Raw genomic sequence first — 72089 nt, 5'->3', positions numbered from 1 at the left:
ACCGGCATCAGTTTGAAATTGTAGTGAAACGGTGAATCTAAGAACCGTGATAACAAGACTGTAACCATGTTGGGTGCATTTCTACAGCCAAGCCCCCATAGTCACTTTCACCTCCCTTCCATCGCCCCTCTGCCAGTCTCTGCTAACCACACACTGCAAAAGTTTACGAGCTTGAAAATGTCTGATTTACACTTGCTCAGTCAGAGATCTCTCAAGGGTGGGTACAAGTTCAATAACTGATGACTTTTTCCTCTTAAAATCAATGGCAGCTCTTCCACATCCTGGAGGAATTGATTAGATATCACTGATGTCCCTGCTCACATTCTGATTAGATCATTATCTTAAGGCGTAAAAGGATCTGCCAACCAAGGCCACTGTAGGACATGATCGGGGTCATCGAGCCAGGTCATGACCTCACTCACTCCCCATGGATTTCGTTCCTGTCCTAACATAAGGACCATTTAACTCGAATCATCTTGACTATAGAAACGTGTTCCAACCTTTCACTTGGATGGAAGCAATGATTCAAAATGCTCTCTACCTCCTGGTAGAGGTGTATATACATATATATATAGAGAGAGAGAGAGAGAGAGAGAGAGAGAGAGAGGAGAGAGAGAGAGAGAGACCCATGCTGGGAACGTACTTCAGAAACCCCTCTAGGCCCCGCAGGCTCATGTCCCAAGTTCCAGCCAATAATTTTTGAGCCAGGGTGCCGGGGTGGCTCAGTCAGTTAAATGTCCTACTCTTGACTTCAGCTCAGGTCATGATCTCGTAGCTCGTGAGATCGAGCCCTATGTCAGGTGCTGCACTGATAGCACAGGGCCTGCTTGGGATTCGCTTTCTCCCTCCCTTTCTGCCCCTCTTTTGTGCGTGCTCTCTCTCAAAATAAATTAAAAAAAAAAAGAAACATCTTTTTCAAATAATAAGTTGTGAGCAGGTTTCTGGCTTGAGGGCTCCTTCCCTAGAGTATGACGACCAGTCACATTCCAAGACGATGCCTGATCCATCAATCAGAATATTAGATTAACCCGATGAACCGAATCCCTTCAGCTGACAAAAGAAAAGGACCCGAGGTATGAAGAAGATAGAAGCCTCAACTGTTTCGAGTCACTGATATTTGGGGTGGTTGGTTCCCACAGCATAATCTACCTTGTCCTGACTGATACATACAGATACGTGATGATGTCCACACAAAATTCAGAAAGTAAAAGTGAGAGCAAGAGTGAGGGAGAATAGTACATTTAGTGAGAATAACGGAATTGGACACACAGAAAATAGTCAAGAAACAGCAGAGGTATGAATCCCTGTTCACCTTTCCTTCTATACCCCAGAATTACAATACCCAATCCCTTTATGTATAATGACCCATTTGAAGAACAAAATATCCTGAGGGGGGTAGATGGCAGCGGGCGTGCTTCTCATATTCATTTTCTAAGAAAACAAATTGTGAAGAAATGCCTGCTATGAATTTAGGCATGCATCACAAAGTTTCAATTCAAAATGGCTTATATACGCACTTTATTTCTTTTCTTTTCTTTTCTTTTTTTTTTTCAACTTTTTTTAAATTTTTTTTATTTATTTTTGGAACAGAGAGAGACAGAGCATGAACGGGGGAGGGGCAGAGAGAGAGGGAGACACAGAATCGGCAACAGGCTCCAGGCTCCGAGCCATCAGCCCAGAGCCTGACGCGGGGCTCGAACTCACGGACCGCGAGATCGTGACCTGGCTGAAGTCGGACGCTTAACCGACTGCGCCACCCAGGCGCCCCTCTTTTCTTTTTTTAAAGTAAGCTTCGCATCCAGCGTGGAGCCCAACGCAAGGCTTGAATTCGCGACCCTGAGATCAAGATCTGAGCTTGAGTCGGACGCTTAACTGACTGAGCCACCCAGGCTCCCCCATACATGCACTTTAAAATGCACTGTGGCACATTAGCAAAATGCAAATCCGTTTATGTACCAAAGTCATTATTTAGTCTTGTAGGCAGTGCTTGGCGTGTGCACGTTTTAACAATCACTGGCAACATTGTATTGTCCACCAGGAATATCTTGCTTTCGATGCTCTGATGGCAGGACCACACAGCTTAATTAACACTGTCCAGCAGCATTCTCCCGTGTAGCACGGTGTAACTCCCTTTCTCAAACTTCTGTTCTCAATACGTCCCCCTGGTTTAACCAGTGCTCAATATCTAACTATTTCAGTCAGCATTTTAGCTATTCCCTAACTATTTCCACTAGGGCGTGCCCTCATCCAAAAACCGCCTCGCAAACCTGCTATCCTCTTTATTTTAGACATCAAGAGCAGAAGCACACGATTTCTTCTGTGATCCTTCACCCGTTTGTTTGTCTTACAGGGAACGTGGTAAAATAAAGATGTCGCTTACAGATGTTGACCTGCAACTGAAGCCGAATCCCCCATTCTGACATTCTCTCAGTCCAGAGATATTACATGTTCAACATATAATAAGGGAACCCTTTTAGTGCCCATACTGGAAAGAGTTGAGTTAGGAGTTGGCTTCAACTTCCACTGACCAACAACCTCAGTCTGCCCAAATGGGACAAACTAACAGTAACCAAATTCAAGAGCCCCCCCCCCCCACCACCGGGCTGTAGGAATGGTGTTTAAAGACTTGCCATTGGAAATGCAACTATAAGGGGTCCCAAGGTGTTCAAATCAATTACTCAGCATGAATTTCCCTTACCTGTAATCAGCATGGTGTTTGTGGAGCCAAGTATATATATATATATACATATGATATAAGTTGTACAATAATAAAGATTCATGTCACCAAATCCATTATTCAGGGCATCCACATCTCTGAACTGCAAGGGTGGCCAAGGTTAACTCCTTGACATGTTTTCCTTCACGTCTCTGTCCACCGTTCTCCCTTTCTGGGAACACAGTTCTTCTTCAAATGTAGTTGCAAGATAGGGGGAAAGGATTGACCTAAGCCCAAGTCTTTGCCTCATCGTCATTTTTCTTGTTCTGCATTTATCGTAGAGGATGTCTGTTTTTGTATTAGGAATAGCATCATCATCATCGCCGTTAACACTATTATCATTATCATGACCATCACGACATCACGGCCATCATCATCCTCAACATCATCCCTGTCACCACCATCACAAACACATGTGGAAAGTGTTGAAGGTATTGGTTTAAGTATCAGAATCTTAGACAACTTGCTCTACTCATGTATTTGGGGGGGCACATTTTGTCACCCCTTTTCTGTCTGTGGAATGGAAACGTGCCAAGAAAGGTCTTTCTTTGTTCAGCTTTGCATTTCAGTTCAAATTTTACAAAGATATAATATGTATAATTCATATAATATCGCATAGGGTCATATAAGATCACATAACCATATAATATAATAATTGCACAGTGCAGTACTAAGTAGAGATTTGTTATCTCAGCTTAAGCCCCATTAGGGGAGCGGTGTGATCAAAATGGTAAGTCGGGAGCTTTCTATCATTTTTCTCTCCAAGAACGCCAATGTTGACAAGAGTGCGTTGGTGGGAATTTAGGGGCTGGGTGAAATTCCAGCACACTGCCGGAGCAAACAAAATAAAATCCAAGATCGGATGCATTAAAATGAGTAAAGGGAACAATTGCACTTTATCCGCATCACCCTTCTTCCCAGGCACATAGCTCTGTGCCCCAAGGAGAGTTTGCAGGATTAGGATTGCTTCCACAGAGGGAGGCAAGAGGAGGGGACTCAGCATTCATCGTTCCCAGGTGTGTGGATGCTGTGAAAAAGACCCACTTAATTCTTGCCCCGTCCAGAAAGCCGAGGTGAGCTGCATAAACCGACAGATGAGGAGCAGCAGGGACTCTCAGAGGGCATCAAAGGGACAGAGATCCTACTAACCTCTTAGTGGGCCCCATCAGGAGGCCCGCTCGTGAGCCACTAGGGACCCCTCCCGTGTATGTCCCCCCGATCTGGTTGCCAGGCAGCCTCCATACTCCACATACTTCGATAACACACACGCTCTACCCAGAGCGGCCAGTTTCCTGTGCGTGCCAGAGGGGTTAGTGAGAATAAGCCTTTGCAAGTGGCTGCCGAGCATGTGCAAAAAGCTGGCCCGATACTGCAGGGCTGGGAGAAAGGGTAAAAAACCTGAGCAGTTGGCCTGATCGTAGGGAAAGCAAGCAGAAGGCTAGCAGCCCCGGGCCTGGCTTTGTAGGATTGAGTGAAGGCCTGCAAGCTTAGGAAATCACCCGTAAGAGATAACAAGAAGTGGGGAGCAGGTATACTCATAGAAAATGTCTGAGAAAACCCCACAGTCCCTAACTCTGGGGCTGAAGAATGCAACGGATTTAACTTAAAAAAAAATGTAGTAGAGAGCATTAACCATGGATGTGATCAATGAAAGAATCTGTGAAGGGGAAGGCATAATTTGAAATTATCTAGTCAAAGAAAAACAAAGAAACGAGAATGAAAAAAAAAAGGGAAGAAATCTTATTTGCACTGTGGGAAACCATTGACAGAAGCAGCTTGCAAATTACTAGAGTCCCAGGGGCGTCCGGGTGTCTCTGTTGCTTAAGCGTCCAACTTCAGCTCAGGTCATGATCTCACAGTTCATGAGTTTGAGCCCGGCGTCGGGTTCTGTGCTGACAGCTCAGAGCCTGGAGCCTGCTTCGGATTCTGTGTCTCCCTCTCTCTCTGCTCCTCCCCACTCATGCTCTGTCTCTCTCTCCTTCAAAAATAAATACAAACATTAAAAAAAATTGCTGGAGTCCCAGAAGGAGAAGAAGGGGCGAAGGGGAGGGGGTTTAGGAAGCTTATTTAAAGAAATCATGACTCAGAGCCTCCCAAATCTTAGGAGAGATTTGAACATCCAGGTTCCTGCAGCTTATGAGTTCCCCCAAATTTTCAACCCCAAAGAATCTTTTCCAAGACACATGATAATAAAGCAGTTAAAAAATCAAAGACAAAAAAATAATTTTGAGAACAGAGAGGGGCACTTGGGTGGCTCAGTTGGTTGAGTCTCAGACTTCTGATCTGGGCTCAGGTCATGATCTCAGGGTCATGGGATTAAGCCCCACATTGGGCTCCATGCTGAGTCTGTTTGAGATATTCTCTCTCTCTCTCTCTCTCTCTCTCTTTCTCTCTCTTCCTCTGCTCCTCTCCACCTCTTGCTCTCTCTCTGTCAAAGATAAGATAAAATAAAAAATAAAAGAATAAAATAAAATAAAATGAGAAAAGAAATAAAAGCAGTAAGAGACAAAGTATCCTCACATACAAAAGAACTCTCATCAGGTAATCAGTGACTTTCTCGGCAGAAGCCTTGTAGGCTATGAGATAATGAAATAGTATATTCAAAGTGCTAAATGGACCCACTGCCACCCAGAACGCTTTACCCTGCAAAGGTGTCCATTAGAAATGAACATATAAGGTAGACTTTCCCTGGCTTTTAAATGTTGAGGAACTTCATCAGTCCTAGGCTTGCCTTACAATAAATGCTGGAAGTTCTTCAAGCTGAAATAAAGGGTGCTAATTAGGAACATGAAAATATAAAATACGTCAGCAAAGGCAAGTATAGAGTCAAACTCAGAATACGTAATTCCGCACTATGGTGGTGTATTAACGACTTCATTCCAGTGTAAAGGTTAAGGGACAAAAGTATTCGGTATAACTGTATCTACAGTAATAAGTTAATGGATACCCAATACAAAAACGTGTATAAAATTGTTCCATCAAAGCATAAGATGTGAGGGGAAGAGTTAAAGGGCCGAGCGATTCTACGTGATCAAAGTTAAGTTGTAATCAGCTTAAAATAGACTGTTAAAGCTATGAAATATTTTGTGTAAAGCCTCACGGTAACCACAAAGCAAAAACTTACAGCAGATACACAAAAGATAAAGGGAATGGAATCAAAGCATATGCACCAAGAATACTCAATGGGGAGAAAATAGTCTTCTTAAATAGTGTTGGAAACACTGGATAGTCACATGAACAAGATTGAAATTGGACCTCTCTCTTACACCACTCAGAAGAAGAAAGTTGAAATGGATTAAAGCCTTAAATGGAAGACCTGAAACCGTAAAACTTCTTGAAAAAAAAAGGAAGGAAAAAGCACCTTGGCACTGGCCTTGGCAATGGTTTTTTTTGGCTACGAATCCAAAGGCATAAATAAGCAAGCGGGACTACATCAAACTAAAAAGCTTTGGCGTGGCCAAAGGAAACAGAAATCAACAAACTGTAAAGGCAACCTACACAATGAGAGCAAGTATTTGCCAACCGCGCATTGACGAGGGGTTAATGTGCAAAATATGTAACCAGCTCCTACAATTCGATAGCGAATAAACAAATCATCGGATTTTAGAAGCAGACTAGGGAACTCAGTAGGTATTTTTCCAAAGAGGACTTACATTGCCAACAGCCATGCGAGATGTTCAACATCACTCATCATCAGGGAAATGCAAACGTGCAAATGAAGGCCCACAGGGAGGTACCACATCACGCCTGTTAGAAACGCTATTACCAAAAAACCAAAAGATGCGGAGTATCGGCAAAGGAAGGGAGTGGAACCCTGGGGCTCTGCTGGTGGGAACGCGCACTGGTGCCGCCACGGTGGGGAGCAGTATGGCGCTTCCTCAAAAGGTTAAATATAAGGTTATGTGGATCCTGAGAAACTTAACAGAAGTCCATGGGGGAGGGGAAGAAAAAAAAAAGGAGGTTAGAGAGGGAGAGAGCCAAAGCATAAGAGGCTCTTAAAAACTGAGAACAAACTGAGGGTTGATGGGGGTGGGAGGGAAAGGAGGGTGGGTGATGGGTATTGAGGAGGGCACCTTTTGAGAGGAGCACTGGGTGTTGTATGGAAATCAACTTGACAATAAATTCCATATTAAATACATAAATAAATAAATAAATAAACAAACAAACATTAAAAAAAAAAAATAAGGTTGCCGGGGTGGCTCTGTAGGGTCAGCCTTAGACTTCAGGTCAGGTCGTAATCTTAATAGTTCCTGAGTTCAAGCCCCGTGTCAAGCTCAGGGTCGGGCTCTTCACTGACAGTGCAGAGCCTGCTTGGGATGCTCCGTCTCCCTCTCTCTCTGCCCCTCCACCCTTGCATGTACACACACTCTCTCTCTCTCAAAATAAATAAACTTAAAAAATGTTAAAAATAGAACTAGCCTTTGATCCAGCAATCCTACTTCTGGTATATGTATCTGAAGGACTGATACATATACATATACATATACATATATACATATACACAAATATATGTGTATATGTGTATATATATATGTGTGTGTGTATATACATGTATACATATATATGTATACATATATATATGTATATGTATTGATCCAGCAATCCTACTTCTGGTATATGTATCTGAAGGACTGATACATATACATATACATATACATATACATATACATATACATATACATATATATGTATACATATATATGTATACATATACATATACATATACATATATACATATACACAAATATATGTGTATATGTGTATATATATATATGTGTGTGTATATATATGTATACATATATATGTATACATATGTATATGTATATGTATATGTATATGTATATGTATCAGTCCTTCAGATACATATACCAGAAGTAGGATTGCTGGATCAAAGGCTAGTTCTATTTTTAACATTTTTTAAGTTTACTCATTTATATATGTATATGTATGTGTATATGTATATGTATATGTATATGTATACGTATACATACGTATGTGTATATACATATACATATACATATATACATATACTTCTGGTATATGTATCTGAAGGACTGAGAATCTGAATGATTCTCAAAGAGATATCTGCACCCCCTTGGCCACTGCAGCATTGTTTACAACAGCCAAGAGGCAGAAACAGCCTAAGCTTACTGATGAATGGATGAAAGAAAAGGTATATGTTATAATATATAAACATATACAAATAAGTTATATGTAATTTTTGGATGTATTTCATATACCCATTGGCGTCTGTGTGTTTATGTGTGTATATATAATTCAGCCAGAAATAGAAGGATATCCTGCCATCGGCAAAAACTGAGTGGACCTTGAGGGCATTATGCTAAGTCAGACAGAGAGAAATAAATACCACATGATCTCACTTATATGTGGAATCCAAAGTAGCTGAACTCAACAGAAGCAGAGAATAGAATGGTGCTTGTCAGGGGCTGCAGGAAGGAGGCTAAACGGGGAGATCTCGGTCAATGCTTACAAACTTCCAGTTAGAAGATGAATAAGTTCCAGGGATCGAATATACAGCGTGGTGTCTGTATATATAGAAATTTCCTAAGGAAAGAGGACCTTAAATGTTTTCACCACACACACACACACACACACACACACACAGGTAATATGTGAGGTGATGAATGTGTTCACTGGCCTTGCTGGAGTAATTATTTTGCAACATATATATAGATATATATTTATTTTATAATAAATATATATTTTTGTATTGATTCATATATATATATACACACACATATATATATATATATATATAATCACGTTGTACACCTTCAACCTATACAATGTTATATGTGAAGTATATCTCATTAAAGCTGAAAAAAGGGCTTTTAAAATAATAAAACAAACTGGCCCCAAACATCCAAAATGCTAAAAATGTAACCATGTGCTTAGATTTCAGCGGAATGGTGATTAAAAAGAAATATTATGGGGAAAAGCAAATCAATGCTACAAGTACAAATGACATCATACATTTCAGGATTTCAGCATGAAAATGAGTATTTCTTCAAAAGAGTTTCCAGGGAGGGGCGCCTGGGTGGCGCAGTCGGTTAAGTGTCCGACTTCAGCCAGGTCACGATCTCGCGGTCCGTGAGTTCGAGCCCCGCCTCAGGCTCTGGGCTGACGGCTCGGAACCTGGAGCCTGTTTCCGATTCTGTGTCTCCCTCTCTCTCTGCCCCTCCCCCGTTCATGCTCTGTCTCTCTCTGTCCCAAAAATAAATAAAAATAAATAAATAAATAAAAAACGTTGAAAAAAAGAGTTTCCAGGGAAGTAAGTGAAATTAAATGTCACCTGGGTTTTTCCATATTTATTTCCATATTTCCATGTCTGAAATTTCGATAGTTGATTTCACTACTGCTGTTTTCCTGCAACGTGTAAGTTTGTATTATTTTAAGAGAGTAAATATTCCTCTCCCCTGAATCAATGCGTTTCTCTTCTGGCTTTTATTGATTGCATGAATAATATGCTAACAATAACACAGGAAATAATACGAAAGAAATATTGCCACTAGATATATCAGCTGTTTTCCTTTTTTTCCGTGAGTGCATGCACTTTGAGCGTAATAAAAGTTATAATGTAGCTTTCCTTATACATTTTTATTTGATATTATACTTTTTTACTTGATATTATACCAGACGCATCTTCAGTTACCGTATAGTCCTTACAGGGCCTATAGCCTCAGGATATTTAAGTATCCCATAATATTATATCATATTTATGTACCATAATTTCCTTGATCCCTTATCTTTCGACATGTGTTTTCACTTTTAATTTCCACTGCCTAAATGATGCTGCAAAATCTACCTGTGTGCTATATATTTTCCAACTGCGGATGGTATTCTTGAGGTAACTTTTCCAAGGAAAACAACGTGGGGGGACAAATTGATAGGTTTCTTATGTTTTACATTACAAATATAATAATTTGCTCACTTTCCCATGGTTTATCATGGTTCTATTGTTTTTTCGCTACAGTTTTTGCAACAGTAAATGTGGCTGCTTTCATTCAAACGTGCTTCTCACCTGCACCTGGCTGTCCCCAGGAAACGGACTCCTCATTCGACTCTATTAACAGCGACATAGGAAGAGGTAATTTTCCCAGCAGCAAAGTGGAAGAAGGAGGGGTTAGCCTTCAGATCTTAGTTCCTACTCCTAGGCATTATGTTTTAAAGCCTTCTCCTTTGAAACGCCTGGGTGGTTTAGTTGGTTAACTGCCTGACTTTTGGTTCCAGCCCAGGTAATGATCCTACCTTTCATGGGATCAAGCCCCACATCAGGCTCTGCACTGACAGTGCAGGGCCTGCTTGGGATTCTCTCTCTCTCCCTCTCTCTCGAACTCTCCTGAGCTCTCGCCCTGTCTCTCTTATAGTAAATAAGCTTAAAAAAATCAAAAATAATATTTAAAACAATAAATATAACTTTCTTCTTGGAGATACTGCTCTGAGATAAAACATGTTTCCTTGACTCTGAGTTTCTGGAAGTGAGGAGACCTTTCCTGAAAACAGAAGGCCTTCCCTTTGCAGGGCTTTCTGGGAACACTCAGCTCTCATAAAAGTCAATGAAGAATGGGAAGACAGATCACAGAGTGGGATGCAGCCAGTGGAACCGCCTCAGCTGCAGGTGGGAGGGACAATGTCCAAGAGAGGAGGAGTCTGGAGGGAACCCTGAGCTGTGATGACCAAGTCACCAAGTGCTAATGGGCCAGTAGACCTTGGACTGAAATCTCCCCTGTACCCACACACGGAGAAGGCCTGTGGGCTTTCCGGTCTGTTGTAGACACAGAGATGCAATTGTAAAAATCCTGGGTTATTATTCTACTTTTCCATTATTTTCTTATCAGAGAGTTCGAGAGATGCTCTTCCGTGAAAAAGAACTCGGGTTTAGAGTCTTAACTAGCTACTTTCTCAATACGTGAATTTACATTCTCCAGAATAGGGACGGTAATATCGTTTCAGGTTGAATCACCGTGAGCATTGAAAGTTGGGGTGATAGGGCACCCCACACCTGTCAGGGTGGCTCACGTTAACAACTCGGGCAACAATAGATGTTGGCGAGGCTGTGGAGAAAGAGCAAGCCCTTTGCACTGCTGGTGGGAATGCAAACTGGTGCAGCCACTCTGGAAAACAGTAGGGAGGTTCCTCAAAACATTAAGAATAGAACTACCCTACGGCCCAACAATTGCCCTACTAGGTATTTATCCAAGGGATACAGGTATGCCGTTTTGAAGGGGCACGTGCACCCCAATGTCGATAGCAGCACTATCGGCAATAGCCAACGTATGGAAAGAGCCCAAATGCCCATCAACGTATGAGTAGATAAAGATGTGGTGTGTATGCACACACACACACACACACACACACACACACACACACACACACTGGAATACTACTTAGTGATCAAAAGGAATGAAATCTTGCCATTTGCAACAACTTGAAACTAGAGTGTATTATGCTAAGTGAAATCTTATCCAGAGAAAGACAAATATCATTTGATTTCACTCATATGTGGAATTAAGATACAAAACAGGTGAGTGTAAGGAAGGGAAGCTAAATAGTATAAAAACAGAGACAGAGAGAGAGAGAGAGAGAGAGAGAGAGAGAGAGAGAGAGAGAGAAACCATAAGAGACTCTCAAATACAGAGAACAAACTGAGGGTTGCTGGCGAAGTGTTGGGTGGGGGGAGGGGTTAAATGGTAAGGGGCATTAGGGAGGACACTTGTTGGGATGAGGAGTGGGTGTTATATGTAAGTGATGAATCACTGAATTCTATTCCCGAAATCATTATAACATTATATGTTAAGTAACTTGGATTTAAAATTTTTAAAATAAAAATAAAGTAAAATATAAAACAAAATGAAATAAAATAAAATAAAATAAAAAGTTGGGGTGGTATGGATGTTTCCATCATTCAGATCTGTCCATGCTTTGTCATTTAATCACACAATGTTATAACATGTACTCTCATCGTCCATAATTTATACAAGAAAACACTGAGATTAAGAACAATGAAGCATGGCATCGAATTATAGAGCCATACCAGACTACAGGTAGCTAAGAGCTGTTGAAATTCACCTACTGCTCTCTTTCAGGATCTGAATTGTTCCTACTCGTCATCCCTTGATGATATATTATATACAATACATCTCGTTAAATTGCATTTTTTTTGCATGTGTCTGTGTGCCAAAAACACTAATCAGAAGATCTACCCTCTAACAAAATTGTAAGTGTACATTTCTGTATTGTTAACTGTAGTCACAATGTTTTACAGGAGATCTCTAGAACTTACTCATCTTGGGTGATTGGAACTTTATACCTACTGAATAGCAACTCCCCATTTCCCCCGCCTCCCAGCCCCTGGCAACCACCATTCCCTCTCCGCTTCTAGGTGTTTGGCTATTTTCAATTTCTCACATAAATGGAATCATGCAGTTTTCCTTCTCTATATGGCTTATTTCACTTCCGCCAATGTTTTCAAACTTCATCCATGTTGTTACATATGGCAGGATTTCCTTCCTTTTAATGGTTAATAATATTCCATCGTAAATGGAATGTAAATTTTTCCACCGATGAACATTTATGTTATTTCCTCATCCTGCTTATTCTGAATGATGGTATAGTGAACACGGGAATGTAAATACCTTTTTGAGATAGTGATTTCTTTCCCTTTGGATAACTACCCACAAGTGAGAGTGAGGGGTCATACGGTAGTTCTGTTTTTTCTTTTCCCTTTTTGAACAACTTGCATACTGCTTTCCATAGTGGCTGCACTGTTTTACATCCTTCCCAGTCGTGCACGAGGGTTCTAATTTCTCTACATCCCCATCAACATCTGGTATCTTTGTTTTGGGGGATAATCGGCCTCTTAAAAGATATGAGGGGACATATTATTGTGGTTTTATTTGCGTTCCCTTGATTATTAGTGACGTTGAGGATCTTTTCACATCTCTGTTAGCCATTTGTATATCTTCTCTGGTGAAAGCTCCTGTAATTAATTAAAACATCATGGCACTGGCGTAAAGAGCTATAAAAACCAGACCGATGATACAAAATAGCCCCAAAATAAACCCAGGAATATACCGTCAACTGATCTTTACCAATGGTGCCAACAACAAAAGAAAAGACACGCTCTTCAACAAATATGTTGAGAAAGCTGGATATCCACATGCAAAAGAATGACATCGGACCCTCATTTTACACCAGGCACAAAAGCCAATTGAAAATTGATTAAAGACTTACACAGAAGACTGAAACTGTACTATTCTCAGACTTTTCTCAGTTAAGGAAATAATGAACAGAGTGAAAAGGCAATCCAGAGGATGGAAAAAATATTTGCCGACCACGTACCTGATAAGAAGTTAATCTCCAAGATACGCAAGGAACACCTAAAACTTAACAGCAAATACATAAACAGAGAAAGAGATAGACAAGTAAAGAAACCGATTTAAAGATGGGCAATGGATTTGCATGGCTGTATAATTCTTTACAGTAGGGGAAATAGCTTGCTCTTTTGTGTTTGATAGGAACGCTTTCACATTCAGTGACTTCATTTTTTATTTTCGTTCAATTATGTGGAAATATACAGATGACCTACCTTCAGTTTTCATGTCAGAGTTTGACATTTGTTTGTAATGCCTTGTTACTATTGGGTTAAATCTTAGAAATTCTCATCCATTCACATAAGAAAGAGCTTATTTTCGGGGCACCTGGGTGGCTCAGTCAATTGAGCATCCGACTCATGATTTTGTCTCAGGTCATGATCCTAGGGTCGTGGGATTGAGCCCTGAGTCAGGCTCTGTGCTGAGTATGGAACCTACTTAAGATTCTGTCTTTCTCTCTCTCTCTCTGTCTCACTCTTTCCCTCTCCCTCTCTCTCTCTATTTCTCTAAGAAAGGAAAGAAAGAAAGAAAGAAAGAAAGAAAGAAAGAAAGAAAAGGAAGGAAGGAAGGAAGGAAGGAAGGAAGGAAGGAAGGAAGGGAAGAAAGGAAGGAAGGAAGGAAGGAAGGAAGGAAGGAAGGAAGGGCTTATTTTCTTTAGCTAGATTGCAACCCATCTTCCCTAGTAGCATAGAGTAAACATTTCCCTTCACTTCTTTTATCACGTCTACTTTGTCATTTAGTAAATCCAGAGACAGAAAGAACATCATAATATTTCTGCTATTATTATGTTGTCCCATTGATCCATATGCCCCATTGGTCTTGTTTGCTTATGTTACATCGATTGAATTATTATTCTATACTGTGTTCTAAAATCCGGTAGGGCTGATAGGACTTCTCGATTCACATGCATATGTATATGCATATATGTGCACACATACAGTGGCGCTCAAACAATGTGAGGGTGAAGGGGGCTGACCCCGGGCACAGTAGAAAATCTGCACATACGTTCCAACTCCTCCAAAACGTAACTACGAATAGTTTACTGTTGACTGGAAGCCTTACCAACCACATTAACAGTCAGTTATCACATATTTTGTATGTTATTTGTATTATATGCTGTATTCTTATCGTAAAGTAAGCGGGAGAAAGGAAAATGTGATTAAGAAAATCCTAAGAAGGAGAAATACTGTACGTATACATTCATGTATATACACATATACACACACATTTTCTTCTTTTCATTTTCCAGTAGATGCATGGTCACTTGGTTGGTTACAAAGTGAACCTTCTGGTGTTGTGCACATACATGTATTTACACGTTTACATGTATATGTGTACAGGTATATAAGCATATACATGTGTATATGTACATAATTATTTTGCTACTATTATTATATGTATATGTAACATATGTATATGTTTACATGTATATGTGTACAGGTATATAAGCATATACATGTGTATATGTACATAATTATTTTGCTACTATTATTATATGTATATGTAACATATGTATATGTTTACATGTATATGTGTACAGGTATATAAGCATATACATGTGTATATGTACATAATTATTTTGCTACTATTATTATAGTAATATTTTATTACTATATTTTTATTTAATACCTTCATTAACTTTGTGTGCATCTTTATTAAACTTCTCTTATATATGAACAATCAATGTAACCAAATACAGCATGGTTTTTTTTTCCTACAAGTAGTATACACCTCTCATTACATATGTTTCTAAATAATACTGGTTTCTAATTATTTTAACACTTAATTTTCGTCGTCTAGCTCATTACCACCACCTACATTAACGCCCCCGTATTTTGGCCACCATATTCTTTATGCTCTCTGGCTACTATTTTACATCAATTCCCGGTGACTGTTTTACGAAGGAAATACAGCAGAGTCATATCTTACCAAGAGTTAAATTCTAAAATCATGGAATGAAGCAAAAAAAAAAAAGCAGAGTTGGGGCGCCTGGGTGGCGCAGTCGGTTAAGCGTCCGACTTCAGCCAGGTCACCGATCTCGCGGTCCGGGAGTTCGAGCCCCGCGTCGGGCTCTGGGCTGATGGCTCAGAGCCTGGAGCCTGTTTCCGATTCTGTGTCTCCCTCTCTCTCTGCCCCTCCCCCGTTCATGCTCTGTCTCTCTCTGTCCCAAAAATAAATAAACGTTGAAAAAAAAAATTAAAAAAAAAAAAGCAGAGTCAAAATCAGTCTCAAATGTCCTCTAACTAACACGTAGAGTAAAAGATGCCTCCTCTTGTGAACTATTTCTCAACCTTTCCAAGCACCACTGAGTTGCTCATCACCAAGCAAAGTTACTTCTGTCAGGAGAGAGTGAGGAAGGCCAAGGAAATAAACATTCTGAACATAGAATACATACGTGCAATGATTTGCTTTATAAAGTTATTCAGGAGTTCATTTCGGAAAGAGGCTTAACTGTCTCCATCTGCTTTTATTCCTAACAATAGCTGGCGCCCTAGGTGCTTGGGGATGTATTGCATCTATGACGTGACGCTTTCATTAATGAACCTTCTATTTTAAGCCCTAACCGCTGACAGGTCACGTCCTGGTGTGAGCGTCTAGTACACGGCAGAGTCAGAACTCGAACTCAGTCTTTCTGCCTGCAAAACCACATTCTGCTAATTGCATACGTAGCTGTGCAGAGAAAGACGTAGACAATACATGAAAAAGTGTGAATCCTCTTCTGAAAAATGTTAATCCCACGAGATGGATCCATGATTTTTATGATTTGCTGTCAGCATTAGACATTATTACCCCTTATAATAATATTTGGTTGCCTTCCAAATAATTAAGACACTTGAAACAATGGCATAAAGGTGTTCATAGCTTTATATTTCCCAAATAATGTCAACCGCGCCACCATTTGTTACCAGTGATGCAGTGACATTAGAATTTTAAAATCAGTGTTTTGAAGAGTCTAAGGTGATGTCAGAAAAGTTTGCCAAGAAATACAGTTATAGCTCCTTTCCCCCAAGCTACTTTTGTTCTCATTAGAGGAGAAATGTTTCTCAGATGGAAGTCACCCCGGAAAAAATCTGGCCAGCCTGATGCAACATTTTGCAATTACCTAAGTGAGATAGAGGCCCCCAATTAGGCAAAATTTAGTATGGCTCAAGTTTTATGGGACCCACAGATGCAACCTTCCACATTACTCTGAACAGTGTTCCATATAAAATACAACCATTTCCTGCAATTACCTTAAGCCGCCAGTAAATATCCTGACTTAACATGAAATTACAGATACAGCAGAGAGAGTGGTTTCTGGATCAGAAAGACCTCGATCTGATTCTACAAGGGTTTTTTGCTTTTGTGTGTTTGGTTTTTGTTCGTCAGGTTTCTGTTCGTGTGTTTTGTTTTCCACAGGTGTGCCTGTTCTGGAGCAAAGAGGTGAGTTTTATAAGCACAAGTTTCTGCATCTGTAAACTGAGTTTAATTCTGTGTATCCTACGAGGTTGCTGTGAAGTTTAGGTGCACTTATCTGAGAACTTGGCACTTAAAAAGGTCTACTGGGCAAATAATGCCCCTCTTTCATTTTGCCATTCCCTCTATGCCATTTTTTTTCTTTTTCTCCTTCCCCTTTTTCTTCTCTTCCTCTTCTTCTTCCTCTACTAGTGGTCATTCTCCTTTATTCCCATCCTTCATCATCACCATCACCATCACCACCAGTATCATCGTCCCTCTGTATTAAGGACTTATTCTGTTCTGGGCACCATGCCATATACACTAGAAACAAAATCACCTTCATTCTCCCAACACAACAGTGTCATGAAGTAGACAAACCCTACATGAAGATATTGAGGTCAGAGTAGCTAAATATTTCACTCAAGTCCCGGAGCTTGTGAATTTCTTCCCTTTGATCTCTTGATGTCGGGGTATCCCAGGGCTCTCAGATTGATATTTTCCTGTTAAATTTCTCTATCATCCATCACCCATCTTCAGTCTTATGGCTTTAGATACCGGCTGTACATCAATGTGTGTATATATCCTAGCTCAAATAGTTCCCCGAAATGCAGAGGCCCATGTAACCCTGAAACAAAGTACACTAGTTTATTTCACTCTTTGCTCATAACCTGCCTATGGGTTCTCATTTCGGAGCATAAGAACGTTTGTCTTTTTCAGGCAACGTTGTCTAAGAGCCTTAAAAGTCATCAGGGCGCCTGGGTGGCTCAGTCGGTTGAGCATCCAACTTCGGCTCAGGTCATGATCCCGCGGCTTGTGGGTTCAAGCCCCGTGTCGGGCTCTGTGCTGACAGCTCGGAGCCTGGAGCCTGCTTCGGATTCTGCCTCCCTCTCTCTCTGCTCCTCCCCTGTTCACGCTCTGTCTCTCCCTCTCTCTCAAAAATAAATAAGCATTAAAGAAAAAGCCTTAAAAGTCATGCACCCCCTCACTTAACTCTTTGACCTTGTCATATACTTACCTTGCCAGTCACTAGATCCGCTCAGACCATGAAGGTCTCTTTGCCATTACTTGAATACTACAGGCATTTTGCATGTGATGTTTTATCTCATCTTTTCCTGGGTATTTTCATGTTCCTCCCTATAACTCTTTTTTAGTCTTTGCCCAAATGTTCCTTTCTCAGTGATGATTTTCATGAACCACTATATTTAAAATCCACAATATATGCCCATGCCAGCGCTCCCTGCCCTACTTTCTAGCTTTATTTTTTGTTATTTTTCTAGCACATACTACCTTTTTAATATTTTCTACAAGTTGTTTATTTATGTATAGGTTCTCGTTCTCTCCCCTACTAGACTGTGGGACCACGATGGAAGAGTATTCTGGCAATTGTGTTCACTAGTGGATCCCAAGAATCAAGAACGGTACCTGACAATCAATGAACATTGTTTGAAATAAACGGATGGCTGTTTGTATTGAGTAACAGGGGAGGAGTTGCTGTTGACATGGACACATGGGGGAGTCATTGCAGAAGTTAGAGGGTGCAGTCAGGAGCTGCCTGCTCTGGAGAGTAAACTGATGACGGTATAAACCGTCAGATGTAACCATAGATCACTACGGTTAGAAATCAGAAGTAGACTATCCAGATTATCATGCCATTGCAATAGCACCGATGAGACCATATAGGGACATGATTTGAGTCCAGAAGTGTGAAAATAAGCGTAGATTCAAGAGACATTGTGAAGATACCATTAAACAACGTAGCCAGGGGATGGAGATAGAATACGAAGAATATGGGGAAGATAAAATCATGCTTATAATTTCAAATCATAAGGATGGTGAGGTCATTGTTGCTGTTAACAATACTAGGAAGCAGCAAACTCATGAATCAATGAATCAAAGGAAATGTAGATGGGTAGAGCCAAGATGAACTCGAAGACCTATCAGGCAATTGCTCTGCACAAGAGGAGATTTTGCCCTTAAGGGGACACATAGAAATGACTGGAGACGTTTTTAGTTGTCACCACTGGGGGCCACAGGAGAATGCTACCTAGGATGATGCACCCACAACGAATCTACATCCCATAATACACCACACATTATATGGTCCAAAATGGTAGCAGTACCAAGCTGAGAAACTAGCATTTGATATGTCAAATTCCTAATGCTTGCTGTGTATTTATAGAAAACCACTCAAAAGTCACATTTGGAATCCGGAAGAGAAGGTCTTTCTAGTAATATAGTTCAATATTTTTGTGTTTGATATTAATCTGATTAATATTAATTTCATATTCTGTAGTTTAATAATAAGTGTTTCTGGTGCTAATCGTGAGAATAATTAAAATCATCAAGAAAATGCAGTTTGCATGAGAAGCGAAACACAGAACTTTGGAAAATTGATAGGTACCTTGTTGATTAGGGAAGGTGAGGCAGATAAAAGGGCAGCAGCTTTGGATGAAATGCAACACAGAGACTTGATAACAGTGTGAGGGGAAAAAATTTCAAGAAGATGTTTTAGATGACAGGTGAGACTGTATCTTTTATCCTTTGAGAGCTGAGACTCTACCAAAGAAGAGGCAAGAGGTGAGCCACAGTTTGATCAAACGCCCAAGTGGTAGGACCTGGGCCACCGGTGTACCAATGGTGCCACTACTCTAAGTGACGAAGCCAGGAGCAGAAATAGTCTCTAAGGGAAGAGACCAGGACTGCAAGAAAGACAACACGGTGTAGAGACCAGAAAATTCTGCTCCCTTGGGTGGGGTTCTTTCCCTTTTGTTTGTTGCCTTTTATTTGCTTGACCCCATATTTCTTCTTCTGTAGAGGTTGACAATCGGTTAGTATCGTGCGTCTGTGGTCAAGTGTACACGTGGCATAGAATATAGTGTAAAAGGGCTGCGCATTTCCTTCACACCCCTTTTTCGACCTTCCTCTTCCGGGCTCTGGGTCAGTCTTTTTCCTCAGGCTTTCCGAGGAGCTTTGGCCAATGGTAGCCACGTGTAGAAGATTAGAGGGTAGGGGGAAGGGATTCCCTTTGTTTCTGAAGGAATCTTTTCCATGGCCCCCACTTCTGCTCTATGCCCCCTGCTTGTTCCATGGTGTCAGCTGATGAAGGGCAGCTGTGTCCCAGCGCTGGCTCCTCAAAGGCTCTGGCGCCTGGGCTGGGGCAACACCCTGTCCTCTTGTCTTTGTTCATTTCTACGCACTGTCCAGGCATTCTGGAATGCCTCATTGTGCACTGCTTGGATTCTGTGCTTCCCTATCTGCTCTACAGGCAATCGTGTGGATACAGTTCCTGTTTCTGTCAGTTCTAGGGTGTCCAATGACCCTGAGTAATACTGTGGACAATTCAGAAAAGGGTAAGAATGTCTTCTTTTGGGTCTCTTAAGTTGCAAATGTTGACAGTAAGTCCAGACGAGGATGCGTGTAAATTATAGACTTAGATACAAATGTCTGATATCAGTACAGCCCTGAATCATCAATCATGAATCATCCCTGAGTTACTCAGGTTTTATATTTGTTATGTTCTGCTAAAGAGAAGCTAACAAATTGTTTAAATTAAGAGATGCTCTTTCCCGGGTATAGATTCATGAAAATTATATCCCTTCAGTTCTCATATAAAGGATTTTGGAATCCACAGGCAATATTTTCAGCCACTACAAGTTTCCAATTCTTCAAATGGATGTTTCTTACAAGGGCATTCAATAAAAGCGAAGAGAAGATACGATTTACCGGGGACAGTTGTTTCTTACGTGTGTAAATAAATTGAGTGTAGGAAGGTTGGTTTCTGATGCCGAAACTGAGCAGTGGGGATCTTCAAAAACTACAAGAGAAAATTCGGGCACTCTTTATATTGTTCCTAGGAATGTCTTCTGGAGACCTGGAAAGGCAATAAAGTTGTTTGTCAATGGAAGAGCCATGTACAGTCTGAGCCACTTTTTCTTCAAAGCTATTCATCTCGTTTGGTCTAATTCTTGCATTGCAGGATTTTTTAAACAAAAAGAGCCACAGTGAAGTCTTTGAGAACCAGGAGTTGATTCTTATGTTCAAGCCAAACTAGGAATGAAGGGGTTTTCCTGAGGTCCCAGTGTGGCACACTTCTCCCCACACTCTGTTTTCTTTCAGGCTGTAGCTCAGAGAGATGCCCCATAATAGTTAGATAGGGTTGGACCCGCCTGATGCACAGAGGTGACCTATGTTGGCCACCTCACCGTTTGGACCTGCCCAAGCCTTCTTAGGTTCTTGCAACTTAGCGTAACCCCGGAGGGGAGAACAGAAGGGTGAAGTAAAAAATTCCCAATAAAAAATGAAACGTCAAGGAAGATGCTTTTGCTTTCTCTTTTGATTCTCCCAATCTGGTGCAGAAGCCTACAGATTAGGTGCCTGACGTCTTCATTATTATTCCAGTCCTCTGTGCTCAGCTCTTGGCAGAGGGACACTTAACCACTCTGAATCTGTGTCCCATCTAGAAAATGACAGCGATCACAGCTTCCTACCCACCTCATCACTTGCATGGAGAATCAAATAACAGATGCAAAAAGCAGTTTCTCACATGTACAGTTTTCAAAACCACGAACAATTAGTAAAGATTTACAATGCGAAAAAGAGAGGCGATCTTGAGGTGCAACCTACTAGAAGCATTGACCCGTGAGACTCTGCCCAAGGCACTGCCCCCCCTCCCCCCCTCCCCCGGCAAACCCACATCCAGGTAACCCTGATGTCCTGTAATTTTGTACTTCTCCCCTACACCGGTTACAGCTCCGATTATACAGGGTGGGCAATTACGCGGTCATGGTTCACAGGTCTTGAAAAGCATATTTAAAGATCATGGAACAACCTTGTTGGCTGTCACCAAGGAGACGGTTATGCGGCATGACGTAGCACAATTAAGAATACACTTGAAGAGGTGGAATAAAAGCTTTTTTGCTCTGCCCTGGCCAACACTTGATTTTAGCATCTGTGATTTTTCCATTACAGTCGATTAAATGAAAAAAAAAAAAAAAGAAACAAACAAACAAAAACAACTCCGATGAGGTCATGGCAGCCTTCTTTGATCACAGGGATGAGTGACTGTACCATTAATGGGGATGAGAAAGAGCCCTGAAATCACACCGGGAGAGAGAGATGGTGGTTTTAAGCTGTTTTCTGGGGACATGGCAGGAGTGGAGAGACTTTTACCCGGCACACCATGTGACTACGTGCCTGAACACGACGCTAACACAGCGGCAGGGATGCTATGTTCCTCCTGCAGTAACAATCCTGTCCGGGAGGGAAGCGCCCAGGCACGAGCAAACCTTGGCACCCAGTGCGCGTGACTTCATTTCTCTTGGGGCCTTTGCAGAGGGAGGAGACCGATCGCACTGGCACTGAGCACTGAGAAGCCGTTTAGGAAGCCTGCAACTCCAGCCCCCTGACGTGGCCTCCAGGAATGAAATGCAATCGCTGAGTTGGAGACAGAGAAGGCACAAGGCGCACCCCGACTGGTGGGGCTGCAAATACGGCCCAGCAGGGCCCTGTGAGGAGCCCAGGGCAGGAAAGGGAAGAGAAGGAAGAACAGTAATCAATCCGGAGAGGGAGGGCAGCAGGGACGCAGGGGCTGCAGGCCAAGTCAGAGACTGTGCTGGGGCCGAGAGACAAGTGGCAATCTCACTGTGGGCAGAGTGGGAGCCTGCTGCATTCGGGGGCGGGGAGGACACAAAGCTAATGGCAGGCACTTTCCATCCAGATCAGGAAGGCAGAGAGGCCTCCCCACCCCGCCCGCTGCAGGTGCACACCTTCCCCGCCCGCACGCTGTGGCCTGGCCTCGGTGCTCGGTGCACATCTCTCCCCGCAACCTCTGTCTCTAAAATGAGGATGCTAAGGTGACCCACATCAGAGGGGTCATCTAAGGATGAAAGGTACTAATAGATGTGACGTCTTCAGAATAACAACCAGTGAGTCCTCAATTACAGTTCGTTCCCGTTCTTTCCTAGGACCTGGTGCCTGGGAAGGTAGTCAGCTACCAACCTCCGTGTCCGTGTCCAGCGCCCCTCAAACTCTTTGATGCCCAAACGGGCCACCTGCCCCTGCTCTTGCCTCCTTTCGTTTTCCACCTGCCTGCCATGCCCCCTCCCGTTCTTTTGTCTACCCAGCACTGCGGCTAGTTTCTCCTTCATTCTATTTCCCTTTTTACTATCTTGGAGCCCTTGGAGCGTCCTCTAAAAGCTCTGGACCTCCCATGAGGCAATTCGCATATTCGCCGTTATCTATAGCATTGACATAGGTTGACACGGACCTATTTCCTATGACTGCCAGGCCCATTTCTAGCATACTGTTTTGCCTTTCAAGTTCCTCACTGCCTTGACTTCGCTCTTCCTCTCTGGCGCTGGAGACACCACCGCCTGCACAGGCGAGGTGGGGGGGGGGGGTGGGTATGGCGTGCTTTCCGCACGACTCCAAAGTGCCATGCTGTAGGCTTTTGAGACGTTATTAAGAAAATGTGCCACATGAGAAAGGATGAAATAGGGCCTTTTAGCAACGTGGATGGAACTGGAGAGTGTCGTGCTAAGTGAAATAAGTCAGGCAGAGAAAGACAGATACCATATGTTTTCACTCTTATGTGGATCCTGAGAAACTCAACAGAAGACCTGGGGGGAGGGGAAGGAAAAAAAAAAGTTAGAGAGGGAGAGAGCCAAACCATAAGAGACTCTTAAAAACTGAAAATAAACTGAGGGTTGATGGGGGGTGGGAGGGAGGTATTGAGGGAGGGTGGGCGATGGGTATTGAGGAGGGCACCCGTTGGGATGAGCACTGGCTGTTGTATGGGAACCAATTTGGTAGTAAATTTCATATTTAAAAAAATAAATAAAATAAAATAAAATAAAATAAAATAAAATAAAATAAGAAAATGTGCCACGTCTGGGAGCCTGGGTAGCTCAGTCAGTTAAGCACGGACTCTTGATCTCAGCTCAGGTCTTCATCTCAGAGTCGTGAGTTCAACTCTGCATTGGGCTTTGCTGGGCACGAAGCCCACATGAAAAGCAAAAAAAAAAAAAAAAAAAAGAAAGAGAAAAGAAAAAAGGAAAAGAAAGGAAAGAAAAGAAAAGAAAAAAGAAAAGAGGAAAGGAAAGAAAAAGGAAAGGAAAAGGAGAGGAGAGGAGAGGAGAGAAGAGGAGAGGAGAGGAGAGGAGAGGAGAGAAAAGAGAGAAAAGAAAAGAAGAAAAGAAAAGAAAAGAAAAGAAAAGAAAAGAAAAGAAAAGAAAAGAAAAGAAAAAGAAAAGAAAAGGTGCCATGTCAGTATGTGTGGCTGCTGAGGAACACACAGGGTGACCCCTCCACATCCTTCCCCCCCTTTCTCCACTTGAGATAAACGATGTAACTCTGTCCTTAAAACCTGACCGAAGAGCTGAATATCTCGGTTGGTCACGGGCAGATGGCTTGATAACAGGACCTGTGAAGAGGTGAGGTTACAGTGTTCATTACTGGCAACAATTAAAACCCACTCCAAGGGAGCCCTGTTTGACAAGACAGGAATTCTAAAGCCTGGTGATCCTAGAACACAGATAAACAGTAACATCTGCTCTCAGAACGACATCCATACTCATAAACCAAACATTATCTATTGTAAAGATCATTACCTAGAAAGGCTCTCCTGATATTCCTTGTTTGTGCAAAATCCCTCAGCACATTTAGGGTACTCCAATTTTCCTCTCTGGTCCTCACTCAGTCTTTCTCTTTCTCGAGCTCTTTTGCCATTGTTAATAACACAGTGTCTCTTTTAAGGCCATAAAGGGACCACTTTTGCACTCATATCATGGTTTATGCCAACGGAGTGCTCAATTTTGCAAATAAACATATGTCTTAGAATTTTACCTCTCAATTTCGGCTTAAATTTGTTGTCGTCCTTTCTTACCACCTAGAACGATGATGATCTAAAGATCTTTTCTCTCCCCTTTTTGTGATTTTGCTTATTTTGAAAGAGGGCACTCAGCTTTAGAGTTCCCCAGACAGCTGAATTTGTTGTTGTTTTGACAAACAACTGTGCTAACTATTCTATCACTTCGGAAACACTGTCTCCCCCAATTCCAGAGTGTAGCTTACACAATGGTCCATATGGTGAAATCGATCCATGTGAAGAGTATGGCAACGGCTTGTGGACAGCCAGATGCATGGGGGCAGCTCAGGCAAATTAACACCAACCGATGTGCCAAAGTCCTTTGCATCGTTAGTAAAGCAAGTGCCACGTTTGCAGTGGCTTTTGACAAGCTGAATTAATATAGCAATTATACTCAGGCTCTTGGGACTTTGCTGTCTCGCCTTTGAAACAGACACATCGCTGAATCTCCCACTCAGACATGCATTTTAATGTCAGCCCTTTGCCCTTAGACCTGATGGTTCCAGTTAACAGCTAAAATGACCAGTTCAGAGCCAGACCCTAACTGATAGGCTGATTTTGTTTCGTTTGGTTTTGACTTCATATTTTTGTTAAAGATTTCTCTCTCACCCCAAATCACTGGTTGAAGATCAGCCCACTACTTTGACAACATGGATGCAAGAAAGGCAATCCTATAGGTGAGGAAGCGGCTTCCGGAGTCATTGTCAGCATAGACTCGTTTTCCCTGGAGAGAATGGAGTGTGGGGTGTCTTCTTGGTGTATGTGTCTATTTCCTTAAGATCCTGATATTCTGTTAGGAGGAAAGGCTGGGGCACTCCCTCACTGCTCTTGGACTTTCCCCATCCGGCGTTAATTAGTAGAAGATTGAGAAAAACTCACAACACACTCACACACACACACACACGCACACACACGCACACAAGAATTGGATTTCTCTGTTTTGCTTCCGGACCTAACTATCTGCTTTCTCTAGGTATCTCTGGTGGTTCTGACCAGTCCTTTCCTTGACCTTGGTGAGAATACCTCCACAGCCTTCTCGCAGTCCTGGGATTTGGCTGGGTGATCTCTTGGCAGATCATGAACAATTCTGTTCCTCAGAGTCCTGGTCTTTCAATTTCCCTGTAGTTTTAAAACCTCACCGGGCGCCTGGGTGGCTCAGTCGGTTAAGCGGCCGACTTCAGCTCAGGTCATGATCTCACGGTCCATGGGTTCGAGCCCCGTGTCGGGCTCTGTGCTGACAGCTCAGAGCCTGGAGCCTGTTTCAGATTCTGTGTCTCTCTCTCTCTGACCCTCCCCCGTTCATGCTCTGTCTCTCTCTGTCTCAAAAATAAATAAATGTTAAAAAAAATTAAAAAAAAAACCTCAGTAAGAATAGGGGACAATATAATAGAGTCACTGGGTGAAATATTTAAATATAAATGGGAGCATTTCAAAAGGTGAACAGAAACATAACAGTATCATTAGTCCCATATTGGACAATAAGGATGTTTATAAATAGACACATGTGTCTAATGGCTTCTAATGGCTTTTTTTCTGGTTTTCTTCTAGATTTTCACCTGCCCCAGAACTTGGTTAGCTAACGGGAAAATGTGCATACCGTATTCTTAATTTTCGATGGGCTTTGAAAATAAATGTAAAGCACTATGCTCATTTCACACTTGTGTTAGTGTTCGGTTGAGCCTTTGAGTGACCTGATCCCCCCCCCACCTCCCCCAGCAGTGCTGGAGTTACTAGGATCGTGATCATTTCAGTAACATGCGCAAGGCATACAGGCAGCTACAGGAGTCCAATTTTAGGTGAGGGTTACAGTGTGGTGTCAGAGAACATTTCCAGTTGGGTATCTCTGCACCCAACCCAGCTCTACTGTTTAGTGCATGTTCTTAGCCACCTGACCTTCTGCAGTGTCGAAGACCTTCGTTGTCTATGAAATAACTCCGAGTGAGATCATCAGCTAATGACCAATTACCCATTTCAAAGCAGCGTGTTTGGCTCACTTTGGAAAATCTCTTAAGAGGTGCAGAGCCCTTTGAGGGAAATGAGTCTCAAATGAGAGCCCCATCAGTGCAGAGTTTTTGTGATGCTGGGGGTTATTCATTAGCACTAATAAGCTCTGAACATCAGATGATTTCTTTTGTCAAATGTAGTGCACCATTCGATTTTCCCATGAATTGGGTAATCATCTTGAGGTTGAACTCCAAATAGGTCATTTGGACAGAAATGTTTTTCATCTGAAACCGTGCATTTCCAGGTCACTGAAACCCACCAACTTCTGAGCTCCCGAGTACGGAGGCACCTGAACTCCAGGGTCTTAGAACCTAAACCAAAATCCGTCCACGGATGAGATGAGGCAAAGGAAGAAGAAGCTCCGGTTCAGATAATTTTGGAACCACGAGAAATGTTACAGACCTTCAGGCTGCTGATTCTCAGACTCACCCTGGTGAGGGAGGTACCTGTGTTGCTTTCTATTTTATTTATTTGCTCATGTGTCTCTTCCTCGGTCTTCCAGTTGCAAGGAAGCCAATTCTCAAGAACCCGAATGAGCTTAGCAGAGGATCCGGAGCTCCAGATGAAAAGTCACCTTGGCTGATACCTTGGTGGTAGCCCATGAGATCCAGAGCACTGTACCCAGCTAACTTGCCTGTGCTCCCGCCAAATCATGATAGCGCATTGTGAGCTGATCTCTTTGTAAACAGAATTATCATGTCCTTGCACATAGTATACGGAAGAGTTACGTTTCTAAACACACTCGGCATCTGTACTTGTGAAGTTTTTTTGTAGACAGGTTCCTGAGTCCTCTGAGGATCGATGTTTTCCGTAGACCACACTGTGAGTGGTGGTTTAACCCTACTATTTTGGAAAACTGAGGCACAGAAACACGAAGCCACACAGAGTGACAAGACAGACTGCTGTTCACAAGGGCAGAGTCTCAGTGAGGAGGCAGATCATGCTCGCGCGTGTCTGCATGCATGACTGAATCTTCAAAACAATCCTATGAGGTGGCTATGGAAATAAGAATTTTATTCTGAAAGTAAGCAGCTAAAAAAAAAAAGGCTAGGCAATCGGTTCCAGCTTCACTGTGGAAAGTGGGAGCCAAATCGGGTCTTGGAACCCAAACCCTATGCTTACCGATCTAAAGTGTTTAAAAGAAGTCAAATAAAATAAACAAGGAGAAGATGCCCTCGGATTTGTTACTATGAAGTTATTTAGGATCTTTCCCAATTCTGTTTCACGTGAGTGGATGTATTCGTTTTCCTTGGATGAGTGACACGTTACTACCAGTTCAGAAGATGAGTAGAAAATTACTAAGACGTCTACTCCCTCGCAGTCTTTGTGGGTCAAGAGTCCAGGTTGAGCTCAGCTAGTTCTCTGCTCAGGATCTCACCGGGCTGAAATCAACACGGTGACCAGGGCTCATTCTCATCTAGAGTTTAGGGTCCTTTTCAGGATCATTCTGGTGTGGACAGAACTCTGTTTCTTGTGGCTAAAGGACTGAGCTCCTCGTTTGGAGCTGGCTGATGCCCAGATCCTAGAGACCCCGATCTGAGCTCAATGCTTTCCCGTCCCAGCAACGTGATGCTCCGTAGACCCTTGCGCTTCCACTCTGTCCTTTTGAGAACCCATCTGATTATGGCAGGCTCGCACACCCCCTCTCCCTTTTGATTAACTCAAAGCCCCCGAAAATGATATTTCAGTGATCCATAGGTTCTGCCGGCACTCAGGGGAAGGGGTTTTAGAGGGCGTGGTCGCCAGGGATGGGGATCTTGAGGCCATCGTGAAATTCTGCCCACCACAGTGGATAAATTAGAAACAAGACCTCGGGTCACTCAAATCTTTGCACACCTGCTTCCAAACAGCACTGAAGCAGAAAACGTGGAGCGTGCGCTTTGCCTTGATCTTGTTAGTACTCCTATGCATGCGGCTCGTGCGTGGCTAACGTCAACAAATGTTGGGCAAAAGCATTTAAGTACATGGATTTACTGTAGTGGCTCCTTCAGGACCCAAATAAAATACTAATTATTACTTAAATAACAAACAAGTGACCCATGGTAGCTTAGTAGAGCACAGCATAGGCTTTATAATGTCAATAGCATATCAACTGTGGACATATTTCATGCTTAAAGGCATAAAATTGGCCATCTTTTATCTACGTTGCTTCATTTTGGTCTAGATAAATATTACCTTCAAATAAAATAACACAAAGAAATTAAGGAGCATCTGTGATACACCAGAACATGTTTTAACATGTCCCTTCACACGGCAACCCTAAAAGACTGAGCTGTATCTACATATGGCAGCCAAGGAGCGAGGTCCAAGGATCCGAACCGAGGAAGTGCTCAGGAGTGTGCTTGAATCTCAGCGTCTCTAGTCTCCGAGCCGGGCTTGGAGTGCTCACCCCCAACCACCCCAATGGAAGGATGGCTTTGACCTTCTGTAGCCCCGCCTTGCCCACTGTCCACCTGAGCCATGAATTCATAGCTGCAGTGACAAAATGGAAATGAGCAAATGATTGTTACACTCCCAGGAGTCCTATAGTCAACAAAGACTTTGTTTTTTATAATTAAACACACACACACACACACACACACACAGAACCTTTTTTCCACCTGCTACTGTATCAGAAACCCATCATTTACCTAGGGCCTTTAAACACCACAGCTCTGATGAAAAAAAATATATATATCAGTGTTCCTACATTTACAAGCTACATTTCTTCCCCACTGCAAATATGTTTATAAAAAAAATAAGTGGCAATGGACTTTAAGAAGGGAGAGAGAGTGAGTTCTTAATTTTTTTTTTTTAACCAGAAAGTAATGGGCTCCAGTTCCTGGTAAAATACATTTCCCAGAAATGCGCTGTGGACAAGAGTGCGGCAGGAAGAATGAATTGAGGAGCTGGAGGCAAAAGCAAATGTGAAACGAGGTACAGAGAAGGGAGGGGAAATACAGCAGATCGAGCCCTAAAATGACCCCCCCCAGGGAAGGGGCCCCGGGGCCCAGATGGAAGGCACCTCCCCAGCTGTGACTCCAGACTTGCAGGACTCCCACTGTAGCAGGTGGTTCTCAGGGGGCCCCTGGCTACCCTGCTTTGTCCCACCCTCCTTTCTGACTCATCTCTAACTTCTGGACTAGGAGAGGGGCCTTCAAGGCTGACCCAGGGAAAGCCTGGAGGGCGTGGGGGCGGGGGTGGCAGGGCATTGAAAGTCACAGTGTAGTTCTCTTTCTCTAATTCTCAGGTTGAATTGTGTCCCCTATAAAGGATACGTTGAAGTCCTAACTCACACTCAGAATGCGGCCTCGTGTGGAAATGGGGTCATTGCAGGTCTAGTTAGTTAAGACGAGGTCGCGCTGTAGCTAGTGGGTTAAGGTGGGACCCTATTATGACTAGTGTCCCTATAAAAAGCCACGTGAAGGCACAGCAATAGGATGCCATTGGACAACGAGGCAAGGCTGGACGAGTCATAGCCACAAATGAAGGATCCCCAACAATTGCTGTCACCCCGGGGACTAGAAGAAGCAAAGAAAGAGCGTCCTCTACAGGCTCAGAGAACATGGTCAGGCTGACACTTTGACCTTCAGCACCGTGAGACAATAAAATGCAGTTGCTTTAAGCTTGAAGCCCCTGTGTCCATGGTCCCTGGTTAAGGCAGCCTGGGAAACTGATTCAATCCGGTGCAGGGCTTTTACCCCCAGCCCCAGCCCCACTCCATTCTAGTAATTCGTCCTCTGTGTTCACAGCCACGGAGCACTATGTGGCTCTCGTTCAGAGAAAAGAGGAAGTCCTTCTAGCAATATTTTCTCTAAGATTTAAGGGGCAAGAGAGGACTCGAGGTGCAGACAGATGGGAGGGGGAGGGACTTCTCACCTCTACCCCCAGACTGAAACTCTCCTGGGCTCATTTGGGGAGGTCAGATGGAGAAGGACGTTGATGGGAACAAGAGGACAGTGGACACAGGAGAGACTCCTGAGCCCTGCACAGAGGAAGGACAGGTCCACCAAAGCCACTGAGAAAGCAGAGAACTGGTCCCGGGGTCCACTGAGACCACACGGTCTGCCACAGTCTGTCTGAATGTGCTACCCTTCCCATCTGGGTCTGGAAAGTTCACGCCTTGCGTTTATGCCACCGTTTCATCTGGCGACCGCCCAGCAGGGCTGAAGCCTGGCTGTGCTCTGGAATTGCGAGAAGCCCCCACCTGAACCCAGGCAGACATCCCTCCCCGCTCCCTGTGAGTTCCCCAAGACCCCTGCAATAGCACAAGAAATAAGGTAAGAAGACCCAGTCACCGCTGAGTGGTGGGGGCTGGAAAGGAAAAGGCCCCTCCCGACTGAAGGAGAGACCGGTTTGGGATCTCAGCACAGGCTGGTTCGGTGTGTCCCCCATTTGCCCGAGGTGTCATGATTCAGGAGCACAAAGAAACTCGTCTAGAAACCGAGGACCCATCTATGAAAACAGGGGCTACAGAGCAGAGAGAACAGCTCAGAGAATTCTAGATTCAGGGGCTTTTATGGTTTTCCCCCTGACATGTGTGACCATAGCTGCACAAGCTCCCCTTTCTCCTTTGATTCTACTCGGGGCTCAAGGGGTCAGGCAGCTCCCGCATCTTCCAAGTGGCTTCTAGGGGAGAGTTCTCCATTCCACCGAAATGTAGAGAGAGCTTTCTGGTGTGTGTGCGTGTGTGTGTGTGTGCGTGTGTGTGTGCACGTGTTTCTTTGTGAGTTGGCAGGAAATTTTATTTTTATTTTCCCTTCCAGATGTTTAGATTGATAGAAAAATTACAAAGTCAGTACAGAGTCCCCGTGGACCTGTCACCCACTTTCCGTTTTCCCTCAAGTTACCGTCTCAACGGACCAAGATACATTTGCCAACACTAGGGAGCCGGGACTGTGAGTTACTCCTAACTATACTCCCGGCAGCATTCAGATTCCACCAGTTTTTCTCCTCTGGACTTTTTCTGTTCCAGGATCCTACACTGGGTACCATGCTACGGTCAGTTGACACATCTCTGGTGTCTCTGGTCCATAACAGATTCTTCGTCTTGATTTTTCATGGTCATGCCCTGGTTAAGTATTTGTATAGACTGTCCCTTAAATTGGGGTTGTCTTATGGTTTCTGTATATTAGGCTGGGTTGTGGGTTTTGGGAAAGAACACCCTGTCAAGTGCCTTGTCATCACATTACGTTAGGAGGTAAGTAACGTCCCCATGATATCGCTGGTGGCTTTTTGAAAGTGTAAGTTTTATTTACTTATCTTGAGAGAGAGAGAGAGAGAACGCAAGCAGGGGAGAAGCAGAGAGAGAGGGAGAGAGAGAATCCCAAGCAGCAGGCTCTGTGCTGCCAGCCCAAAGCCCGATGCGGGGTCCTAACTCATGAACCTGAAGATTACGACCTGAGCCAAAGCCAAGAATCAGACGCTTAACTGACTGAGTCGCCCAGGCGCCCCATCACTGGTGGCTGTAACGCTGATCGGTCGGATAAGCTTCTGCTTGCCAGCGTTCTCGTCTGTAAAGTCAATATTTTCCCTTTCCACCCTCTATTCTTTGGAAGTGAGCCACTAAGCCCATCCTGGAAGGTTTATCTTCATAACTCGTTTGGAATTCTCTTGTAAGGACACTTTTGCGTTGTTGGGAAAAGAGGCCATGCCTGGACCCACTGCTGCCATTTTGCCATCACCAGAGGACAAAGCCAAAGGCGGGGAACAGAGACAAAACACAGGCAGAAACGTGGAAAAGGTCTAAGTTCTTCCCGGTGCCATCTAGCCCCTGACTTGATGAACCTACCTCACGTTAGGCGTGGGGTAGTAAATGTCATTAAAGCCATTTGAGTTGGCTTAAAGTGCAGCTGAAAATAAATCAGCTGCCTCAAAGGCCGTGAGACATTTGTGTGCGCCCCCTCGGCCAATCCCAGAGGGGAGCCCCGCGTTGGAGCGCACTGGATGTGTTTAAAGAGGAGGAGTAGTGGCGCCTGGGTGGCGCAGTCGGTAAAGCGTCCGACTTCAGCCAGGTCACGATCTCGCGGTCCGCGAGTTCGAGCCCTGCGTCGGGCTCTGGGCTGATGGCTCAGAGCCTGGAACCTGCTTCCGATTCTGTGTTTCCCTCTCTCTCTGTCCCTCCCCCATTCATGCTGTGTCTCTCTCTGTCTCAAAAATAAATAAACGTTAAAAAAAAAATTTAAAGAGGAGGAGTAGACAAAAGGAGGAAGGAGGACCTTAGGAGCTTAAGAAAATGATGTCCCTGTGTCTTGTGGATTCCTGTGTTCCAGGGCCAGCTGTGTCCTCAAAGCGGAGCACGGGGAAGGGACCTGGTGTCTCGGATCGTGCCAGTCATATAGCAGGGCACTGGCTTTTCACTTAGAGCCACCGTGGAGAGAGCATGAGAAAGCGCGGAGAGAACAAGGCACTGAGAAGGTGTGAAAGAACAAGTCGTTTCACAGCAGGGCAGACCAAGGCAGGATGAGAGGAGCACTTGAGATGTTCTCCTGAAAAGTCGAGGATTTGTCTTGGGGCCAATGTTCCACCTGACAGGAATGCTTCCCGAATTAGAACTTGGGGCCTCTGGAGGGAGCACTGATCAGAGGGCTCTTTCGAGCTTCCTGACGTGTCAGGGGCAGGTCCTCGTTAGCAGGGGTTCTACTTGGGTGGCTGAAACTTTTTCCAGGAAAAGTTTTTGTTGTGTTTTTTTTTCTCCTTTTTCATTAAGAGTTTCTTTTTTAATCAGAAACAATTATCCCCCCAGAACTGTACAGAGTGCGTCTTCAGAGGACCCCTGGACACTGCAAGTTTTTTCTAATTCCTCAGTGTCTGAAGTTCGCCAGGAATTCACAGCCGGGGAAAACGGCTCCTGGAGATCAAAGAAACACCTTGGAAACAAGGGAGAGAGCATAGAAACATCTTGGAGGGGCGCCTGGGTGGCGCAGTCAGTTGAGCGTCCGACTTCAGCCAGGTCACGGTCTCGTGGTCCGGGAGTTCGAGCCCCGCGTCAGGCTCTGGGCTGATGGCTCGGAGCCTGGAGCCTGTTTCCGATTCTGTGTCTCCCTCTCTCTCTGCCCCTCCCCCGTTCATGCTCTGTCTCTCTCTGTCCCAAAAATAAATAAACGTTGAAAAAAAAATTAAAAAAAAAAATGAAACACCTTGGAAACAAGGGAGTGGGCACATCCAGAAGTCAAGACTCCTGCTCAGGAAAACGAGAAGAAAAGTAGCACCCCACACATCAAGAGAGGGGAGGAAACAATTATTGGTGACGGGAAGGTGTCACCGAAAGAAGAAACCGGTGGGCGACGTGCTGGGAGAATTCGCAAGGTCCAATCGGAGAAAAGGTATTTTTCTTCCCTTTTATCCTCCCACAGCCCTTTAAAACAAAAACAAAAACACGGAGAAGTAGAGCTCACCCTTGAGCTTTTATTATTTAATTAGAAACGTTTAGATACGTTAATTTTCAGCTTCTCCACATAGCATTTTTGTTTTCGCAATATGCACACACGAACAATGTCTGTCTTACGAGTGTTTGGTCCTCTCCTGGCACTCTATTAATAAGGTTTTTTTTAATTTTTTTTTTCAACGTTTATTTATTTTTGGGACAGAGAGAGACAGAGCATGAACGGGGGAGGGGCAGAGAGAGAGGGAGACACAGAATCGGAAACAGGCTCCAGGCTCTGAGCCATCAGCCCAGAGCCCGATGCGGGGCTCGAACTCCAGGACCGCGAGATCGTGACCTGGCTGAAGTCGGACGCCCAACCGACTGCGCCACCCAGGCGCCCCTCTGTTAATAAGTTTTGAGAGTGAATCATCCTGTGCTTTAGGAATATCAGCCTATAGGCTGGAAATGGTGTGTAACTCTTTGGGTTTTAAAGCCCCTTTTCTTGCAAAATCCTTATTTCTCTTTTCACAACAGCCACCCTAAGCTGCATACCAAAGAACAGAAGCCTAATTTAATTATGTTCATTGAATTCCTTCGAGTAGATTTCACTGATTTTTACTCCCATTTTTCAAAGGTTAGCTCTACAGGATAGAGAAGCCCAGGACACGAGCTACACAAGGAAGTAATTAGGGCCGTTTTGTGACTCTCCACCTTGAGTTTCCCACCCAGATTTGAATTCCCTCTTTAAACAGAGAGAAAGGTCTCTGCCTAGGACAGACCTCCAGGAAGAGTGGGGCATGATCCAGACCCCACACATGTATTTTCCTCGTGTTTCCTGCCTGGCTCTGTAATCACAGTTCTAGAAACTTCTCTGGGCTTCAGGACTCGGGGGTTTCCTTAGGACCTATGGCCCTGCCTCCTTCTCCGCTTCTCACAAGAGGTTATTTTCTTATAGGTGGAAAAGAGCAGCCCAGCCTGCAAGTAACTATGGGGGGGGGGGCGGCAGTGGGGGGGAGGGTTGTGATCCCTGAGACCCTTGAAATAGTGTCGACGGGATCCCGTGGTGAATCTCAACCATCCCACAATTCCTCCTTCAGTCTCACCTCCTTTGGTTTTTGTCCCTTTCATCCATTTTTCCCACTCCCACCCCCAACCCCTGCCTCTAGCAGCCACCAGCCTGTTCCAAATCCCTATGAGCTTGATTCTATTTTGTTTCTTAAGATTCTACACAGTACATGTCCTTCTCTGTCTGGCTAATTTCACTCAGCACGATGTCCTCAAAGCCCATCCATGCTTCCACAAATGGCAACGTTTCACTGTTTATGGCTGAACAGTATTCTGTTACATACTTAGACCATGATTTTTTTTTTTCTGTAGAGCATCGATGTATCCATTGATGGACACTTACGTTGCTTCTGTCATTTGGATGCTGTAAATAACGCCACAGTGAACATAATGGTGTGCGTATCGTTTCGAGTGAGTGTTTTCATTGTCTCTGGATAAATACCTAGAGGGAGAATTGCTGGATCATAGGTTAGTCCTCTTTGGGGGGTTGAACGTTCCCTTTTCTCCACATCCTCACCAACACTTGTTAGGTCTTAGCTTTTTGATGACCACGTTCTAACAAGAGCGAGGTCATATCTCATTGTAGTTTTGATTTGTATTTCCCTGATGAGGAGTGACGTTGAGCACCTTTTCATGCATCTGTTGCCCATCCGGATGTCTTCTTCAGGAAAAAAAAAAATCCATTCAGATCCTCTGTCCCTCTTTTAATCAGATAGTTTCTTGCAATTCAGTCCTATGAATTCTTTATATGTTTTGGACATTAGCTCCTTCTCAGATGACTTGCAAAACACCTTCTCCCATTCCGTCAGCTGCCTTTTCATTTTGTTTTCTGCTCCCTTTCCTGTGCAGAACCTTTTTAATTGGCGGTAGTCTCACCTACTTATTTTTGACTTTTCTTTTTTTTTTTTTTTTTTTTTTTGCCTGGGTCCTGGTGTCAGATTCAAACAGTCATTTCCAGGACAGCCTCTTGAGCATGAATCTTTCTTAAATGTCCGTCTTGGCAGCCGGATTCACCATCTCGAATTCACCTTTTAAGCCGTTCCCTCCAATCCCCATAGGTGGTGACCCTTCTGCTCACCCAACACCCAGACACCCTTGCCTCTCAGAGCTTTCTGCTCTCAGAGAGGAGATCACCCCCCTCTGAGGTCTCTCTCCTGGTGCTTCCCCTCATAAAATGATCACAGTGTATTTGCTACTGTCTCCTTTGCAAGGAGGTGGTTTTTACGTATCTTTGTGTTTCTTTTTTTTTTATTTTTTTGAACATTTATTTATTTTTGAGACAGAGACAGAGATGAACGGGGGAGGGGCAGAGAGAGAGGGAGACACAGAATCCGAAACGGGCTCTAGGTTCCGAGCTATGAGCACCGAGCCCGACGCGGGGCTCGAACTCACAGACCACGAGATCATGACCTGAGCCAAAGTCGGACGCTCAACCGACTGAGCTGCCCAGGCGCCCCATCTTTGTGTTTCTTAAACTTCAGCCAGGGGATGGGGTAGAGGGGCTGTGGCATAATTGTTGAGGGAATTGAAGGAGACTGTGAAATACATGACCTTTATTTCCTAACATTCCCTCCCTCCCCCACCATCACTCCAGGAATACATCCTGCCTTTAGCCACCTTGTCCTGGCAAAAGGCTGGGATTCTCTGAGTCTGAAGCCCACTAACCACTCCCCTCCCCATTAATAAACGTAGGCATTGTGTTTTTTTATGTTTATTTATTTATTTATTTGAGAGAAAGAGAGGGAAACTGAGCAGCGAGGGAGGCAGAAAGAGAAAGAGACACAGAATCCAAAGTAGGCTCCAGGCTCCGAGCTGTCAGCACGGAGCCCGACGCCGGGCTCGAACTCATGAACCATGAGATCATGACCTGAACGCTTAACCGACTGAGCCACCCAGGCGCCCCTATACGGACGTTGTTTTCAGTTACTTAGACTCCTTGTGCCTCAAGCTTCTCGCCAAGAAAGTGGGCACAAAATAGAAGCATCTGCTTCCTCCAGCTGCTGTTTGGCATAAGGGCGATAGTATATAGAAAACACTGAGGCTGGTGCTGACTCAGGGTAAATCTCACCTCTCAGTAAAGGCCAGTGCATAGGCGGGTCAATTATCACTGCTCTTAGGGAAAAGAACTCACAAGGCCAGGCTTCAGGCTTCCATGGATTCTGCTAATTCCCGAAGAGCAACCGGTTCCGCACGGATTGTTATCTTTGACAGTTCACAGTTGCACCCTCCGGGCGGCCACCGGCCACGTGTGTCAGATACGTTCTGATCTTAAATATCACGACGTAACCGTTCCCAAGGGGCACAAGGAGCTGGTAGCCTCTCGCGTCTGAGACGAGATGTGACCAATTCTTTATCTACAGAGACACGGTATAGAAAAGTTTCCCCCTCCACACTTCCGGGATAATCAAACCTCAAGGAGAAACAAAACAAAACAAAACAAAACGAAATTAAGCTAGCTTGTTTGATTTCAGCTTGACCTTCCAAAAAAAAAAAAATGTTAAAAGTCACTGTTTTTAATCCCGGTACAACAATAAGGCCATTCGGGTCATCTCTCCCCGTGATGGGAACCCACACAACCTAAAGCCTTTCAGAGGTGGGCACAGCCCTGTGAGCCTGGTGAGTTCAGGCATTCAACGTGCTATCTGAGGTCGGTGGGAATACAAGATTCAGGGTCCTCCCCTGCCCCCCACTCCCGCCATACCCCCACCCCCACTCTGGGTAATCCGATTTCTGTGTTACCAGAAGACACTTCAATTGAACACAGCAGAAATGGGAAAACCAGGGAGATTTTCCTCCTCATTTTGGGGGAGGAGGCCTGTGCTATGTTGGTTTCAACCAACACAACCGAAAAGAACAATCAGTGGCTTTCGGACTGGTTGTCCTCGAAGGCACCGCCTAAAAATTGACTTCAGAATCTTTCATCAAATTTTATGTTAAAGTGTTTTTGGTTTTTTTGTTTTTTTTTTTAATATCACGAAGACACAGCACATTATGAGAGGTGAAACCCACAAAATCCCTGAAATCTCTTTGAGTTTTCTTTCTCTCTCTCCTTAAACTACGGGGCTTTTCAAAGGACAATTCCTTTTTCCAGCGTGCTGTAGCATCAGAACATAGTTTATGCTAATAGGCCGCATAAATAGGGGTGCCTGGGTGGCTCCTTCGGTTGAACAACCGACTTCAGCTCAGGTCAGGATCTCACGGTCTGTGAGTTCGAGTCCCGCGTCGGGCTCTGTGCTGACAGCTCAGAGCCTGGAGCCTGCTTCGGATTCTGTGTCTCCCTTTCTCTGCCCCTCTCCCACTCTCCAAAATAAATGAATGTTAAAAAATTAAAAAAAAAATAGGCTGCCTAAATAAATAGGACTTGCCAGACTTTTCAGAAAGCTAAGTAAGTTCCTAATACAGAGAGCTTTGTCATTTTTCTTGTTACATGTCTGCGGTCATCATGTGTGGGAGAGGGATGTAGGGGACCCCTGATGAAGTTGTCTCTGGCCTCAAGGGGCAAAAGTTACCTTCACGGCTGCAGGAAGGGTGGCGCCTATATACAGAGATTCATCCATAGGCTGTGCATCCCCTATGGAATGGGGATGCCCTTTCAGACCCCTCTCCACCTTGGAAATGTCATTGCTCCCCGTCCCATAAAAGAAGCTGATATAATTGCTCCCATCTCAGTTGTTCAGGGACCCTGAGAGAAACAGAATGTGAAATAGAGCATCTGGGGGCGCCTGGGTGGCTCAGCTGGGGAAGAGACCGGCTTCGGCTCAGGTCCCGATCTCGCGGTTTGGGAGTTCGAGCCCCGCGTCGGGCTCTGTGCTGACAGCTTGCTCAGAGCCTGAAGCCTGCTCGGGACTCTGTCTCCCTTTCTCTCTGTCCCTCCCCCACTCACACTCTGTCTCTGTCTCTCTCAAAAATAAATAAACATTAAAAAAAAAAGAAATAGAGCATCTGCACTGAGAAAGCATCATGGGGACAGCATCCCCCTCACGGTAGAGATGTAACCAATATCTGCTAAGAAACAAAGCAGCCCCAAGACTGAAAGATGCTTGAGAAAGCCCACATTGAGCCAGGACACGTATGCATTTGAGTGGCATTTCTGAACATGTGATGGCTGGACACCCAGCCTCAGAAATCATTTGGCGTGGCAGCTCAAGACTAAACTCCTGGGTCTTCTGGGAAGACCGCGTGAGTGCACGTAACTCCAACGGTGGTTCAAGACCAAATTTCTGGATGGACTCAGAGGGCGAGCCAGCTCCTAAACTGTGTCCTGTGCCCAACAGTCCGGGGTCCACAGAGCCACATGTCAGCAATTGCAGAAAGAGGATGTGAGCAGTCAGGAAGAGGGCAGTGTAGACCCAAGACTTCTGAGAACAAAGCCACAGACCCCCCCCACTAAGTGCACTTCTGTTGTTGAGAGAAGGCTCCGTGCAAAGAGTGACTGGCAGCAGCCTGTAGAGAGTGAGAGGTGAGCACACCGCAGGGAGAAGGACCAACGCACAAGAGAGGGCCCTCCCCCCCCCCCCCCGGGCCAGGAGGCGGAGCCTGTGTTGTGAGTGGGAGGGGCAGGCAGGGAGAGCCAGCTGGCAAAGCAGCCAGGAAGGCAGGAGTCGGTCACTTCTGAATTCTTTTGGTCCCAGAGAAAGTTACAGACGAGGCCACCTATAGAAAGAAAAGGCTTGGGATGGACACTTGGCAGAAAAAAAAAGGTGAGTCCAGAAAAATACCCAGATTGCGCTGGAGAATGACAGGACACCTGCACGGGTCCTGAGCCCCAGCGTCCTGATGGGAGATTTGGAGATCGAGGACACTGAGAATCCGGTCTTGCAAACCGGAAGGTGGAAATGGACGAAAGTAAATAAATGAAAGGTAAAGACTGACACCTGACAGCATCCACTTCATGCCGACTGATCGGAAAGGCCAATAAATATCGACAGCAGCGGACGTTACTGTAACAGCCCCTCCCCGCGTCTCCATAGTTTTGGGGTGCTTGCTGCGTATTTTCATCAGGCTCTGAGCCGACGGGACGTATTTGAAGGATCTGACTGGCTGAAGCCATTATTCACTGGCAGTCTTTCTCATTGGCCCTGAAGCAGTATTTCTCTCGGTTAAATGAAATAAATAAATTTAAAACAAAAAGCATCGTCACAATGCTTCCAGAATACTGTAATGTTTCTTATAGACTACAAGAACCACTCTCCATCCTTTGAAGGCTTTGACATCAAAACGTTATGACTTAAATTACACAGGAAGAAAATTCTCCTATCTGCCTAGCGTGCCTGATAGCAATTTTGGATGAAAAAGTGAAATACAAACAAATAATAAGCCGGATGCAGTAAGCCCTGGTGGACAATTAAGGGCAAAAACCAACCACACGTTTAAGAAAGTCCGGGATGAAAAATGACCCTATTACTTTTACATCCATGCTGTGCACCTGATGAACCAATTTTAATTAAAAACAGACACAATAATATTTTTTAAAGAATGTAATGGATTCTCAGCAACTGCAAAGTTTACAGAGACCGTAGAAATGAATTTAGAAAAAGGATCGCCTATTGTCGAGGAAAGAGAGTCTAAGGGGGGGAGAAATTATGGAAGCAACATACAGACGTGTCAGATAATTTATGCGTTTAGTACAGAATATGTCACATGCTTCCTTAAAAAGGAAATAGTCACGTGTAATTTACAGGTACAGGACAGCACCCTCAATGCTCCGAAAGTAAACGGCAGACAACACCACGTACCTCCAAGTATTTTACGAGTCAAAGTTCCTGTTGAAACCGGTCTGTTCTGTGTGCGTCAGTGACATTGATGTTCTGTGTCTGGGCCTTTCAAGGAGGTGGGACCTCCCTCTGTCCTTTGTTCTTTGCCTTCCTCCACCCCCACCCTCCTCCCTCCCCCCACCCCCCCCCCACACACACACTGTCCTATGCTTTTTCCAGACACATGTGATCTTTGGTGGTGACATTTAGGGTCTTGTATTCTTGCCTGTATCAGGCACACTGCCCTCTGCCTATATCCAAACTTCGGTAGTCCTTTTTTTTTTTCTTTTAATTTTTTTTGTACGTTTATTTATTTTTGAGAGAGAGACGAGCAGGGGAGGGGCAGAGAGAGGGAGACACCGAATCAGAAGCGGGCTCCAGGCTCCGAGCTGTCAGCACAGGGCCCCATGCGGGGCTCGAACCCACGAGCCGTGAGATCATGACCTGAGCCGAAGTCGGATGCTTAACTGACGGAGCCACCCTGGCGCCCCCGAACTTTGGTACTCCTGTATGACACGTACATCTTCCACCCCTCCTCATCAACCCCTCCTCATTGCTGCATCCGAAGACAACCCTTCCATCCTTCCCTTGCCGATGGGCTCCACTCAAGTTGGCAGCGTGGAGGAGAGCTCTTCCTCGCTGCTGTCCTGGATTTCATGGTAACGAGGTGCTCCACTTTTCCTTCTCACTCTCCTCCCTCCCCGCTCGGTTGTTCTCGAGGGTTCTGACCTCCGCCCTCTGCTGCACGCTGACCTCTCCTAAACGTGGGCCCAACGCAGCTCTCTCTCTCCTGAGTCCTTGATCAGGATGTCCGCTTAGATACTCAGCAATGACCTCAAGTCAACGTGCCTCCCACCCCCGCTCGCCCTCCGGGTCTGTGCCTCCTGCCTTTCTGTTATTCTGTCCTCCGCGGACGCGCGTGGCGCGCTTACTCGGTCCGGGATATCGGACACGGGCCCCCAGCGGCCCGGGGGGAAGTCAGTCCCCGAGCTCTGTCGACTCTGCCTCCTTAGAATTCACTTCGTGCCTTTAATCCCGGCTCTTATCATCCCCTACTTGGATGTAGACGATACTTTTTAAGTTGCTTAATCACTTCCAGGCCTCCTTCTTCCAGCCACAAAGCTAACTAAGTGAAAGGCAAAACTGATCTTGTCATTTTCTTAATTAAAACACCTCATTGTGCCCTGGAAAAGCTCTGCGGCGTGCACGCTGCGTACCTAATGAGTTTCTCCCCGGCACGCACGACTGTTTTCCAAATATACGGAGGCGCTTGTGTGATAAGCACGTGCTGGGTGCTTGCACAGGAGCCTCAACTTTCATTCATTTGGAGCCGTTCATTATTCCGTGTATTTTAATTAACGGGCAGGAACAGCACAATCGCTCTGAGTCAGGGGACCTTCCCGAAAGGCTGTCCGCACCCTCCGTCCTGTGCAGCCTCACCTCTTGGAGCATCCGCCCCCACACCCTCTGTCCCAAGCGTGCCAAACCACCAGCACTTCCCCACATCTGATTCCTTCTCGAGGTGGATGCAAGTGGCCTATCTCAAGCATCCTGCCTACTTATGTCAGAGTCAACGGGAGGGCGGAGATCCCTTCATCCAAGCCCCGTGCGAGCAGAGCAGACCAGTCGTGGCGACCCTGTCCCCCTAAGCCCGGCCGGGCCCCTTCCTGGGCTCCAGCCCCTGTCGCGCAAATGAGAGCGGAGGGGAATTCTTAGGACTTGACAGGGTGGGAGGGTCTGATGCACACCTTCTGGAAAAAAATGGCAATGCCTCTCAAGGAGGAACATCTTCAGTTTCCCCGGTTTCCTGCTCCTTTCTTTCCAGAAGGCAGCCGGCATGACTCCTTTGCAGCAACTGAAAAGGAACCACAAGGAAACCAAATTCTCCAGCCTCAGGGACTCTCCCACCCAGAGTTCAGAGACCGTCTGCCGCGAACGTGGATTACTGAAGACCATTATTATTCGGGGTTGGTGTAAATTATGTCCAAATAAACTCCGACGGATGCACTTCTCATGCCGGCTCACCCGTGCCTGTGCCGGAAATACTGATCCTGCCCGCACTCCCCTGGCTGGATCGGTCCCATCGCTCAACCTTCTGCCAGGTCAGCCCAACTCTCCAAAGCCGGGGTCATGCATCACGGCCATTACCACAGGGTGCTGCGGGAGTCTGTTTGGTGGTCCACCAGCTGCGGGGGCCACAGTGTCCATCAACTCTGGCGTTTATAGTTCATATGCATCAAATTCCTTGCAGTCAAGACATGAGACCCAGGCACAGGACCTCTTGACTGAGAGCGCCCGACTCTGGCTCGCCCACACCACTGCCCACCTCACAGAAAGGAGTCCCCGAGGGGCACCTGGGTGGCTCAGTCGGTTAAGCGTCCGACTCTTGATGTTGGCTCAGGTCATGATCCCGCGGTTCGGGAGTTCAAGCTCCGTGTCGGGCTCTGCTCTGGCAGGGCGGAGCCTGCTTGGGATTCTCTCTCTCCCTCTCTCTGCCCCTCCCCCACTCACACGCTCTCTCATTCTCAAAATGAATGAATAAACTCTAAAAAAAATTGGGGGCGCCTGGGTGGCTCGGTGGGTCAAGGGTCCAACTTCGGATCAGGTCATGATCTCACGGTTTGTGGGTTCGAGCCCCGCGTCGGACTCTGTGCTGACAGCTCAGGGCCTGCAGCCTGCTTCGGATTCTGGGTCTCTGTCTCCCTCTGCTCCTCCCCTGCCTCTCAAACAATAAATGAAAGAAAGAAAGAAAGAAAGAAAGAAAGAAAGAAAGAAAGAAAGAAAGAAAGAAAGAATCCCCCAGAGGAAGGAGGGCGAGCCTGCTCAGACCCCAGGCTCCTCTTCTATACCACGTGTGCAAACCGGGAAACCCAGAATTCCTTGCCAAACCGGTGCTGAGCCCAGTTCCACGGATTCCACCGGCTTCCCACCCAGGTTCACACTTCTGACAGCTGACAGTTCAACAGGTGTGTGCACCCAGCCAGGGCAGGGAGGGGGGCCCGGAGGGGTTGTCCAGAGGAGGTTCAGCACAAGGCTAGAACGTGTCACCCGGAAAGACGGTGTGAGGTCAGGGGCCTTGCAGACAGAGACGGAGCAGAGACAGAAAGACAAAAAGGACCTTGCTGCACCCCTCCCCCCGCCCCGTCAGCCTGGGCTTCTGAGTCGCCACATGCTCATCAGGGAAGCCAGGTGCAAAGTGTTTTATGAAGCAGTACGTAGCATAATTCGCAGCACCGTGTGCACGGCGTGCACCCTCATGCTGCCCATCAACAACGGGGTGCAGGGGGGGTAGTGCATCCTTGAAATTGTGAACCACTTAATGCATAAAATTTGACTATTGAATAAGTGAATGCATGCCTGGATAAAAAGATGCAAATATCAAATAATGTCTTACTAATTCAGCAAATACTTACTAAAAGTGCCTAAGTGTGTGTGTGTGCGTGTGTGAGCTCATGTGTGTGTGTGTGTGTATGTGTGTGTGTGTGTGTGCCTGTGGCTGGTGGGTAACCAGGATCACAAGCCTTGCATCCCAGCCTCGGCACCTACAGTGGTGAAGTCAGATATTGAACATGATCTCCGGAATAAGATCATTAATTACAAGGTGGGCTAGCGGCGATAGAGGGAAAGGAACAGGGGCAGGCGGAGGGGACAGCATCACGGGGATGTGTGACAGGGCCCATGGAGCCTCTGCAGAGGGACCCTGGGCAGCAGAAAGCAGAGGTGAGGCCAGAGAAGGAGGAGAGGGCAGCTCCTTAGAGAGTCCCTGCTGCTGCCCACGTGGAGGTGCGGGGCAATGGGGGACCTGGGAGCTTTTATTTTATTATTGTTTTGCTAATGTTTATTTTTGAGAGAGGGAGGGAGGGCCAGAGAGAGAGAGAGAGAGAGAATCCAAAATAGGCTCCATGTGGTCAGCACAAAGCCCGGCATGGGGCTTGAACTCACAAACCTTGAGATCATGACTTGAGCCAAAGTGGGATGCTCAATCAATTGAACCCCCCAGGTGCCCCAAGCCCCTGACGCTTTTAAGTGGTTGATAATTATTCCCCCTAAAAATACCCCCCCCCAGGGTCCCACTCAGTCAAGCTTAGAACGATGCAATCATAATAGTTGAGCTTAAAATGGTACAATCATAATAGTTGTAGGGGAAAAAGAAAACCAACAGTAGAACAAAATTTTGAAAGGATATTTGAAACAAAAAAGATCGGATTATTAAAGCAAAAACAAAAACAAAAACAAAAAACAAATGTGAGTCAGCTGTTCAAGGCACCCAGGCTAACCAACCCAAGGACATCCGGGCTGACCCTGTGACATCTGGGCTAACCCGAGGATGGGGCATCCTGAACAGTGGCCCCTGGAACCCTGCAGATGCCCTACACACCAGCAGAGCCCTCCCCTGGGCCAGACCCGCCCCAAAGAGAGAGATGGCCAGGACCATGAGTGTGGGGTCCAAGGGGGCAGCAGAAATGGGGATCTCACTTGCACCGCAGTCAGAGGAAGAAGAGAAGAGGAAAACAGGAATGGAAAAGAATGTGCACTCAGCCCTACCCTGGCACACACCTCCAGGACACAAGCTCCTTTACATAGGACGTTCTCCTGACCTTGGCACCCAAGTGCATCTCCCTGCCGTCCTGCCCCCGCCCACGTGTGTCGCATGGGGGAACCCCCGCTTCTCCACGTCCCCGCCTCCCACCACCGTGCACACTGTGCTGAAACACTGCAGTAGCCACGCCACTCATCAACGCCTCCATGAACTAACACGAGGAGACCATCAGGGGCCCCCGATGTCAAGGACACCGGCGTGAAAGAGATGTCCCAAGAGAACAGCTAGCTCTCCGCGGAGGAAAGCGATACCCCCCAGCTGGGTGCTTCGCCCTTGCGGCTGAGATCATAGGGACTCTTGGTAATGAAAACCTGTGCCTCCTAAGTGTCAGCACAAGCTAGTGGGGACAATGACTGGTACAGTGTGGAGGCGTGAGGATCCAGGGGTCTGATGCTGAGGACCTGTAGCAGAAGCAGGAGCCAGAGTGAGAAGGAGCAGGACAAAGGGAGAGACGGAGAGAGATGATGGGGGGGGGGGGGGGGAAGGGGGGGGCGGTAGAGAGAAGATGAGAAAATTCAGGCACAACATAAAACTAGGAGATTCAAGGTCATTTTCAAGGGAGTTCAAGAGAGGAGGGAACAGCCAAATGGAAGGACATTAGAACAGAAATGGATGTTTGGAGAAATGACAGGCGTTAAGGCAAATGGGAAGGCGTTTCGTGGGGGCCGTTTCGTTGTCTCCCATCACTGAGCAGGAAACCTGGGCTGAGCGGGGGGGGGCTGCGGCTGGCCCAGCTCCTCCTCTGTGACTCAGGTTCCTTCCCTCCCTGGGCCCCATCAGTGCAGAGCCCGACATGGGGCTTGAACTCACAGACCTTAGTGTCTGACCTGTCTCTCTTCTGGGCCCTTTCTGTCTTCTTATTTCCAGCAAGGAGAAAGACAGAGAGACACTGGCACGGATCAGCTTCTCTGACTCTGACCTTTAGAAGCCCTCCCTTCCAGGGGCTCGGCCCAAGTGGCAAACAGCCTGTGTTCTGGAGTCCTGCTCCCTGGGGTCCGGTTACTTTCTGGGTAGTAGGTGCTCAGGGATAGGAAAGCAACTTCCTGACTTACTGCCCCCTATCGCTTAACCACTCAAGGGATCTTGTAAAGCGACCTAATCTCATAGACTTGGCCATTCACAGATGCACAGGGGATGGTCTCCCCCATGAATGTTCCCCGTTAGTATTTACATGTAGGATTCTAAGTCTAATTACGTTACACGAGAAAGCAGTTACTGTTTACATAATCACTATGTGATATATCTCAGATTTTGTGATTGACATACAGACAAAGCAGAGAAGACATCATTATGAGTATAGAATGACATATTTTAAACCGTAGCGATCCAAAAATAAATAACCGTATTGGGACCAAATCAGCAGAAAGAAGAGGTAGACAGAAGCAGTGGATGATAGGGACTTTGTGTCCCATGCCAGGGAGTCAAATATGCGGAAAATCAACATATGGAAAATAAAGAAGCACGAAACTCATTGTTTAAAATTACCATGTCTGGAGAGTGAAACTTTCGTCGGTAAGAGAAGATTTTTTTCCCCTTTTTATCCCCTCTGAGTCATTCAATTGTACTTTAATCGGAAGCATATGGTAGTTTTATGGGGCGCCTGGGTGGCTCAGTCGGTTAAGCGTCCGACTTCAGCTCAGGTCACGATCTCACGGTTCATGGGTTCGAGCCGCGCGTCGGGCTCTGTGCTGACAGCTCAGAGCCTGGAGCCTGTTTCAGATTCTGTGTCTCCCTCTCTCCCTGCCCCTCCCCCACTCGCGCTCTGTCGCCCTCTGTCTCAAAAATAAATAAACATTAGGGGCGCCTGGGTGGCTCAGTTGGTTGGGTGACCAACTTCGGCTCAGGTCATGATCTCGCATTCCGTGAGTTCGAGCCCTGCGTCGGGCTCTGGGCTGATGGCTCAGAGCCTGGAGCCTGCTTCCAGTTCTGTGTCTCCCACTCTCTCTGCCCCTCCCCTGTTCATGCTCTGTCTCTCTCTGCCTCAAAATAAATAAATGTTAAAAAATAAATAAATAAATAAATAAATAAATAAATAAACAAACATTAAAGAAATTTAAAAAAATAAAAATTGAAAAATTAAAAAAGCATATGGTAGTTTTATGATCTATATAGCAATGTTAAAAAAGAAGATTGTTGCAGAATATTCAAAAGAAAAGGTGGTTCTGAAATTGTGTGGCCCTTGATATAGGGACTCAGGAAGGAAGCAGGGAGACCAGGGTCATGGCCATTGGAAGACCCATTGAGAAATCCCATGGAGAAGCCAAGACAGCTAAGGGAAAGTGGGTCTCTGGAGTCTATGTTGTCATGGTGTGTGGAAAGCATGGATGTGGAGACAGAAGAGGTTGCACTTGAACTTGTCCCATCACTGGGTAGGGTGGGGTGGTCTTATAGGTGTAGAAGGGACAGGAGATGAACAATCATGAACATGAAGGACAAAAGATCTACCTCATGACCATCTGGGTGCACAGGAAATGGCTTCAGGCTGTATCAGTGTTGGTGGCCCTGCGTGGCTGTCACCTGGCTTCCTGGACTCACCCAAGCGTTTGAGATAGACATTCAGGGGATCTAAAACCTTGCCGTGGCATCCAGCTACGTACGTCAAAGATGCGGATTTGCATGTGCACCGGTTACCCCATCGCGCAGGCTCGCAGCTGAAAAGCGCAACAGCTACCAAAACCCCAGATTCCCCAGACGTGGTCCTGAGTTTTTCCTCAAAGTGCCCCGTACAATCAAAGCTTGAATTTTCCAAGCCTAATTGTCACCTCGCTTTGTTTGCACACACTTAACATGATTTAAAAAAAAAAATGGATAATGCGGCAAAGATGATCATTGCTCTGAAGTGATAAATAGCTTTTCAGAAACAGAAAATGTCGAGGAAAAATTACACCGGCGCTAACTGGATCTTAAATAAAAAGAGATAGTCTACATATAGAACCTTCAAAGACCCCTTAAATCTTCAGATCCACACTGTCCTAATGTATATATTTAAATAAATTAGCATAAGCATAAGCCTCAAAGACACTCTTCTACAGTATGCTTTATTTATTCCCAATTTAGTGCTGAAAAAGTCTCTGTTGGAAGCCCAGGGACTGAGGGAAACAGAATGCTGCTTATTCAAAAGCCATTCGAATCACCTACTGTAGGAATGTTATTATGTAAGATATATTGTTCTGGCCGCAGTGTTGCAGCATGAAGTTAATGCTGGAGAAGTAGGTTTTGATAAAGCAGGAGGTAATTTGTAGTTACTTAGATGTGTGTTACATTCCTTTGAATCACCTCTTCTCCCATATTGGAAATGCAATCTTTGGGGAACTTGGGAAGACATTGGATTTGTGTTAAGGGTGTAAACAAACCTCAGGTAAGCCTCGTAACCCCCACAAGTGCCTAAGTGCTATTGTGTATGGGAAAGGTGGAGGCACTCAAGATAAATGGACACAAAGGGCAAAAGGGTGGTGTCCTTGTCTACCAAGTGAGGCACTCGAAAAGAAAACGGGAAGGCAGGACATAAAAAAAAAAAAATCAAGCTAGAAGCAGACGAATTCAATCTTGATTAGAACACGGTTCAGCTCGGTAGTTTCGAAACGCTTTGGAGGACGCCGGGGTAGCTTTTCCAGCCGTTTGATGTCTTGTAGACAATATGATTGAATTAATTTCAAACATAAATACCTCCCAAAATGTATTTCTCTCTCCTCTTAAGGTCGACTGACCCGTCTGGCCTTTGTTCCCCGATCCTGCTACTGGATTGATTCAAGGCTAATGCTGATTGACACAGGCGGCTGCAGACACTGTGGGCAAGCTTCCCATCGGGGAGCTACACGTTTTATTCAGAGTCTGTAACTTACAGAGAACTGAGGGAGGCCGCCTCCAGGAGTCAATCATTTTGGGCAGACACATTTCCAAGATGTTTCCATTCCCAATGACCCTTTTGGCCTCGCCATCGTGTGTGCGTATATACCCCAGATACATTTTTTTTCCCAAATGTGCTCATTTAAATGGTTAATTTCAGTGACCAGTGCGTATAAGATACAATCTAATTGTAGCCATAGGAAAGCCTACAGTCTTTCAATAGCATTCATCGGTCTTCACAAAAGCAGGAAAAGTAAAGCAAAAAGACAGAGTTTGAAGCAAGAGTGAGCTCACCCAATGACCTCTCCTTTCATCAGATGTGTTTTTTGGGTTCTCCATTCTAAACTCACTATTACTGGATGACAGGGCAGTACTCATGGGCCCACTGTCTTACATTATTGTCTTCATCATCTAGAGATTCAGGAAGCAAAAATGCATCTGAGTTGCCTAGTTGCTTATATTTTGCCGTCATCTCTTTGTTCTATAATGGTGATCATTTAAAGTCAAGTTTTTCACTCTATGCCTAAACTCAACCCACAACTGCTGTTCCTTTAAACAGTACATTTACATATGAAAGATCCAAGAGCCATGAAGGAGAAAGCCGTTGGTATAGTCCAGTTAAAAAGGGGAAAAAACTGTGGAAGACCCAAAAATATACATTAAAAATATTATCAGGGCACCTGGGTGGCTCCTTTGGTTAAGCGACCGACTCTTGGTTGACTCAGGTCATGATCTCATGGTTCATGGGTTCGAGCCCCGTGTCCAGCATTGCAGTGACAGCACAGAGCCTGCTTGGGATTCTCTGTCTCCCTCTCTCCTGCCTCTCTCTCTCTCTCTCAAGAATAAATAAATAAACATTTAAAAAAATCACATACAAATTGTATGTTCTAGGGGAAAAATAAAAAAAAAACAAAACACCTTTCCAATTGCTCTGGAAATATGGACTCTACCGGAGGGAATGCAGACAGTGGCGTCATGAACAAAACCATTTCCTTTACCTCTGGACAAGGGAAGGAAGAAATGAAGTACAGAAGGAAGATGAGGAAAAACCATGGTATAAATGCTCAAAAATACAAGCGCTTAAAGGGCAAGTACCCATGTTTATGGAACACCCCACGGGCCCCTGTAATCTGATGTCAGAATAGTTCCTGGTTAGGTTTACTTCCCTCCCCTGGGCTGTTGAGAATGTTCTCCACCTCTCTTCCCTGTCTTTGCGGCTGAAGATACTCTTGCTTCCTAGGCCCTCCTCTCTCCCAGTTCAAATTCTCGGATGCCCGATTGGAGTCTATGCAGCCCCAACCCACAGGGAGGGAAGATACTGTCTCAGATCAGCTGGGGTGGGACCCTGGGTGTTGGAACACGGTGGGGATAAGGAGGGGGAGAGATAGATCCGTTATCTGGGATTGCTTCCATGCATCCGGAAAGCTTTACCTGTGGCCACGCAAGGTCATTCGGGGAATGAGAAGAGCAGGGGCCAGGCCTGGTTCACAGGGTGAAAAGGTGAGGGGTGAGATCCACAGAAAACAAATCTGTTTTCCGGTTAACAAAAAGCCTGCACAGCCCAGGAGACCCGATGCTCTCCTAAGACACTGAGCATTGTCCATCCACGTCATTTCTGACTATTTTCACTTCACACAGATAATGCAGTGACCCCCGATCACTGCACACTGCTGGCACCCAAGAAGATGTATTACGATCATTAAGTTCTAGTTGTTAATCCCCAGACACAAATGCATGTATAGTTGAACCACACTAAAGTACACTGGGAACGGCAAAGGCTGAGAAAGAAATAATGGCTTACTGTTTCTAATTTAACTTGGATAATTGTATTTTGGTTACATTATGATAATCCAATCAGTGTTTTACAAATGCCCTTTGGAAATGACATTTTTAAGCCTTCTTACATCCGTTTAACGAGGAGGTACATCAGGAATTATTTTAATTACGGGTACCTTCTCCAGCCCTTTGCCGTGACGCTACGGCAGTGGTAAAAACCCGTGGCTCTCATGAGTCTTGCTTGGTCTTCAGCTTTGTTCAATGACAAAATACTGTCAGGTCTGTGTTCTGCTCTGTCTTTAATGCTGTCAAAGCAGATGAATGGCACATTGCAGATCTCAAATAGCGCCTGCAGCCTCATCACGCGTCCTAAGTTATCAAGGCTATGTGTATCTGTGTGTGTGTGTGTGTGTGTGTGTGTAATCAGTATCTTTATCTATACAACCGCAAGGGAATGACAGTTGAGACCCAACTTATATCTAAAGAAGAAAGCAAGAAAACAGAAGCAGATTGTCTGTATGAGAGCGAGACTCTCCTGATCACGCCCCATTGGTTTTGCCAGCACAAGAACACTCCATACGCCGTGCCCTGAGAAGCCATTCTGTGGGAGGCCGGACCCCGGTGCCAGGCTGAGACCGGGTCGAGCAACGGCGCCCTGTTGACTCAGCCAACCCGGTGGTTCCCCCTCCCATTCCCCCACTTGCAAAGGCATACGAAAGCCTTGTCAAGGCTGAGAAATCTAATTCCTGAAGCCTGTGGTCTGTGGGTGTTGGCAGTAATGTTACCCCCCTTTCTACCCCAGGTCAAAGAGAAACAAACATGGGAACTGTGTTTTGCTAGCAGTCTATCAACAAGGTCTTGTTGTGACCCGTTTAGAAAGTTCACAAGGTACACAGAACTAAATGTTTTGGCTGGCAGCCATCATGTGAAACCTGCTTATTCTTAGAATGACCTGATCCATAAGAGTCTTGATATAAAAGATTGTGTACAGCAACAATAAAGCCGTCACTTGGGCCATCAGCCCAGGGGACCCTCCTGTTCCCAAACTGGCTTCTCTTCTCTTTTTTTTTCTTACATTCCCCTACCCTCAGGACCCTGATCTTGGTGTTTCTTGCACCGGTCGCAACACCATTCCCAGTGGCCTTTGACAAAGCTGGACTCTGATGGGCAGACGGATGCATTTCCAGAAGGACACAGGAGCTCCCGAGAGGGAAGGACTCTTCCCCATGGAGGCGAGTCCTCTCAGATGGGATCTGCAATGGATCTGCCAAGAGTCATTGTTAGGAAAGGACTACATAGGAGAGTCACCATGGAAGAAGGTAGAGTAGATTGACGACCAGGACCAACAAGGGGGCCCTCAACGTGTGGCCCCCAGAACTGGGTGATTACTAGGCTGGTTGACTTCAACTTTACAGGGTAAAGAATGCAATATCCTCCCTGCCTTACTCCCCCCACCTCTCTCTCACACATACACACACACACCCCTCATATTGGAAAGGTAAGTTAAGTAATGATGTTCACTAAAAGCTCATTCCGTTCATATTAACAATCACGAGGGACTAGAAGGCTGTGCGTATGTTACAGATAATAAATCTGTCAGCTGATCTCTGATCACAGGTACTTTAGTCGAATCACATTCAGACTAATGTAATTTCATGCCAGTTCATGTTATTTCCAGTTGTCAAATTTAGGTTATTGTGATTTCTATTGTTTGGTGTGAGATTTTTGATTCCCTAAAATTAGTCGCAAAAAAAAAAAAAAGGTTCACGAACGTGAAAAATGAATGATGGAAACAGTAACTCAATTTTTACAGGTCCAAGTAATTGTGGCAAACGAGGCATTCCTTCGGGGTCATGCCATTCGAGCAGAATTAAAGACAATACTGTGATTTGGAAGTATACGGGTGTATAACTGAAAATTGGACTTTATTAGACCAGCAATCCATTTGCCTATCAACTTGAGTGCAAAACTTTTTAAGAAACTGCTTTGCTATTAGGCAAAAGAATAACTTTTTTAAATAATATTTTTTTAAATTAGAGACAGAGTGTGAGCAGGGCAGAGGGGCAGAGGGAGAAAGAGAGAGAGAGAGAGAGACAGAGAGAGAGAGAGAGAGAGAGAGAGAGAGAGAGAATCTTAAGCAGGCTCCACGATCTCACGACCCTGGGATCATAACCTGAGCCATAATCAAGGGTGAGATGTTGAACGGAATGAGCCACCCGGGCGTCCCAATGTTTTGGGTTTTTTTTTAAATTGATTTTTGAATTGTATTTCCAGTATAGTTAACATACAGTGTTATATTAGTTTATGTCCACAGTATCGTGATTCCACATTTCCATGCAAGACCCGGCACCCATCACAACAAGTGCCCTCGTTAACCCCCATCTCTTACTCCACCCATCAGCCCACCCACCTCTCTTCTGGTACCCTCAGGGTGTTCTCTCTAGTTAAGATTCTGTTTCTTGGTTTCACGCGTTCGCTCTCTCTCTTTTTCCATTGCTGGTTTTTTTGTTTATTAAATTCCACATATGGGTGAAATCATACGACGTCTTTCTCTATTTCACTTAGCCTTATACTCTCTAGTGTCGTCCATCTTGCAATGGCAAGATTTCATCCTTTTTTATGGATAAGAAAATATGTATCTCTATCTATCTATCTATCTATCTATCTACTTATCTATCTTCTTTATCTATTCATCTATCAATTATCGATCGAGACTTGGGCTGCTTCCATTGTTTGGGTGCATGGATCCCTTTGAATTGCTCTGATGGCCTCTTTGGGTAAATATCAAGTACTGTGATTACTGGAGTGGAAGGTAGTTCTATTTTAGCTTTTTGAAGAATGTCCATACTCTTTTCAGCGTGGCTGCGCCAGTCTGCATTCCCACCAACCGTGCCCGAGGGTTCTTTTATCTCCACATCCTCGCCAACACCTGTTGTTGTCTGGTGTTGTTGATTTTAGCCATTCTGACAGGTGTGAGGTGACAGTTCATGGTGGTTTTCATTTGCATTTCCCTGATGATGAGTGATGTTGAACGTCTTTTCATGTGTCTGTTGGCCCTCTGTGTGTCTTCTTTGGAGAAATGTCTGTTCGTGTCTCCTGCCCACTTTTTAATTTGGAAAAAAAACATTAAATGGTAATTGCTGAAAACATGGCTGCCGAATTAGACCAGTGTGAAAGTTCCCGGGGGCAAGAAATCATACAAATTTAGAAGCATCATATGTGTTGATTGGTTCCCAAGTACATTTAGATCCTCAGTGTGCTTTGTAGAGGCTGGAACTGGAAGTCTTTGATATTGCTTTAGGGGTGAGATATGAAGAGTATGCTGAAATCCAGACTGGATCGCATAATAAAAATATACAGATCTTGTCCCTTCACCAAACAGTCACAATGGATGTCCACTCACGTTTCTAAGTTAAAGCAAACTGTCTAATTATGCTAATATTTTCATTCCATATCTTAACTGAATTGTTCAACTAAGCAAACACCTATGTTATGTCACCAAATTGGAGAGGCGGGCTTCCGCTGTATTTCGTTCGGCGGTCCTGGGAAATGTTCTCTTAATGAATGACCCTGTTGTACATTGACTAAGCAAATGACGCCCCATCTGCGAGAATGATTACTGTCACATAAGCACACCAAAAGTCGTACAGTCAGATAAAACAATGGGTGTGTGGGGTACATGTCAATTTCAGCAGGTATGACATGCTCGAACACTATGTTATCCGTATATTTTTGAAAACCCATGAGAGAGAACAATTCATGCTGAGGGAAAACCAATGCTTCAGAGGAAGAGGAACGCATGCCCAGAAGAATCCATGCGACAGGCAAATTCATACTGCTAGCAAGTCCCCGCCATAGGATAAATGCACAATACAGGTGAGTGTCTACAATAGGGAGCCACGCCCCTCGTGAAATCGTGCTCGGGAGAACCTGTGGAGGAGAAAAGGACATCGCAAGAAAAAACATGCCACAGGGCAGTGCCTGCTTTGCCCTGTGATCAGGGTGCCTGGGTGGCTCAGCAGGTTAAGTGCCCAACTCTTGATTTTGGCTCAAGTCCCGATCTCATAGTTTGTGGGATTGAGCCCCACGCTGAGTTCTGTGCTGACGATGTGGAGCCTGCTTGAGATTCTCTCTCTCCCTCTCTCTCTGCCCCTCCCACTCATGCTCTCCCTCTTTCTCATTGCCCCAGAATAATAAACTCAGGGGCACCTGGGTGGTCATTTGAGAATCCAACTTCTGCTCAGGTCATGATGTCGGGATTCGTGAGTTCAAGCCCCACCTCGGACCTGCTTCTGTCAGGGCCGAGCCTGCTTTGGATCCTCTGTCCCCCAACCTCTCTGCCCCTCCACGACTTGTGCTTGCTCTCTATCAAAAGTAAACATTAAATTTTTTTTAAATAATAAATAAATAAGTTAAAAAAAAGAAAGAAGCCCTCTGATCTTTCTCTCCATGTTAAAAAATGTGATCTGCACTACAGGAGGAAGCGTTTGGGGCGCCTGGGTGGCTCAGTCGGTTGAGCGTCCAACTTCCCCTCAGGTCATGATCTCGCGGTTCATGAGTTCGAGCCCCGCGTCGGGCTCTGTGCTGACAGCTCGGAGCCTGGAGCCTGCTTCGGATTCTGTGTCTCCCTCTCTTTCTGTCCCTAACCCACTTGCATTTTGTCTCTGTCTCTCTCAAAAATAAATAAACATGAAACAAAATTAAAAATTTAAACAGGAGAAAGCATGTTTTTTTTTTTTTTATTTAAAGATTACTCTATGAGCCCAGAAATAGACTTGACTATTAGGGGCATTGTGACACATGCTGACTGAGAGCCCGCTGTCACGGCAGTGACCTCAACTGTTGATAACTGTGACCATAGTAATAAAAGGGTAACTTTTACAGTACTTATAAGCAGCCTGGCAATATTGTGAGTGCTTTATATGAATCCACTGATCTAACCTCTAATGTAGACACTATCATCACCCCCATTTTACAGGTGAGAAAACTGAGGCCACTTAACCAACTGAGCCACCCAGGCATCCCATAAATATCACAATTTTTTTAACGTAAAAAGATCACAGGGTTTCTTAAGAAGACTGAAGACAATGGTCGATATCTTATTGCCAAACACAGCACAGTCTCCTAGCACTTCATGATTTCCTTCCTTCGTTAGAACAGCAACAACAAAAATTCAACAACAGATGATTAGCCATTGGAACAAAATAAGACCCCAAGCTAAATGTCCACGGGCCACCACAGAAGTAAAAAGATGCTTCCCAAAGTAAAATCTAGCAGAAGAGTGGGTCAAAAATCCACCCACCACCTTTCCAAAGCAAACGTCCTAGCACTCCGCACTACAGCTCTTGTCTCGCAACTCCATTTCCAACGAGGCTAAAACAAACCCCACTGAGAGGACACGGTAAACATCCGAGAGGACCTGATGGAACCATCAGACCCTTGCTGCGTTGTTCCCCACTAATCCAGTGCCCCAGGACTTTGTTTTAATTATATTAAATGCTGTGATACCTCTGTCTTGTTTTTTTTTTCTCTTTGTATGTAACCAAAAGCAGTACTCTGGGTGGTCGATGTAGCCTGGCACATGTCTGAGTGTGAAAATCCCACCACGTTTGGCCCCATGGCTGTACCATGGCCAGCGTTTCATTTCTCCGCATAGCTACACCCTTCTGTAAATGCACGGAGGGGGAGGAGAATGGGAGTTTGGTGCGGTCTGTCCACCACACCTACCTGTACCCCCTGAAATAAGAACACGTTTTAGGAAAAACAGCTCAGCATGTGAGTATACTCCAGGGTGACACTAAGAAAGTCCACTTTTCGGTGAAGATCGCCTGTGGGATCGACTGGGGAATCCCTCAGGGGCTAACCATGCATCAAACTCTCTGGCCCAGATGCCGTGTGGCGGCTACAGACATAAAGGAGGCTACAAACGGGGACCCTCTGGAACAGAATTGCAGATTCAATGCCCCAGGCCTCTCCAAATGGAAGACAGATGCATAATTGGCTACTTCGGGTCAAGTTATCCTTAGGATTCTTATATTAATCTAGGGGCCCACGAAAACAAAAATGAATATTTCAATAAATGAAGAACATGAAGTTGCAAGCAACGAATTAAAATGTTTGGAAAGGATGTGGCTTATTGATGACCTAAGGTAACCCAGCTTGTTCATAGATCAATTCATATGTATACACGGATAGTAACAGTGGGCTAGACCCTGCATGTACGAGCAACCAAGTTTATTGTTCACGTCGCCTTCCAATTCTAATTCAGTGATGTCATGTGGGCACTTGGAATCAGTCATGAAATCTGCAAATGCTTCAAAACGGAACTTCTTCCCCCAGAGAACCAGTCGTTCAACATTTTACCAGCTCACTGGAAAAATCCAACTCTTTGTTTCTCTGTCTCTGTATATCCTTGACTATCACGCACACGCGCGTGCGCGCGCGCACACACACACACACACACACACACACATACATAGGTTCTCTGTCTTTTCCAACCTGCAAGAATCAGCCTCCATGACTGGGAGGCTTAGCTAATCGGATTATTGGGTCAATATTAACCATGGATTTTAGCATCCTTCATAGATACCCACAAGGTTAGTCTGAAATTTGCCTTGCCATTGTAAATTCCCACTATGTTTGGGGTTACCCCCCAAGACACAAAGTTTTCTCACCACACCTTTACTCCCAGAACATGTTTCTGACAACGCCTACGTCACACCTCTCCTTTCTCCAGAACCTTCTTGCACTAAGTCTCCGTTAGCTTGGCAGGGCTCTGAGAAACCTCCAGCCCTTGTCAGGATGATTGCCCTCTCTCTTGGTCAGCTGGGGACTGAAGGGGAGCCCCCAAGACAGCATTTTCTCTGGCTGGGGAGCAGCGTCACCACATCCCATGAAAGGAATGCATCCTGGATATCCGTGACACTCAGATCCAATGCAAAGCCATCGTGCCATTTGGAGTGATCTGATTTAGATTAGTGGCATCATTACCTAGAAACAAGTTCCACAGCCTAGCACATGCCAAACTTCCCCTGGTCATAAGGAGGTAAGGTTTCCCAACCTTAGGTTAAGTTTTCTCTCCTGACCACACCATCTAGCACTGAAGTCCCTACATGATGTTTCAGAGGTGAAATTGAACTGTTACAAACGTAGCTGTCACCCCTCTCTACCCTTCACTGAGTGACTGCACCTAAACCTGGAGCACACCCTCCTCGAATAATTAAGAAGTAGCCTTAATAGGACGTGACCGAGGGGTTTATCTTATTGTCACCATTCCTCGTCAATCAACAGTCAGTACCTCTCTGTTCATCTGTGACGCGTCCAAAGCATTGTGTGGAGCAACGCCGCATTTACGCAGAATCTGCTGTCTGCCCTCACGGTCTGATCAGGGGCAGAAGCTGAATTCACAAAACAGGACACAGAATGATGTGTCTTCCAGCGGGCTGTAGTTCAGGGTCGGCATTTTTGTTCCTTTGGCGTGTCCTACTTTGTATTCCTGTGGGTCTCGGTGGACAGTGTTTCAGATCACAGGTATTTCGGAGTTACTTTGACCCCCCCGTAAAAGTATGTAATCCACACCTGTTTATTCCTAGAAACACAAGCGTGTATTTTTTTTTTAATTTTTTTTCAACGTTTATTTATTTTTGGGGGGGACAGAGAGAGACAGAGCATGAACGGGCAAGGGGCAGAGAGAGAGGGAGACACAGAATCGGAAACAGGCTCCAGGCTCCGAGCCATCAGCCCAGAGCCTGATGCGGGGCTCGAACTCACAGACCGCGAGATCGTGACCTGGCTGAAGTCGGACGCTTAACCGACTGCGCCACCCAGGCGCCCCGCATGTATTTTTTTTAATCAAGAGCTAAGCACCTACCGCAGAGAGCCGCAGAAGAAAAGCTCACTGTGGAACTTACAGCTTTCCAGAGCATTACACCTTCGTGGACACGTGTGGTTTCCCCTTGCTGAAGCTCGCTCCTCCCCCCTCTGCACCCGCCTCCTCCTTCCCCAACAAAGGAGCCCCCCAACACTGATGACTTCTGTTTCCTTCATTGTTTTGCCCCCATTTTCCATCTGTATTTCTTAGATTGCAAGCCTTCGTAAGACAGAGAACACGGATGGCTTCTCGGCCTTGGGTGTCCCATCCCTGCCACTCTGCCTGGCCCAGAGAAGACGCTCAATAGACAGTAACGCAACAAATTCACCAATCAACCATGCTTTGTCCTTAGGCTCACAGTTTCTTTAAAAGCGACTCTGCTGACATTCATCATTGAGATTAGGAATTAAGAGCTGTTACCTATTCAACGGGAAATACGAAATGAGCCTTGTACAGACTGGCTGTGGAGAAGTGAGGCACAAGACTGAAAATCTGGTCTCATTCTGATCTCCATTAAATCCCTGGTGGCCTTGATCCACTCTTCTGACTTCTCCGAACTTCAGCATTCTTATTGTAAAATAGAGATGTTCTGGGGCACCTGGATGGCTCAACCAGTCAAGCGTCCCGCTCTTGGTTTTGGCTTGGGTCATGATCTCACAGTTCATGGGATTGAGACCCATGCGAGACTCTGCACTGAAAGTGTGGAGCCTACTTGGGATTCTCTCTCTGCCCCTCCCTGGCTCTCTCTCTCTCTCTTTCTCTGTCAAAAATAACTAGGTTTTTTGTTTCTTTCTTAATTTTTTTAACATTTATTCATTTCTGAGAAATTGAGAGAGAGAGAGAGAAAGAGAGAGAGAGAGAGAGATGCAGTCAGGGAAGGACAGAGAGAGAGGGAGACACAGAATCCGAAGCAGGCTCCAGGCTCCGAGCTGTCAGCACAGAGCCCGATGTGGGGCTCGAACCCACAAACCGTGAGATCATGACCTGAGCTGAAGTTGGACGTTTGACTGACTGAGCCATCCCGGCGCCCCTCAAAACTAAACAGTTTTAAAAATGTATAGATGTTCAACAAGATGCTTGTCTAGCCCTCAGAATCTTAGTAGATGTTGTCCATTCTTAATAACTCCTAAAAATAACTCTGTTAATGGTTTTGACAAAAAGTAAAATCACTCAAGCAAAGAACCTGAAGACCTGGGATTTCTTCTTTTCTCACTCACGTCTAAAGAGATAATTACATATTGACACCATTCAGCTTAACAACACAGGAAACCGTGGAAGCCAGAGGGGGTCTAGCTTCTCTTTGTCAGAAACGGTCTTTTCTAGGATGGAGGGAAAAAAAAAACAAAAAAAAAAGCAGAAATTTTTGAACAATAGGTTCAAAGAGTAATTAGGAGGTTGAGAAATAGAAATAAACAAAGTGGTTATCTTACAGTCTGAAATATCTGCCTCTATTTCTTTCAGTGTCGAATAATAAAAACACGTTTTTTTTTTTTGCTTCTCCACCCCATGTCTCTAAAAATAAAAAGACTTAAAGTGCTTTCACCTACTCGCCTGTGAAGGGATACAAGTCGCCTTTTAGCTTCTACTAGCTTCATATTTTATTTTTAGTCTGCTTCTCAAGGAAACCAGTCAACTCAGAGTTCAAGTTTTCAGCCATGGACCACATATGCTCCTGTCACCACTCTGAAGAGGAGCACCTCCCTGAAGAGGAGTATCACCCTGAATAGGAGCACCACCTTGAGGAGGAGCATCATCCTGAAGAGGAGCACCACCTTGAGGAGGAGCATCTTCCAGAGCCCTGAAGAGGAGCACCCCCTGACGAGGAGCACCACACTGAAGAGGAGCATCACCCTGAAGAGGAGCACCCCCTGACGAGGAGCACCACACTGAAGAGGAGCATCACCCTGAAGAGGAGCACCACCTTGAGGAGCATCATCCTGAAGAGGAGCACCACCTTGAGCAGGAGCACCATCCAGAGACCTGAAGAGGAGTACCCCCTGAAGAGGAGTATCACCCTGAAGAGGAGCACCACCTTGAGGAGGAGCATCATCCTGAAGAGGAGCACCTTCCAGAGCCCTGAAGGGGAGCACCCCCTGATGAGGAGGACCACATTGAAGAGGAGCATCATCCTGAAGAGGAGCATCACTTTGAGGAGGAGCACCTTCCAGAGCCCTGAAGAGGAGCATCCCCTGAAGAGGAGCACCTCCCTAAAGAGGAGCATCACCCTAAAGAGGAGCACCTCCCTAAAGAGGAGCATCACCCTGAAGAGGAGCACCACCTTGAGGAGGAGCATCATCCTGAAGAGGAGCACTGCCTTGAGGAGGACCACCATCCAGAGCCCTGAAGAGGAGCACCCCCTTGAAGAGGAGGCTCACACTGAAGAGGAGCACTCACCATCCTATCTTAAAGGGGAGCATCACCCTGAAGCGGAGCTCTTTGTGAGAAGACGGCACAATGGTTTCCTGTTTGTGTTTCTTCAGATGATAGCTAAGGTCTAGGTCATGGCTGTGTCTGGATGTGGCAGTGATTCCACACAAGGACTGGACTGTCCAGTGGCAGACATCAGCAATGACTGGTCTGCACACAAGCAACAGTGAACTGACTGATATAAAAATCTTTTCCAATGAGATTTCAGTTCCGTGTGTGAGTAGCCATAATCGTGAAAGTTTTCACTCAAGTGTGGCAACCACTCCTTCCTAACTCTCACTCTCGCAGAAAGCAAGAAGGTGTGTGCGTGTGTGTTTGCACATGTGTGGATTTATCTTCTGCCCTTTCTAGCGGGGTAAGGATGAGCAGTAGATCAAAACTCTAGTCTCTAGAAATTAGGTCCTTAGTAAGAAGGATGTATTTCTTTTTTTTTTAAGTGTATTTATTTCTTTTGAGAGACAGAGACAGCACAAGGGGGAGGGATAGAGAGAGAGATGGAGAGAGAGAATCCTAAGCGGGCTCCACACTGTCAACATGGAGCTGGAACACACAAACCTTGAGATCATGACCTGAGATTAAACCAAGAGTCAGATGCTTAATCAACTGAGCCACCTAGGCACCTAAGCATCCCCCCCTCTTTTTTTAAAGAGAGAGAGCGCGAGAGCAGGGGAGAGGGGCAGAGGGAGAGAGAGGGAGAGAGAGAGAGAGAGAAAGAGAGAGAGAGAGAGAGAGAAAGAGAGGGAATCTTAAGAGGCTCTGTGCTGTCAGCACACAGTATGATGTGGGGCTCAAACCCATGAAGCGTGAGATTATGACCAGCGCCAAAACCCAGAGTCAGACACTTAACCAACTGAGCCACCCAGGCACCCCAAGAAGGATGTATTTCCGTTGGAAGGGCCAGGATTGAGATATGGATTTGACGGGATGCTTGGATATTTGTCCAACGTTTGGGTGTGAAATCCAGGCAATACCATCTAGAAGGTGAGGCTGAGGGCTCCAGGACCTTGCTGTCAAAAGTATTCCTTTTCCAGACATTAGTTCACCACTGCAACAGTATGAACCTGGCTGTGCACCGCACTTCCAGAATAAACTGACGAAGTGAGTTCCAATACAGAAAACATCAATATGGCTGTCCCTCGGCAACTCTTTTAGAGCTTTATGAACTCACCAAGATATGATGAGAGTACAAAGCGAAACCATTTGCAAAAATGAAGCTCAGGAAGGACAGAAAGGGAAAAGGCCCGCTTTTAAAGCCAAGCATTCGAGATTGGGAACAGAGGCAACAGTGTCCTCATTGCTTTAAAGGAAAGCACAGGTGGGCACTGGGGTGATTTCCTCCGACAGCCAGTGTATACAGAGCGTGAGACGCTGACAGGCGTGCAACACCACTGATCGAGGCCCCGCCTTACACCTGTGGTGGCCCCTGAAGAAGTCACGCCAACCTAGTTCACCTGCCCACTGGGAGCCCCAGACTCTGTGTGGATTACGCTGGACACGAGGACCCCAGTCTTTATGGTTCTCTGGTTTAGCTGTCCTCCATTGTATTGGAAAAGAACCGTCTGTCTGTCTCTACTCCGCAAAACACAGATACCAGATACTGACTTCCACTGGTCCCTCCTGCCATTTTCCTCCCCATCCCGCCAGCGGCAGGATGCACACGGGACCCCAGGACATAGGACGACTGGGAAAATTTGGATGTTTAGCTCAAAACTCTGAATACGCCATGAGCGAGGGAACAGGTAGGCGATCTGGGCAGCAAGGCCCAGGCGCCCCCAAGAGAATCCCACCGTCTTCGTTGGTCAAATTGGAGAAGAAAGTGGAACTGAACTAAGGGTCCGCAAACCACAGCACAAGGGCCAGAGCTGGCCTGCTGCCGGGCTTGGTAGATAAAGTTTTGCTTTAATGCATGATGTGCTTCTGCGTGTCCCACGGCTGCTTTTGTCCTGTGATGCCAGAGTGGAGGAGCTAGAACAGAGATGATCTGGCCCTCAGAGCCTAAAGCCTTTACCATCTGGCCTTTTGCAGAAAAATGTGTGTCCACCCTGAGCTCAACTGAAGGGTCCCCACGACAATACACTAAAGCTGAAACTGAAGCAACCCGATCTGCTTCATCCACTTACCCATCTATCTATGATCTGCCTATGTATGTATCATCGCTTATCTGTCTATCTATTACCTATTTGTCTATCTAGAGAGAGGGAGGCAGAGACAGGGAATGTCACAATATATGCAGATACACCACGAATATAATTATTGAAATAGAGAATGGGGAAAAATAGGTGGAAATGTGCCAAACTAACCATACACGATGACACCCCTATGGATATGCCGTTCATTACTTTATAAATTATTTCTCATTTTCACATTATTTTGATGATTGGAATAATTTTATTTAAAAACTGCCAGCATAGGGGCACCTGGGTGGCTCAGGCGGTTAAGCATCCGGCTCTTGATCTCAGCTCAGGTCACGATCTCACGGTTCGTGAGATTAAGCTCCACGTCGGGCTCTGCACTTGGCAGGGAGCCCGCTCGATGTTCTCTCGCACACCCTCTACCCCTCCCCTGCTGGCGTGCGTGCATTTACTCTCTCTCTCCCTCTCTCTCTCTCTCTCTCTCTCTCTCTCTCAAAAGTAAAAAATAAAACTAAATAAAGATAATTAAATCAAAACTGCCAAGGTGAGTCTGCGGTTTGGGAAGTGGGGCAGGGGGTGGGCTGGAGGAAATGTCTAAATAAATATATATACATATACATACATATATATAATGAGGTGAATGTACGTAAGCATTCCAACAGCATGAAGAATATTTGTAACATAATTTTAGAGTGATTGCCATTGGATGGTAGAATTACTACTTTTAAAGTAGTTATTTATTCATCTTTACACTTTTCAAATATTCTGCAATCAAAAACTATTACTTAAAATATAACAATAAAGCACATTAATTTTTTAATGTTTATTTACTATTTTTTATTATACTTTATTGTCAAATTGGTTTCCATACAACACCCCATGCTCATTCCAACAGGTGCCCTCCTCCATGCCCATCACCCACTTTTCCCTCCCCCTAACCCCCATCAACCTTTAGTTTGTTCTCAATATTGAAGAGTCTCTTACGGTTTGCCTCCTTCCCTCTCTGTAACTTTCCCCCCCTTTCCCTCCCCCATGGTCTTCTGTTAAGTTTCTCAGGATCCACATAAGATTCAAAACATGGTATCTTATCTTTCTCTGTATGACTTATTTCACTTAGCATCATACCCTCCAGTTCCATCCACATTGCTACAAATGGCCAGATTTCATTCTTTCTCATTGCCAAGTAGTATTCTGTTTTATATATAAACCACATCTTCTTTACCATTCGTCAGTTGATGGACATTTAGGCTCTTTCTGTAATTTGGCTATTGTTGAAAGTGCTGGTATAAACATTGGGGTACAAGTGCCCCTCTACATCAGCACTCCTGTATCCCTTAGGTAAATTCCTAGCAGTGCTATCGCTGGGTCATAGGGCAGATCTATTTTTAATTTTCTGAGGAATCTTCACACTGTTTTCCAGAGCGGCTGCACCAGTTTGCATTCCCACCAACAGGGCAAGAGGTTTCTTGTTTCTCCCCACCCTCTCCAGCATCTATAGTCGCCTGGTTTGTTCGTTTTAGCCACTCTGACCAGCGGCCACACTCTCAGAGTGGTTTTGCTTTGTATTTCCCTGATGAGGAGTGACGTTGAGCATCTTTTCATGTGCCGTCGGCCATCTGGATGTCTTTTTTAGAAAAGTGTATATTTGTATCTTCTGTCCATTTCTTCACTGGATTATTTGTTTTTCAGGTGTGGAGTTTGTTGAGTTCTTTATAGATTTTGCATACTAGCCTTTTATCCAATATGTCATTTGCAAATATCTTTTCCCATTCTGTTGGTTGCCTTTTAGTTTTGTTGATTGTTTCCTTTGCAGTACAGAAGCTTGTTATCTTTATGAGGTCCAAAGAGTTCACTTCTCCTTTGAATTCCCTTGCCTTTGGAAATGTGTCAAATTAGAAATTGCTGTGGCTGAGGTCAGAGAGGTTTTTTCCTGCTTTCTCTTCTAGGGTTTTGATAGTTTCTTGTCTCACGTTCAGGTCCTTCATCCATTTTGAGTTTATTTTTGTGAATGGTGTAAGAAAGAGGTCTAGTTTCATTCTTCTGCATGTTGCTGTCCAGTTCTCCCAGCACCATTTGTTAAAGAGACTGTCTTTTTTCCATTGGATATTCTTTCCTACTTTGTCAAAGATTAGTTGGCCATACATTTGTGGGTCCAATTCTGGAGTCTTTATTCTATTCCATTGGTCTATGTGTCTGTTTTTGTGCCAATGCCATACTGTCTTGATGATTACAGCTTTGTAGTTGAGGCTAAAGTCTGGGATTGTGATGCCTCCCACCTTGGTCTTCTTCAAAATTACTTTGGCTATTCGGGGTCTTTTTGTGGTTCCATACAAATTTTAGGATTGCTTGTTCTAGCTTCGAGAAGAACGCTGGTGCAATTTTGATTGGGACTGCATTGAATGTGTAGATTGCTTTGGGTAGTATTGACATTTTAACAATATTTATTCTTCCAATCCATGAGCATGGAGTGTGTTTATTTATTATTTTGAGAGGGAGACAGACAGAGTGTGAGCAGAGGAGAAGCAGAGAGAGAGGAAGACACAGAATCCGAAGCAGGCTTCAGGCTCCGAGCTGTCAGCACAGAGCCCGATGTGGGGCTCGAACTCACAGACCATGAGATCATGACCTGGGCCTCAGTCAGACACTCAACCAACTGAGTTACCCAGGCACCCCATTAAAATTAAGTTTTGAAGATTGTTCGATGTGATGAATGGATACACAAAATGTGGTACATACAGCCAATGGAATACTACACAGCTCTTAAAAAGAATGAAATCCAGGGGTGCCTGGGTGGCTCAGGTTAAGCCTCCGACTCTTGATTTTGACTCAGATCATGAGCTCACGGTTTGTGAGTTCAAGTCCGCATCGAGCTCTGCTCTGACAGTGTGAAGCCTGCTTGGGATTCTCTCTCTCTCTCCCTCTCTGCCCCTCCCCTGCTTGCAAGCTATTTCTCCCTCAAAATAAATAAATAAACTAAAAGGAAAAAAAGGAAGGAAATCCTGTCACATGCTAAGCATGTGGATAAATCTTGGGGATATTATGCAAATTGAAAGAAGCCAACCACCAAAGGACAAAATGTTCTATGATCCCACTCATATGAGGTATCTAAAGTTGTCTGAATCATAGACACAGGAAATAGAGTCTTGGGCACAAGGGACTGAGGAGGGTGGGTAGGCCGTTGGTTACTGGATATGGAATGTCAGTATTGCAAGATGAAAAACTTCCAGAAATCTGTTTCACAATGACATAAATATACATAGCATTACTGAACTCTATACTTAAAACTGTTTTATCATGGTAAATTTTGTATGTGTTTTCTACCCCAATCAAAAAAAAAATTTTCGATGTGAATTTGTGTCGCAAATGTTTTATCATCATGCAACTTGATAGAACGTAAAAACTTCCATATTCATAAAGAAGATGTGGTTTACGTATACAATGGAATACTACTTGGCAATGAGAAAGAATGAAATCCTGCCATTGGCAGCAATGTGGATGGAACTGGAGGGTATTATGCTGAGTGAAATCAGTCAGTCAGAGAAAGATAATATATGTTTTCACTCATATGTGGAACTTGAGAAACTTAACAGAAGACCATGGGGGAAGGCGAAAAAACAGTTACAGAGAGGGAGGGAGGCAAACCATAAGAGGCTCTTAAATACAGAGAACAAAATGAGGGTTGATGTGGGGTAAGGGGGGGAGGGGAAAGTGCGTGATGGGCATTGAGGAGGGCACTTGCTGGGATGAGCACGGGATGTTGTAGGGAAGCCAATTTGACAATGAGTTATATTTTTTAAAAGTTCCCATATTCTATGTAAGATGATGATGATGGGTACATGTTTGGAAGTTAAGAGATTCCTGTCCATTCCTATGACTATACTCAAGACAAACCACATTAACAAAGTTAAACATATATGATACGAATTATAATAGTATTTCACTGAAGCATATAGCATAGCAGATGCACTGACTATGACAGTTGAACCGTGAATGTAGCGTTAGAAATTATAGCATATTACATTCCTTTCTAACGAAATACTTCCTTTTTGTTTTCTACCGAAGGTTACTCAAAGTCTTTGCTTCATTTCTGTTCTCATCTGTTCGTTTTCACTTCGAGTCATCCCAGAAATAAATATCCTAAGGATAAAATGATAATCTTGAAAATCATAACGCATGCATTTGGATATACGCTTGCAATAATGCGTCGAGACCCCAGGAGGCTTTCTCTCCTGTGTGCCCCGTTCACGGGGCCTGGAGAACAATGTCCCTGGAGGACTCTGCTCTGCCTGGCACTCGTCATCCTGGTAGAGAGCAGGGACCCTGTTTCCCTTTGCCTGCTCTCTACCCAGAGAATACCTGATACTTCCTAAGTACCTTAAAAATATTTGTTAATGTTTATTTATTTTTGATAGAGAGCGAGAGACACAGAATCCGAAACAGGCTCCAGGCTCTGAGCCATCCGCACAGAGCCCGATGAGGGGCTCGAATTCACGCACTACGAGATCATGACCGGACGCTTCACCGACTGAGCCACGCAGGGGCCCCTCGTACCTTTAAATGTTTGGCCAGTGATTCAATTAATATGAACCGTCATCCTTTCAAGTCCTATGCCAGGAACAGCCACGGGTTCAATGCATAATTTTTAAGAGAATCCAGCCATTAGCATATGGAAGTGGAGATTCTGGAAGGTAACTTTTCAGTGTTTCATGGAAAGCATAGAGATTGTTCTGAGAAGCACTTGATCTTTATCATTCGAAATGCTTTCATGGATTAAAGTAAAGTATATTTAAACACATTAAAAACAAATAATCTGTTCAGTGCTTGGGTAGGCATACATGTTGAATAATGATAAATATTAATAATTGGACTGATTGATACTCCCTACCCCCCTCCCTATAAATATATATATACATATGTTGTGTGTGTGTGAATGTTCGAGATTTGGGGATGTGGGGAAGTCAGCATAGAGCTTTAATTGCCCATTGGAAAGAAGGCACGATTGCACTCACTCATTAAGTGCCGCAGGTCACTCTGGTCTAGGGAGGAAGGCTCTTGATCCTTTCTTAATCGGCACAAAAATGAGGCTTGCTTTCCCCATTTAGCTATCGATCACTTGGCCTCACCTCGGGGAATATATTTGTCCATGATCCCCTGCTTTAATGGACATCATCTCCTCATTTTTCGAGAATGCACCTAGCTTGGCGACACCGTGTGCCCTGAACACTTGCCCCTAAGAGTGCCATTCAATTACTGTGTAGAGGAGTAGCTACTGGGAATTCAGTAATGAGAAAAACCTTTGGGGGCTGAAGCCACCAATATATCAAAGCCTTCACGTATGAGAAAGCAGAATAGATCTTCCAACCAATGGGGCCCATGTGCATGGTGGGAAATTAAAGGGAGAGAAACGGTGGACTGGAGCCTGACAAAGTAACGAACGGGTATGTGACACTGAGTTTGCTCAGCAAAACAGTCACTGGTGTATTTGTCCTTGAAATTTCACTACCAAATAGGTACAGTGTTTGAAGACATACGAGACTTGCTGAATGAATCTTTAAAAATCTCCGGCAGAATTTTCACTGCCAGCTCTAAAATCATTGTTCTTTTATTCTTTCTGTCGTAAGTTTTGTTGGAAAAGGGGGAAAAATATCTCTTCTTTCAGTCTGTATTGCTATAGGCATATGCTAGGAAAAAAAATGTTATTTCTTCTTGGTGAAAAAGGATCTCTCCCCAAAGTCTCTTTGTTTATCTTGTCATAATTATAATTCTTTGTATGTTATACATGATACTCACATGAAATACACCTTTAAGTGTAATTGTATGTGTATTTTACATAAAACATTTAAATTTTGTATCTATGCCTTATACTTCCTAAATTGTCATGCAGATCTGAAGCAGATTTAATTTGTGCACTACTCTTGCTCCTTTAGAAAAAAATCCTGGGGCACCTGGGTGGCTTAGTTGGCTGAGCATCTGACTCTTGATTTTGGCTCAGGTCATGATCCCAGTTCAAGCCCCGCCTCAGGGTCCGTGCTAAGTGTGGAGCCTGCTTGAGATTCTGTCTCTCTCTCCCACTGCCCCTCTCTCTTACTCCTGATCTCTCTCTCTTAAAAAAAAAAAGTCTTTATTCTCCTTAATCTAGTATTTCCTAACATGTGATACCCAAATATCTACTTATGGAAATACTCCTACTTCTGCTTATATTGCAACGCTTCATAATAAATGCTATTGCCCGGGGCCATTTTATTAATTAACAAATCCTTCTGCGAAGCTTACTCTCTGGCAAGTGCTTTACAAATATTAACTCTTTTTACCTACATGATAACGTTATGAGGTTTGTCAAACCATGACTCCTGTTTCACAGATTAAAACAAATAATCGAAACACAAACCATTAGCACAATGGCCGGAGGAAGTTGCCCAAGGTCCCGTATGTAATAAGCAGCCTCATTAGGATCTGTCCCTCAGCAAGTTCCCCTCCAGAGCTTATACTCTTTACTTTCGGCTGTTGTACAGGTGTTGCTATGCCATGTGCATCGAGAGTTGGGGCTGATTCTTCCTCTTCTTTGGGACTTCCAGGTCTCAAAGTTCCTGGGCACAGTCAATGCCACAGTGTGCTGCCCACATAAGCTCCTTCTTGACTGACATGCCCAAGTTTTCAGCTGCCAGGGGAATCGAGGGCTGATTGCTCTGCTGAGTCCCGCTCTGGGAATTGCCTTCAGCGGAAGAAAATCACCTTGCCCGAGGTCACAGTCCCTCCTCAGGGGCATCCCAGATACAGACGGTCCATGTTCTTCCAACGACTCACCTTCCTTGCCCAAATGTGAATGGTCATCCCAGCTTCATGGGATCTGCGGAGGATTTTGTGCAGATCGTGTTACGGTTCAGTTCAGCTCTGCCTCTGCCCGATTCAATGTCACTCTTTCATCGGCATGGATCTCCAGGGCACTCCCCAATGAACTTCCTGCATGTGAATCCAAGGAAAGCTGGCAGCAGGAAGCTGGGTTTTGTTGCCTGATCAAGGTGGGAGCTGGGTTTTGTTGCCTGATCAAGGTGGGAGCCAGACACTAGTTATGCAAGGGTTTAACTCAACCTAGGTCTTAGGAGAAGAATAAGCCACTGTTACTGCTGTCACTGGAGATGGCTCTGGGGACAAACTAGATAGTCATTTGTCTAGGCTGGTCTAGGCTGATTACTAAACCTGCTCCAAGAGTTTTAAGCCCATAATTTTTTTTTTTTTTGGATGGGGCATGGTGGCTGGAGTTTCTTATACACTTTTCTGATGTAGCAGAAAAAAACACCAAGGGAGACCTCAGTAAATACCCTTCGTGCCAGACACATTCCTCCTTATCACCATTGTGTAGCACCGATCCTAAATCCTCATAGAATACAGGGCAAATTTGTCCCATTAATGTAGCAACTTCTAAGTTTGTCTGCCTGCCCACTGGCCTTAGGAACCTAAGTCAATCAAGTGGTAGCATCACATTCCATGGAACTCGTGCTGGATACTCTGGTAGAAGAACTTCCTTTCAGAGACTAGAACAGAGCTTGAATTTAGGAGAGTGGAATATTCAAATTCTGGAAGGGGTCGCGGGGAATCTTGATGAGAGATCGATCCTATTTCCACCCTGTGATTCCCAGATAGGTGTGTTCTACTCATTGAGACCCAACACCGTTGCCATAATGCCATAAAGCTCCATTGGCCACCGGTCCAATATAAATATCACAACTCAGAGGATGGCACTCCCACCCATCATAAGATTTCTATCAAGCCGAAGTCTGATTGAGACTTCAGCAGGCTAGTCCACTCTTCTATTGGGCTGTCAGCCTTTGAGTGATGAGGCATACTCTACAATAAGTAGGGTCTGCGGTTACAGGCCCATAAAATGGGTCCCTGGGTCTGAAGCAAATTTAATCAAGCTATTATGTCCAGAAAACTGTTGAAGGGTCTCATTGTGGTGAATGCTTTCTGGGGGCAGGGTGGTATTAAGCTGAGACTACAAGTTTTGTGCTGACCTTCATCATCTTACCCACGTCCTCATTTTCTAAAATTCTTCTCCATATATTTCTTCTGATTGGCTATATTGGTTTGAGGAGGTGGGGGATGTTGCACCAGCTCCTTCTTGGTCCTTCCTATCTTAAACTTTTACTCCAAGGTCAAAGAACCAGTAAGAAGGTCACGCCAGCTATGAATGTATGTTATAGAGAGAAGATGGGACTACAACCAGGGTTTATGGACACTCTGGATCTCTGTGGCATGGACTTGGGCCAGAAGTCAAGTTAACACCGGGCCTCCTTTAGATTCCAATCTTATTTGAGGATCATGATGGCATTTGAATTACATCGATGTCAGTTCTTTATAGGAACCGGTTTGCTAGTACATAGTTACCCTGGTGAATGCCTGCCCATGTCTTTGGTAAGTGTTTGGCGATGCTTATCCTTCTTGTTGTGAAGATGCACAGAGCCCGTCCTCAAGGGGAATCAGTTCTCGCCTGTAATCAATGGACTTTCTGTCTACGAATTGACTTGAATATGAAAATTAAGTGAGCACTACAAATTTTGATCACCAACTCCCTCTCTGTCCCTCTCCATATCTCCCTGCCCCTCTTCTCTGCTCACCAACTCTCCACTTCTGTTTATAATACAAGGGAAGCAACATTTTATTGGCTCTTCCTACTCATTGATCCGTTAACCTCCACCATAGAGCCCCTGGTTTCTGTTCACTCTGGGCATCATTTCCACTTGGCTTCTTGGCAGTTCTGGAGCCCCATGTCATTATATCCTACTGTCAATGTATGCCCAGAGGTGACAGTCCCTTCTGAGCCTCTGGGTTCCCCTAATACACGCATCGTCCAGGAGGACT

This window comes from Felis catus, chromosome A2 (genome assembly GCF_018350175.1).
Source record: "Felis catus isolate Fca126 chromosome A2, F.catus_Fca126_mat1.0, whole genome shotgun sequence".
Taxonomy (NCBI): domain Eukaryota; kingdom Metazoa; phylum Chordata; class Mammalia; order Carnivora; family Felidae; genus Felis; species Felis catus.
The sequence above is the reverse complement of the archived record's forward strand: the minus strand, read 5'-3'. Positions refer to the sequence as shown.